Source organism: Pantherophis guttatus, chromosome 1 (assembly GCF_059756535.1).
Source record: "Pantherophis guttatus breed Tessera chromosome 1, ASM5975653v1, whole genome shotgun sequence".
NCBI classification, from domain to species: Eukaryota; Metazoa; Chordata; class Lepidosauria; order Squamata; family Colubridae; genus Pantherophis; species Pantherophis guttatus.
In genome coordinates this window covers 1,607,093-1,679,181 of record NC_142063.1, presented here as the reverse complement: position 1 = coordinate 1,679,181, position 72,089 = coordinate 1,607,093, and the positions used below count along the sequence as shown (strand labels likewise).

At 42.4% G+C, this 72,089-nt stretch overlaps 1 protein-coding gene across 1 annotated transcript; it reads right to left on the bottom strand.

Moving 5' to 3' along the window:
• Positions 1 to 21,421: 21,421 nt before the first annotated feature.
• LOC117656224 (vomeronasal type-2 receptor 26-like) lies at positions 21,422 to 38,009 on the bottom strand. Its single transcript, XM_087883525.1, has 4 exons — positions 37,670 to 38,009; positions 26,882 to 26,988; positions 24,796 to 24,952; positions 21,422 to 22,326 (listed from the first exon to the last, which is right to left on the bottom strand). The coding sequence occupies exons 1-4, from the start codon at positions 38,007 to 38,009 to the stop codon at positions 21,422 to 21,424; spliced, it is 1,509 nt and encodes a 502-aa protein (XP_087739651.1).
• Between the last annotated feature and the right edge of the window lie 34,080 nt (positions 38,010 to 72,089).

The following is a 72,089-nucleotide window of genomic DNA, read 5'->3' as shown; positions in this document are numbered from 1 at the left end:
CACCTTCCCTCCTACAACAGAAATCAAGGTTTGTGCAGAAGCCGAATTGCAGGGAGCTCTTGAAATCTCAGCAGGTTTACATAGTTGAGGCTGCCTCGCCATCTGGATGGCCTCAAGGCAAATTTATCTAAAGTCCTTTTGCATTAACCCATTTGTATTTTGTCCCTTTATTTCCTCCTATCTTTCTTATTCAGAAATTAGACTGTGTATTGTATTCTATTCCATTTTAATCATAAGGACGCAAGACTAATCCATCAATAAACTACTATCGTATCCATCATGCCTTCTCTTACCTGTGTCTGGGCTTTGACACAAAGGGCAGCAGAGTCTTACTGAACCCCAGAGTTAGCTCTTTGGAAGACCAGACAAGATTTTCTTCCACCACTGAAAGAACTCAGAGCATCTTTTTTAAAAAAAGCAGGTTTAGCTTGGAAGATTTTTGTGGGTTGAAATCCCCCGGAGATACATTAAGAATTACTGTTCTTTTGGTAATTGCAGGGAAAGGCAATTGATCTACCCACTTAGCCACAGATGTCGTTTGCACTCCAGTTAGGGAAAAAAAAAAACATCTTTGTGTCCCTTGTTGCTAATCCACAGAGCAGGTGGACTTGAGAGTCAAGGCGAAGTTGAGTTTTCGACCTACCTGAAAGTGAACACCTGCACACAAGATGGAGTTTGGCCTGTGCCATAGTAGGTTCAAGAAGAGATCGGACTGCCGTTTGTGAGAAATGGTGTAGGGTCTCCTGCTTGGACTAGATGACCTACAACAGGGGTCCCCAACCTTTCGGACCTCAGGGACCACTAAATTCATAATTTTAAATCCCAAGGACCACTAATATGATCTGCCTAATGACCGGCTGGGTGGGCGTGGCTAGGTGGTCATGTGACTGGTTGGGCGTGGCCAACTTGATGTCACTCACATCAAGGGGTGCCTCGCTGGCCTCTACTCGCCCCTCCCCTCCCAGCCACTCCTCGCCTGTCTGCCTGGGCTCTTTAGGGCCCCAAAAGGAAGCAGTTGTTGGAGCTAAGCAGCCACCACGAGAAAGAGTTGGCAAAACAGCCTGCTCAGTTCAAATAGGATCTGACCGAGAAGGAGGCTCAGCAGAAGCACCTCACTGAGGACTAGGAGCATAGGCTTTCCAAGCAGAGGGAAGACCTGTGGGAGTGCAAGGCCAGGTGCCAGCACCTGGAGGCTCAGCAGGCTGAGATGGCAGCCAGTTCCAGGCCATGATGCAGTCCCACTGGAACGAGGCCCTCCGGCTCTTTGCCACCAGCAATGCTTCCCTCCAGACTTCATCCAAAGCCCCACACCAGGAGGTTGAAATAGACCCCGAGTCAGAATTTCTGCCCCTCTCCGACCCTCACAAAAAAACCCCAAAGGGGGAAACTCTCTGCAGTAACACAAGCGTTCATTGCACATATTTTAAGGGGTTTTTAACTTATTTTGTTATTTTGTGATTTGTATTATTGATTGTTGTTGTAAGCCGCCCTGAGTCCTTTGGGAGAATGGTGGCATATAAATCGCAAAAATAAATAAATAAATAAATAAATAAATAAATAAATAAATAGATAGATAGATAGATAGATAGATAGATAGATAGATAGATAGATAAATAAATAAATAAAATATCTGTCCCAGGGGTGGTAGTTTGAGCACCCTGATTTAGTGCAATATAAAAAATGCAAATAATTTTTTTGCGGACCACCAAAATTTTCTCACGGACCACCAGTTGATGACCGCTGACCTACAAGGTCTCTTCCAACTCTGTTAATCTAATGTTCAGATAGAATGGGTGCTAATGTGGCATGGTGGCAGTTAGCTGTGCCCTAGTAACTGTGAGCAATCATACCACAGATGGAGTGACTGGTTTAGTTACTCACAAGACAGGGGATGGAATTGATCAATGATTGATTGATTAAATTTATATCGCCACCCATCTCATGCAAAGTCACTCTGTGCAACATTCAACAATCCATTGAAAACTGTAAATAAAGAAGATAATCATTGCTTAAAACTGTTATATAATAATTGTTAGGATATGGTTTGAGCCTAACAAGTTGTCCAGGCAATATATGTGTTCTGTGACTTTAATATGAATATGTATTGTATGACTTTAAAGTTTTACTGCTGATTCATTGTAATGCTGAGTCATGCTGTAATTAGTTGTGAATGTATTTAAGAAAGGTACTGTAACATATTCAGTTGATGATAAGCTACCATAGTGTGAGGAGTTGCTATCATTGTTGGATGGATCTGCTACCATCGTGGTTTGTGAACCAGAGTGAGTTCGTTATTCTAACCAACTACTGTTTGTGTGGTAAGAAGAGTTTTTGTATCACTGGACTGATTTAACTGGCAAAGACTTGGATTGATTTAAAGACTGAGATTGTTTTTTCACTATAAAGTAAACTTTTGATAAACCAGTTTGCACATCTCTTATTCATCGCTCTCAGCAACGATTCTCTGTGCTCTACACTCTGCTGGTTGGTAACACAACAACAATATCCTTAATAATAATTATTAAAAATTATTATTAAAGATTAAATTATTAAAAATTAAATTATTAGAAAGATAAAGGAGAACATTTGTAGCTCAGGGTTGTAGCTCTGCTCTTTGTATGCTTACTTGCTCGGCTGCCATGGAAACGGGGGAGGGGGAGTTAGGGGGATTCTTGGGTGGGGGGGAAGCGTGCTGGAGGAAAACGAAAGTGAATCTTTCCTGCAGTTCTTTCTTTGAAGTTGATATGTTTCAAGGTCAACGGTCATGGCATACCAGGAAGATGACACTGCCAGACGTGTGCTCTCACATGACCCCTGGAGGACCTGTGGATTGGATGATTAACGCTGGACAGTTGGGAGGGGATGCTTTCTATATGTGATTTTCGCCCCTATGCTTCAGATCTTGCTTTTCTATGGTTGCATTCAGTTCATACTCAGTAAAAGTACCTTTCTCAATGCAAATGGAGTTGGGGTTTTTCTTTCTTGAGTACTGAAAGGAGGCACGCCTGACATGAGGGGTCCTGGATGCTCCCTGAGCTTGCTTGTTTTCTTGCAAACATTTCATGACCCAACTAGGTAACATCATCAGTGAGAGTAAGGAATGGGGTTTGCTGTCAATTTATATTTTGATGGCTTGCTCTGTCTATGTGGGTGGGGGCAGTCTTAGAGATTCTTTGGTTGGGCTGTTTGCTGTTGGCTCTTTGGCAGTTCCTTGACTGGGGTATTGTTGACTTGATTGTTGGTCTGAAGTTAACCTTGGAGTTAATCTGATCTGATCTGAGTGCTGAGTACTGGTGGAGAGAAGCTGGAGTCTTTTTTGTTCTCTTTTGGGCTGATTTATTGTCTCAAGGGCACGAACACCAACTGGAAGTCAGAAGACGTGATGAAAATTCTTTAATTTCACAAACACATAAGACAGATTTAACCATATTTCAGTTGGGAAAATGTGACAATCCTAGACCAAGCCATGTCCAAAAATTTCAGGGAATATCTAGAAGCCTGTGCCACTCTGACGAATCAGCCATCAATTTATTTATTTATTTATTTTATTTTATTTATTATTTTATTTTATTGAATTTCTATACCACCCTTCTCCCAAAGGACTCAGGGCGGTGTACAGCCAAAAATAAAACCATGACAATATAAAAATTAAAAGGAATTTAAAACAATTAAATAAATTGGCCAAAAAACTCTACTAAAACAACCCATTAAAATAGTAAAATATTATTATTATTTAGGCCAGCCCTGCTTGTTGGAATAATAATAATAGACACATAGCCATTAACAACATCTATAGACTATGCAAAAGAGACACTCAACCAGCCCAAAAGAGAACAAAAAGACTCCAGCACTTCTCCACCAGACCAAGGCTCTCAGGTCCTTCTCAAGGATTAGGTAGATGGCCATGAAGGTCTTTGAAAGCTTCCCTTTGTTAAGCAGGAGGGGATTGAACTGTGGAGAGACTGAATGCCCATGAGAGCAACAGAGAAGACAGAGGCATGAATGGAAACAGGAAGTCTTTTATTGACCCAGCAATGGAACTTCATCCTTGAGACAGGAGGTTGTCAAAAAAGGGACAATGAAGGAAATGAAACAATATGAGAGACATGGGGGGGTGGGGGTGGGGAGAAATTACAGTGGAAAATAAACCACAAAGAAACGCTTGTTAAAAAGAGGATATATTTATATGTTGTATGTTATGTGTTCGTCATAATGTGCATTAATAAAACAATAAAACTTAAAAAAAGAGAGAGAGAGAGGAGATTGTATCCAATTTTAAACCATCCATTTCACTCACAGAGGGACACTGGGCAGTGTAACAAATAAAAATCAAATTAATAAATAATAATAAATAAATAATAAAACACGAAACACATAAAAGCACAAAAAGTCCAGTTGCCTGCTGAAAAAAAACACCTTTGGGACAACCGTGACCTGGATGACTGAGAATCTCTACAGACTTTTAGCTACACAATTTGGGAAAAAAACCCCTTGGAATGGGGTGGGAGTAGGAATGCAACTGCAGAGAAAAAACTGCAGACTACAGGAACCATTTGCACCACTCGGTGCAAGGGGACACAGAGAAACCTCCAAGTGGCCCCAATGACCCTCTAAAAGGAGGGTTGCAGCTATCTGCAAGGAATGTAAATCCTTCCATTCCCCCACTATCCTGTCATAGCCGAAGAAACTTCTTGGACGAGAAGCAAAATGTCTTGAAAGAAAAAAACACGAAAGTCCAGTTGCCTCCTGAAAAAAGCACCTTTGGGACTTTGGCTGCAAAATTAATAACATGAGTTCATGTTGGTGTTGGTTTGTTCTCTGAGCTGGTTCTTTAGTTTCCGAATGTTTTGTCACCAGGCTAGGAAACGTCATCATCAGAACTTCAGTTCAAGTGTTTCATTTCAGTTCTTTTCTGATTTTATAGGCCTTATGTGGTCAGTTGGTCATGTGACTGGCTGGTCATGCCGTGTGAGGGTCATCTGGTGGAGAGGTCACTCACATCACTTCCAGCCAGGGGGACCTCACCATTAGACTCACATGACATGACTAGCTGGTCACTTGACCAACTGACCCCATAAGACCTATGAAAGCAGAAGAGAACTGAAATGAAGACCCTTCAACTGATGAAGTTCCCTAGTCTGGTGACAAAACATTCAGAAATTAAGCAAGAAGCTCAGAGAACAAACCTCTACCAACATCTACCACCTGAGCTACAAATAGTTTCCACCATTTCTAATATGAGTTCATGTCATCTCCTGAACTATATTGGAATTTTCACAACAGAGAAGCAATCAAAGTCTCCACTCTGCAGATGGAACAAGTGAATTTAAGAACATTAACAGTGAAATCAAAGCCAACACATTTTAGAGACTCCTTTGAGTAAAAGAAAAAAAAATGTTGGAAACTCTGTTGCTGGAAACTAATACTCACATATAAACCTTAATTTCCAAGTTGGGCATTGGACCTCATTGTGGACAACTGACATTTATGAAGAATAAAAATGTGGGCGATTGCTGCTGATTAACAGGTATATTACAATCACATCACTTGTCATATTATTTAATAGAAATCAGATCAAGGACAAAAATACTCCAAAGTGAAAATAGAAGTTTTCAATCCCCCACATAAATCAGAGATTCTTATGCCTCATGATATTTTCTTTACAATTGAGGTGGGGTCTGAATAGGATGATGTAACATTTGGGGAAAAAGATACAAGCCAAGAGACCAGCCCCAGAGGCCAAGATGGAGAAGATCTCCACGGCCACCATGGACTTCCCTTTGGTGCTCAGGTAGGTGGGGAGGAATGAGATCCAAACACTGCAAAAGACCAGCATGCTGAAAGTAATGAATTTGGCTTCATTAAAACTATCAGGCAATTTCCTAGCCAGAAAGGCCACCGTGAAACTGACAAGGGCCAAAACACCCAGGTAGGCGAGGACAGCATAAAACATCAAAGTTGAGCCTTCATTACATTCCAAGATGGCCTCTCCTACCAAAGAGTGGAAGTCCAAGTTGGGAAATGGGGGAGAGGTTATCAGCCAGGTGGCACAAAGGACTGCTTGGATCAGGGGACAGGCTGAGACAATGGAGTTGGTCAGTGGTTTCCCTAAGAGTTTCCTTGATTTGTTCCCTGGCTTGGTGGCCATGAAGGCCAGAACCACCATGACAGTTTTTGCCAAGACAGAGGAAACCGCGAGGGAAAAGAAAAAGGCAAAGGCAGTTTGTCGTAGGAGACAGGTGAATTTTCCGGGTCGACCAATGAAGAGGAAGGAGCAGAGGAAGCAGAGCAAGAGGGAGACCAGGAGGATGTAGGTGAGATCTTGGTTGTTGGCCTTGACAATCGGTGTGTCACGATGTTTAAGGAAAATCACCAGGACAGCGGATGTGATCACAGAGAGAAAAAGAGTGAGGGAAACTAAAATATATCCCAGAGTCTCTTGATAGGAAAGGAAGTGGATCTTCTTGGCAATGCAGTGGTCCTTCTCCTTGCTAGGGAACTGGTCTTCTGGACACAGGTCACAACGAGCTGCATCTGAAATCAAGAGTCTTTGTCTAAGTATTTCAGCTGAACCTGCCATGAACAAGGTCTCTCTCCCACAAGGGACTCCCTACGCACGGTCACTCAAGCACTCATCACTTCCCGCCTGGACTACTGCAATGCTCTCTACATGGGGCTCCCCTTGGGGTGCACCCGGAGGCTGCAGTTGGTCCAGAACGCGGCCGCGTGGGGGATTATGGGAGCGATGGGGTGCTCACATATAACACCTCTCCTGCACGAGCTGCACTGGCTTCCTGTGGTCTTCCGGGTGCGCTTCAAGGTGTTGGTGACCCCCTTTAAAGCGCTCCATGGCTTAGGGCCAGGGTATTTGCGAGACCGCCTTCTGCCACCGATAGCCTCCCACCGACCGGTTCGCTCACACAGAGAGGGCCTCCTCAGGGTGCCATCGGCCAGGCAGTGCCGGCTGGCGACCCGCAGGGGGAAGGCCTTCTCTGTGGCAGCGCCTGCCCTCTGGAATGACCTGCCCCCTGAGATACGCACGATATCAGATCTCCGGACTTTTCGTCGGGCCCTGAAGACACACTTGTTCCATCTAGCTGGGCTGGCTTGATCCCATCCTCTCAGTTTTTTTAATCGAATTCGGTTTTAATTGGGTTGTTTTAAACTCGGGCCAAAATTATTTAATCGTTTTTTTTAAAAATGTTTTTAAATTTTATACGCTATGTTTTATCCTGGCTGTACACCGCCCTGAGTCCCGCAGGAGAAGGGCAGTATAGAAATATAATAAAATAAATAAATAAATAAATAAATAAATAAATAAATAAATAAATAAATAAATAAATAAATAAATAAGGGGTCTCAGGCATGACTCCTTTCTTCAGAAGCCCCCTCCAAACAAAATTGAGGTGAATTTTGAATTAAGTGAATGCAAATTAAGGGAACTACTTCCTTGACTTGGAAAAATATACAGTGGAAGGGAGCATCTGAAGATTGTTTGTGAAGCTGAGCTTCTGGTTTCCGGCACGCGCATGTTCACTGGCCAGCTGGTCTTTGTACGCGCATGCATGCCAGAAACCAGAAGACCAGGTGACTGGTGTGCATGCATGCGCTGAAGACCGGAAGCTCAGCTTCCCAGCATGTACATGCGGGCTGGGGAGCTGCTCTTCCAGTTTCTGGCAGTCCCCTGTGCGTGCATTTTGGCAACACTGCCCTACACCATTTCTGACAAATGGCAGTCTAATTTCTTTTGAAAGCCTCCAGTGATGAAGCTCCCACAACTTCTGAAGGGAACTTCTGTTCCATGGGTGGATTGTTCTCACGGTCACAAAATTTCTCTTTCTTTCTAGGTTGAATCTCTCCTTGATCAGTTTCCATCCATTATTCCTTACCTGGCCTTCAGGTGCTTTGGAAAACAGGCTGACCCCCTTCCTCCTCTCTGTGGCAGCCCCTCAAATATTGGAAGACTGCTATCCTGTCTCCTCTCCCCTTCTCTTCACTGGACTAGCCATGACCAGTTCCTGCAACCATTCATCGTATGTTTGAGCCTCCAGTCCCCTCATCATCCTGGTTGCTCTTCTCTGCACTCTTTCTAGAGTCTCAACCTCTTTTTTATAGTGTGGTCACCAAAACTGGATGCAGGGCTCTAGGTGTGGCCTTATTAAGATGTTAGCTGCACTAAGGGAACCATTGCAGATCCTCAGGAATGCCCAGGTGTGATTGTCATAGTTTCCTTCTCCAAGGAAGATCTATAATGGAAGAATGTTCCATATGTTTGCTCTACCTGTCTGATTAGAGATGGTTCCTTCTGGACAAGGGTCACATTGGTAGCAGCAAACCTGCTTCCCCTCTGGAACTCTTCTCCTCTCTCCTGCCTGGCACCTCTTCATGCCACACCTGGCAAAGGGCACATTCTGAAAGAGAAAAGAGAAATTTATTTTATTTATTTATTTTATTAAATTTCTATACCGCCCTTCTCCCAAAGGACTCAGGGCGGTGAACAGCCAGAAGATAAAACACAGAGATACAAAAATTTAAAATAGATTAAAAACGAATTAAATAATTTGGCTGAATTTAAAATACCCCATAATATAAACAGATTAAAATTTGTATTTAAAATTTATATTTAAAAGGGGAGAAGATTTAAGCCAGGCCAGCTTGAAATATATGAGAAGGCCTAAGCAATGAATATGCTTCCTTTATTCATGAACGCAACCACAAATATCAACTAGCAGTCAGAAGACATGACGAAAATTATTTAATTTCACAACATATAGACAGATTTAACCATAGTTTCAACTGGGAAAATGTGACCAGCCTAGACCAAGCCAAGTCCAAAAATGTCAGGGAATTTCTAGAAGCCTGGCACTCGGACAAATCAGTCATCGTTGGTGAGATGGACAAGATATCAATTTGATAAATTGACAACAACAACAAACAACAAATGAACCTACCACAAACAAGATCTCAAATGTGTTACATTTAAAGCAGGTTTTAATGAAATGTCTTCCATATTTTCTATTCCAGCAGACCTGTTTTTCTTTTTTCTTTTTTTTTATAAAAAGTTTTTATTTTTTTTTAAGACAAACAAACATATAATACATCAGTCCTTCCGTGTGTCATCTCAGTATTTCTTCAGTGACTTCTTCTTCTTTTTGTTACTCCTCCTCTTCATATTTCTTCCTTAGTAGATCCCATTTCTCTATTTCAATATTTCCCCCAAAGTACATATTTTTAATGTAAATTTCTCCTGATTGCTTATCAAATTCTTTATCTATATCTCTTTTCTATCCAATCATAAAATTTCCCCCATATCTTAAAATATTCCGTATCCTCTTTCTCCTTAATCATTAAAGTTAATCTGCTCATCTCTGCGCACTCCAAAATTTTTCTAATTACTTCCCCTTCTAAAGGGATTTTCTCTGCTTTCCATCTTTGTGCAAATACTATTCTTGTAGCAGCAGACCTGTTTTTCAACCAGAAGTTCTGCATCCCAAGGAGAGAATAAAACTTTCTCTGAAGTTACGTTTCCTTCCAGCTCACCTCTGTGGCCCAGATGATTCTGTTGGAGTTAATGGTGAAATCGTGGCCTGGGGGAGCCCCCGGATTTATCTGACCAACTTTCGTGGGGACAAAAGATTCATTGGGGAGGAAAACCCAGTTGAGAAGATCATAACGAGCAGATCCCAGTCCATTATCTGAGAAGGAGACTTCCTCTCCAGCACTGTTGTTGAATTGGACGTTCTTCAAATAGGGAAGAATCTGAAAGAAAAGAGGCCTTCAAAAATGGTCATAATTGGCTGAAAGCAGCGGTGGGATTCAGCCGGTCCGGTCCGGTCTGGGTGAACCAGTTGTTAAATTGCTAGCTGGCCCTTCCCCTCCCCTTCCAGGTGTCCCCATATGCCCCATTTTGGTTCCCAGGTAAGTGCAGGGAGGCCTACTAGGCCCAAAATGGGGCATGGAAGGTGCAGTGCGTCCCCCGTGGCCCGTTTTGGCTCCCAGGAGGTGCAGGGAGGCCTACTAGGCCCAAAACGGGGCACGCGGGAGGGGAAAATGTTTCCCCCCTGTGGCCCACTTTTGCTTCAAACGGGGTCCAGGAGGCTGAGTGCTGCCTGTCATGCCCCCTGGCCACCCCCACCATGGCCACCCCCAACCAGCTGGTCATTAGGGCAGAAATTGGTTGTTCAATTATTTGAATCCCACCAATGACTGAAAGCCATAAATGAGATATCATGCCTTCTATCATTCTGTGATGGCCATCATCTTAGGAGACACATGTATGTCTGGGAAGCTAGTGGAGAACCCTTGATGGAGAACTAAGTCGTTGGGAGGGACACTACATATTTGACTCCTTTCTCAACATGGTCAAAGGTTCTCTTTGTTATTGGGCCTTAGAATCATGCCCAATATTTCAATTCCACTGTCAACCCTGAAGATGGTCTGGCTGAAGCTATCTTGGAGCTTCAGAGTTGCCACACTGGAGCTGAGGGATAGGGAGAGGGAATCAGAGATAACTGGGGATGTGTAGTCAAAATAAAATACTTTCTCCTGGGAACCAAGGACATTCTCACACCTGGCTGAGGGGAGGAGGAGTGATGTCATCAGGCAACTGAACGGAGCCATGATTGGACCATGTGACTGATTCTTTGAGACTGGGGGAAAAGTTTTTACTTTTACTTAGGTGAAAACCTAATTAAATTAAGCGACGCTATAGAGCACTGCACACCAGAACAACTAGACACAAGGACAGTTTTTTCCCGAACGCCATCACTCTGCTGAACAAATAATTCCCTCAACACTGTCAAACTATTCACTAAGTCTGCACTACTATTAATCTTCTCATTGTTCCCACCACCCATCTCCTTCCACTTATGACTGTATGACTGTAACCTTGTTGCTGGTATCCTTAAGATTTATATTGACGGTTTCCCTATGAGTATCATTAAGTGTTGTACCTCATGATTCTTGACAAATGTATATTTTTTATGTACTCTGAGAGCGTACATAATTCCTTGTGTGTCCAATCACACTTGGCCAATAAAGAATTCTACTACTACTATTGTTCTACTACTAACTGAGGGGTCCTTCAGAGTTGGTTTTCACCAGATATGTGCCAATTTGATATTTCCAATAAAGCTATTTGAGGAATCCACCTGCCTCAGAGTTTTTGCTTCAATGGATCTATTACTTGGAACCCTGAGATTCAATTTTATCAGCATGTTGCCTACATTCAAAGATCTATGGAGATTCAAAGATCTATGGAGGCTGGACAACCATTTGTCTGAAATGGTGCAGGGTCTCTTGCTCAATCAGGGGGTTGGACTAGAAGACCTCCGAGGTCCCTTCCAACTCTATTATCCTATGTTCTACATTCTGCCTTTTTTTCAACAAAAAGTTATACTTCATTCATATTGTTTTTATAAATACTGTTTTAACATGGACTGATCTACATGGAGGGAACTATGCAGTGGGAGCTCCAAGGCTCTGTTTTAGGCCCAGTGCTCTTCAACATCTTCATCAATGACTTGACTCGGAGGAAATGGGGATTTTGCAGTAATCTTCCCCTGGAGTGGGGAGGGAATGGAGATTTTGCAGTATCCTTCCCCTTCCACCAAGCCACACGCACAGAACCGGTAGTAAAAAAATTTGAAACCCACCACTGAACTGGGTATGTCTAGTTTAATGAAAAGAAGGACTAGGGGAGATATGATAGCAGTCTTCCAATATCTCAGGGGCTGCCCCAAAGAAGAGGGAGTCAAGCTATTCTCCAAAGTACCCGTGGGCAGGACAAGAAGCAATGGGAGGAAACCAATCAAGGAGAGAAGCAACCTAAAACTAAGGAGAAATTTCCTGACAGTGAGAACAATGAATCAGTGGAACAATTTGCCACTAGAAGTTGTGAACTTCCAACACTGGAAGTTTTTAAGAAGATGTTGGACAGCCATTTGTCTGAAGTGGTGTAGGGTTTCCTGCCTAAGCAGGGGTTGGACTAGAAGACCTCCAAGGTCCCTTCCAACTCTGTTATTATATTATATGGTGGCATACAGATATTTAATCACTAATTGAAGAAATGCAATATGGGAATCTTCCTCTCTAGGCTGAGTCAAAAGTCACAGAGATTACCTGCCATGACTGGACATTTGAGATCCTTTTTCCGAGCCTCATTATGGTTGGTCGCGCACCTGATCCGTGCATTGCATGTAGTGTGTGTGCCACCGCATAAACAGCATTGTAGATCATGTAACTTTCACCTGTCATCCTTGTTTCAAACACGTAAGATGGCAGATCCTGTAAATTCTCTTTTCCTGTACATGGTTTTGCCCTCTTTGGAAGGGTCAATCCTGGTTGGTGGATTTTGCATTTAAAGAATTTTTCCCACCACAATGGGAGAAAATCATCTCCTTCTGGATTCAAAGGATCTAAAGAGAGAAGAAAACGGCTGAATTCTGGCACATCCCTGGTCTGGTCCTTAAAATGCAAAGCCCCGTGGAAGTACTTTCGAAATTGCAATACATCTTGAGATCCCACCACGCTAAGATCCCAGTGGGAAGGTACGATCCAAGCTCTCTGAAACGACATGGATCGTCCAAACCGAAGCAGAGTGAACACCACTAACGATATAGTACTGGAGTCTCCAAACAGAATAGTCACTTCCGCTTCCAGCAAAATCTTGAAAACAAGGTGCATTCCTGATGCGTCAATAGCCGGAATATCAGAATCGAATATTTCAGGGAAGGCCAGGCAGATCTCCTTCTCCTCCAGCGTCGGAATCAGGTATGAGACGAAATGTTCTCCACTGTCACCTTTAGAGGCCACAAGCCCAGCCCAGTTCCACTGGAAATGCAGGAACAGCTGGATTAAACCCACAAACTGGGGAAATTTCTTGGGATTAATCCAGAAGAAGGAAGGATAATCTGTTCCGTCTCCATGAAGAAACTCAGAGCCGACACTAAGCTGGAGAAAGTGAGATGTTTTTCTCAAATGCAAAGTAAAGTTGTATGGTGACTCTAGGCAGAGGTGGTATTCAGCCGGTTCGTACCAGTTCGGGTGAATCATTAGCATCGACTGCCCACCTGGATGTAATTCTGTCCTATTTAGCCAGTTTTTGAGGCTGGGCGAATGCGCTGGAGGCCGAGTGGTAAGAATATTGGAAACCCACTGTTGATTCTATGGATCCTAACCAGTAATTAACCAGTGGAACAGCTTGCCACCAGAAGCTGTGGGTGCTCCATCACTGGAGGTTTTTAAGAAGAGACTGGACGGTCACTTGTATGAAATGGTAGAGGGTTTCCTGCTTGGGCAGGGGATTGGACTAGAAGACCTCCAAGGTCCCTTCCAGCTCTATATTCTGATTGATTGATCATGAGTGGTCAAACTGGCTCACTTTGAATGACAAACCTTAGCTTTCCCCCTTCTTAGGAAGACCAACCAGTTACGATTTTTGCCTGGTTCTGGCAGGTCAACTTACAAGGGAAAGAACTATTATGGTGATAACATGGAATAAATTGCACTAAAGAGGCGGCTAAATAAGTCAGGAAGGAACTCCTCTTGCCAAGTGCAGCATTTCAGAATTTTCTCATATCTATCTCCTGGGGGTTATATAATAGCAATAGAACTTAGGCATATATACCGCTTCATAATGCTTTTACAGCCCTCTCTAAGCTGTTTACAGAGTCAGCCTCTGGCCCCCAACAATCTGGATCCTCATTTTACCCACCTCGGAAGGAAGGAAGGCTGAGTCAACCTTGAGTTGGTCAGGATTGAACTGCTGGCAGTGGAATGCAGAGTTAGCCTGCAATACTGCATCCTAACCACCACAGTCCTTACAAAAATGTATCTTGATAGATAAAATACAAGTTCAAACATAGCATGGATTCTCTAACTCATATATATCCTGATATGCTCACCTCCCAAACACTTTTGATTTCATCTTTTGGCTCCTTTTGTCTGTCTACCTCATATTGTCTCCAGGGAAGCCCCCTTACCTGCGGGACCTTGAAGATGCTGAAGATGGAGGCCATCTGCATTGAGGATTTTGGGTTGCCACTTCCGATGACAGAGAGCAGAGGGTTCTGCCCATTACATTTGTAGCCTGGAGCCATTTGGCCTGGTGTGGAGAGCAGGGAGAGGCTGATCAAAGAACTATTCTTTTCAGTCTGGTGATTGTCATAGATGTGGAAGCCCAGGGAGATGTTGGGAAGGAGAACCAGATCCTTGTTGACCTCTGTGACTGCAAACTTCAAGGTCAGGAACTGCTGGTAGTTCTTGGGGATGGGCCTACAGTGAGAAAATCATTGGGTCTCATTTCAGAAGAACTTCTACGTGCTTCCTTATTTGGCTGTTCTCCAGAATAGCAAGTCCCATATTTTATCGGGTTTCTGGATTTTTTTTAAAAGGGAAGACCTTGATTAAACTTGAATGGCTTCGCGAGAAAGGAGAAATATGTTCCTCTCCATATCACAATTGCTCCTTTAGCTTCCTAATCAATTGGGTTCTCTCTTTGAGGGTCAATGGAGCTTCTCAGTCCTCCAGGTCACAGTTGTCCCAAATGTGCTTTCTTCAAGAGGACTTTCTGGTTTTTCTCTGAAGACGTTTCGCTTCTCATCCAAGAAGCTTCTTCAGCTCTGAAGAACTGAAGAAGCTTCTTGGATGAGAAGCGAAACGTCAAAGAAAAACCAGAAAGTCTAGTTGCCTCTTGAAAAAGCACCTTTGGGTCTCTTTTCTAGCAGCTTTTTCAGGTCTTCTAACCATTACTGAGCACAAAACTCCAGTGGAGGCCACAGCAAATGTTTCCTGGAGGCCATTATTCCCGAGTACTGCTGATTCAAAAAATGAGTTTTATTTTTGCTTTTGTCGGAATCCCACAGTGAGCTTTTATTTGAATTTTCCAACATGACTTTCTGTACAAATTAATATTACAAGTCAACTTCTTCCCTAGGCCAGCACAGTTTCTGTTCTCCCTCTTCACTTTTTAGACTTACCATTTCCCTGATCCCGATGACTTCTGAAAAGATTGAGAACTGTAGCCTACTTTATTTTTTAAAAATTTATTGACTACTTTTACATGCTGTCCATGACGCTAACTTTGTGAAAAGATTTGAACTACACTAGGACATTGCAAAGATAACTAGAACAAATATTTCTATGTATTTCTATGAAGTAAGTGCATATAAAGAACTGTTGCAGGAATTAGGTGTGTCTAGTTTAATGAAAAGAAGGACGAGGAGTGATAGGATCGCAGTCTTCCAATATTTGAGGGGCTGCCCCGTAGAAGAGGGGGATCCACCTATTCTCCAAAGGACCTGAAGGCAGGACAAGAAGCAACGGATGGAAACTTATCAAGGAGAGAAGAAACCTGGAATTAAAAAGAGAAACTTCCTAACAGTGAGGACAAGTAACCAGTGGAACCTCTTGCCTCCAGAAGTTGTGGGAGATCCAACATTGGAGGTTTTTAAGAAGAGATTGTCTGAAATGGTGTACGGTTTCCTGCTAGAGCAGGGGGTGGACTAGAAGACCTCCAAGGTCCCTTCAAACTCTGTTATTCTGTTATACTAAAAGGAGTCCTTGAGTCTAATCCAAAGCAAGCCATCATCTACCTCTTTCTGCTCCAGGTAAAACTTACATGAGTCTTTGAGAAATCTTGGATGGGTCTATTTTAAAATCTGGGTAATCGGAGTAGTGAATGCTTGTCAGGAGCAAATTCCCACCAATAATGAGATCTCCAGGCTTGTAATACTCTTGCAGAATGTGGAAAGTGTTTGCCAGCACAGATACATTTGGCGTGCCCTTAGCAGCAGCTGGAGGCAGGAGCCAGAAGAGGAGGAGGAGGAGGAAGAGAGGCAGCCCAGTCATTCTTCTCACCTTCCCTCGGTCGGAATAATAATTTGGGATTCCAACTGGAGCCGGGGTTGTGCAAGAATAAATAAATAATGAAATCCAGACAGCTGTGCAGAAAAGGAGAAATATTTATTCCAGCTGCAGAGAAATGGGGTACAAGGAGATTAACAGATTAAAGAATTGGAAGGGACCTTGGAGGTCATCCAGCTCAACCTCACTCACCCAGCCCAAGCAGGAGACCCTACACCATTGCTGACAGGTGGCAGTCCAGTCTCTTCTTGAAAGCTTCCAGGGATGAAGCTCCCACAACTTCTGAAGGCAACTTCTGTTCCATGGGTTGATTGTTCTCCCTGTCAGAAAATTCCTCCTTATTTTCCAGGTTGAATCTCTCCTTCATCAGTTTCCATCCATTGTTCCTTGTCTGGCCTTCAGGTGCTTTAGAGAATAGCTTGGCCCCCTTTCTCCCTCTCTGGGGCAGCCCCTCAAATATTGGAAGACTGCTCTCCTGTCTCCCCTGGTCCTTCTCTTCACAAGACTAGCCATGCCCAGTTGCTGCAACTGTTCATCGTATGTTTTAGCCTCCAGTCCCCTCATCATCCTGGTTGCTCTTCTCTGCACTTTTTCTAGAGTCTCAACTTCTTTTTTATAGTGTGGTGACCAAAACTGGATGCAGGACTCTGGGTGTGGCCTTCCTAAGGCTTTATACTTATTAACTTAGTTTCAGCTTGACTGTCAATTATGAGCCACTAATTCTCAGACCATTGTGGATTCTGTTAATATTTTAAGGAAAGGTGAAGACAGTATATAGAATAAATGTATCTTTTGAGATAAAACTTCCCAACCTCCTAGATGAGAAATCAAGGCATGTGCAGAAGCTGAATAGCAGGCAACACTGCTAGTCTCACAAGAGCTTTAGCAGACTACAGACTGGCCGTACAAACTAGATGATCTTTGGGTACATTTCTATCAACCATGTTTCTTCTTACCTGGCCTTGTCCTGTCACCAAAGGGAAACTAAGGCCAGCTGAGCTACACCAAACCCAGGAGTCGGCTCTTTTCAAGACATGCTAAGGTCACCTGTCCAGCCCTCACCTGGAGAACTTATTGTTTAAAGTATGTTTTATCTTGGAAGATTTTTCTGGGTAGAAATCCACAGGGGATAAATTGAGAATTACTGTTCTTCTGATAATTGCAAGGAACAGCAATATCCTACCTACGTAATATTAGATTTTGTTTGTGCACCAGACGGGGAATAAAATATTTATGTCTCTTGTAATCCATGGAGTAGGTGGACTTGAGAGTCAAGGGGATGTGGGTTATTTGACCTATATGAAACTGAGTACCTGCAAACAAGATGAAGTTTGGCCTGAGCCAATGTTTGTGTTCTGTCCTCACTACACATTAGTCTGTGCACACCTCGACATGCAGCTAAACCCTCCTATCCTCCAATAAAGCAAACCACGTGCCTAGATCTGGAAGTTTTATTGAAAGAAAAGGATATGGTGAAACTGGGGAAAATAGGGATACATACAAGGAGAACCAAATACAAGATAGACAGTATTGAGTTACTGCTGAACGTAACAATTAATAAATACAAGCAATTGAAATCTCACCAGCGATGCTCTGTGTGTGGGATGTGGGCTTGTGCTTGGATGACCATGTGCCACAGATTAAGACGGATGTTTCCTTGTGCTTCTGCCTCCTCCAAATGCTAAAGGAAGTGGAGTCTGGCTTCCCAGCATGCACTTGTTTTGAGAGTGCGGGCTGATAGGTAAACGGTTGGGTCAGCTTCAAACAATATAATTGGCATTTGTCTCTCCGGCCACTAGATGGGGCTAGAGAGCAACATCAGCAGTGGTGGGTTTCTACTGGCTCGCCCCAGTTCGGGCGAATCGGTAGTGGCGGTGGTGAGAGGCTCCGTCCACCCACCCAGATGTTATCACGGATGCTCTGTGCATGTGAAGAAGTTTCTGCGTATGCGCAGAAGCAAGCACGCATGTGCGCAGAAGTGAGTGCACACGTGTGCATGCTCCCGGTTCCAAACCGGGAGCGAAGGTAAGTGGAACCCACTACTGAACAATAGTATATAAAGATTGTATGTTGGGACAGTTTGCTTGGATAGTATTGAGAGCTAATGAGGCCTGGTGGCACATGAAAATCAGTTGCAGCCTAGTAAGCGTGAGCAATTAAAGCAACGCTTGGATGGATTAACTGGTTTGATTATCAGCACAAGGCAGGAGATGAATCCAGAAACCAAGTTCTCCAACAGATCTTACAAATAGACAAGAGGGTCCCTGAAGATGTCGGGCACATTTAAACGCTAAGGGACTATTGTTTAACAACTAGTTGAAGCCTGAAAACTTGTGTTGTGTGTTGTGTGTTTTTCTTTCATTTATTTGTACCATCTTTTCCAAATATTATGGCCAAAAGAGAAGAGAGTAATAGTGCACAGGCCATGCCTTTCTGCTAACTTCACCCCAGAAATGGGATCTTCTCCCACGTCCCACAGGCTATTCAAACAGAATTATTTTGGAATGGATTTGGTGTCTGAAGTCTTGCTGTCAATTGTACTGGTTTTATAATTATTTATGTAGTTAACTGCAGTTAGTTAGTTAGTTAGTTTACTTTATTGTCATTGCACCTTGTACAACGAAATTAAACGCCATCTTCATGGCACTGTACATTATAACTATAAAAATAAAACACATGCACACATCCTTCGCATTCTGTACAATTGAATTGAAAACCCCTGATATTGCTTTAATATTGCACTATAAAGTAGAGTTCAAAATAGTTACTTCCTTGTATCCTGAAGCTATGTTTCAGCCTCTTTGTCCTTGTTTTTATTGTCCTGTACCGTCTGCCAGATGGTAATAGTTAAAAAAAAAAAGGCGCCCAGGATGAGATGGATCTTTAAGGATGTTTTGAACTTTCTTAAGGTAGCGGGAACTATAAAGCTCTTCCAAGGAGGGGAGAGGGCAACCCATGATCCTCTGGGCAATGGCGTTGACCCTCTGAAGTGCTGTCCTATCTGCCACACACTCCTTTTCATGAGGGAACATAGCCAAAATTAGTTTCCAAAAAAACTAGGGCTTCTTGTGATTTGTTCATTCCATTTCCTCATCAAATTTAACTATCTTTGTGTTTGATATCATATATAAAAATTCCATTCTCACTCCTCTGGATGGTCTGTATCTTCCTCAATCTCAGGCCTGAGGACCTTCTTAGCTCGTCCCAGCACTGCCTTCATCTGGACAGAGACAGTGGTGAAATCCAATTTTTTTTTACTACCGGTTCTGTGGGCGTGGCTTGGTGGGCGTAGCAGGGGAAGGATACTGCAAAATCTCCATTCCCATCCCAATCCAGGGAAAGGATACTGCAAAATCCCCATTCCCTCCCCACTCCCAGGGGAAGGATATTGCAAAATCTCCCACCCCACTCTGGGGCCAGCCAGAAGTGGTGTTTGCCACTCTCCGAACTGCTAAAAATTTCTGCTACCGGTTCTCCAGAACTTGTCAGAACCTGCTTGGATTTCACCCCTGGACAGAGAGTTCTGCTGTTGTTCTTGGGATCTGTTAGAGACACCTCCCAACGTAGTCATAGATCCAAATGTTTCTACCACAACTGAAACCACTTTGGCCTTGACTTTCCATATCTTCTCTAGTTCCTCCTTCAAGGCCTGGTCCTTCTCCAGCATCCCATTCTCCTTCTTCTTGATGTTGCTGTCTTTTGGCATGGCTACATCTATCACCACCCATGTCTTCTTCTCTATGACCTCTGTGTCTGGTTGATTGGCCAGGACCTGCCTGTCTGCTTGGATTTGCAAGTCCCAAAGGATCTCAGCCCTGTTATTCTTCAAAGCTTTGTGTGGAATTATCACATCTGGGTTTGAGAAGGTCTAGCCCATACACTCTGCATATGTTCCTGTACACCACAACAGTGTTTTGACCCAGCCATTGCAAATAATGGTCGCAAGTTCAAGGTTGACTCAGCCTTCCATCCTTCCGAGGTAGGTAAAATGAGGACCCGGATTGTAGGGGTAATAAGCTGACTTTGTATAAAAAAGAACACCGCTTAGGGGCCCCCGAAAGCCCTACTAAGCAGGTATATACAAAAGTATGAAGGCTATTGCTTAACGCATTGTAAGCCGCCCTGAGTCTCCGGAGAAGGGCGGCATATAACCAATAAATAAATAAATAATAAACAAACAAACAAACAAATAAATAAATAAATAAATACCATTTACTCGTGAGTAAAACACACCCCTTTTTATAACAGGGCAAAAACAGTCTTTTACTCACGTTGATAAACAAAAAATGAAACATAATTAGTCCCAACAAACCTGGTTCTGGCCAAGGAATCCGAATTGGTTGCTGTATCCTGGAAAATGAACGGTTGTCTGTGACAACTGGCCACTCCCAAACCATTACTATTTATTTCCCAGCCAGGGAAGGGCTGGCTAGTGTCTATGTCTTCTTTTCCTGGAGAGCCGGCTTATTGTTTTCCTTTGCTCTCCTCTCCTTTCCCCTCTGTGCATACGCACATCTGGGATGGGCCCCATCTGTTCTTCCCCCTCAGCTCAGGCCCTGCAGACAGCTGCCCCTCCACCTGGGGGAGGACCGAAGGCCCCAGCTCTGCCTCTGTCTTTGATGCTGTTTCCTTATCAGAGCCTTCTAAGGGCTCCAACGCTGGCCCAGCGTCCCTCCCTCCACCCCCCTCCTCATTGTCCCTCCCTGCATTTACACCCTGTCACTATCTGTTGGTCTGTCTCTGATGCTGGATGCAATATTCAGGTGTGGTCTAACCAATGTTGAGTATGTAGGAGCCATTTTATTTTTTATTTTTCTTTTTATTTATATGCCGCCTTTCTCTGGAGACTCAGGGCGGCTTACAATGCGTTAAGCAATAGCCTTCACACTTTTGCATATTTTATACAAAGTCAGCTTATTGCCCCCACAAACTGGGTCCTCATTTTACCTACCTTAGAAAGGATGGAAGGCTGAGTCAACCTTGAGCCTGGTGAGATTTGAACTCGCAGTAACTGCAGGCAGCTGGAAGCTAAATACTACCTTTTAACAGTAGCATTAGTCTGCTGTGCCACTGATTCTTATTGTTGTTGTCACTCTTTACAGCAAGGTGCATCAGCGTCATCAACAGACACAGAGCGTCAGCAACAAGATGCTCATCTCGTCTCATGTTCACCTTGTGATTCATGAAGACCTAGAGATCCTTTTCCCATGTGCTGCTGACCAGGATGCTCTCTTCAATCCTAAACACATGGCCTTGATTTTTCCTGCACAAAAGAAGGACTTTGATCTGCTAATGTTGAATTTATCTGACTGGGGTCTGATTATTAATCGAGCTTGTTGAGAGCTTGTTGAATCCTGATCCACTCCTTTAGGATGATGTTTCTCAACCATGGGAATTTTAAGATATGCGGAGAAATATTTTAATATACTTTAAGTTGTGTTGTACCAAATCTCAAAGGCAAATAGAAAGAATTTCAAACAGTACATCTTTGGATAGAGATGATTACATAATATTTATATGATTTCTAATCATTTACTGAACAAGCCCCTCTCTTCTTTCAGAGATTCTTGTGCCTCATTATATTTTCTCTCTGATTCAGATCCGGCCTGAATAGGATAATGAAGCATTTGGGGAAAAAGATACAAGCCAAGAGACCAGCCCCAGAGGCCAAGATGGAGAAGATCTCCACGGCCACCATGGACTTCCCTTTGGTGCTCAGGTAAGTGGGGAGGAAGCTGATCCACACACTGCAAAAGACCAGCATGCTAAAAGTAATGAATTTGGCTTCATTAAAGCTGTCAGGCAATTTCCTAGCCAAAAAGGCAGTGATAAAACTGACGAAGGCCAGGAAACTCAGGTAGGCGAGGACAGTATAAAACATCGAAGTTGAGCCTTCATTACATTCCAAGATGGCCTCTCCTACCAAGGAGTGGAAGTCCATGTTGAGAAATGGGGGAGAGGTTACCAGCCAAGTGGCACAAAGAACTGCTTGGACCAGGGGACAGATTGAGACAATGGAGTTGGTCAGAGATTTTCCTAAGAGTTTCCTTGACTTGTTTCCTGGTTTGGTGGCCATGAAGGCCAGAACCACCATGACAGTTTTTGCCAAGACAGAGGAAACCGCAAGAGAAAAGAGAATGGCAAAGGCAGATTGTTGGAAGAGACAGGTGAGCTTTCTGGGTCGACCAATGAAGAGGAAGGAGCAGAGGAAGCAGAGCAGGAGGGAGACCAGGAGGACGTAGGTGAGATCTCGGTTGTTGGCCTTAACAATTGGTGTGTCACGATGTTTAAGGAAGATTTCCAGAACTCCCAATGTGATGGTGGAGAGAGAAAGTGTGAGCAAAGCTAAAGCATATCCCAGAGGGTCTTCATAGGCAAGGAAGTGGATCTTCTTGGCAATGCAGTGGTCCTTCTCCTTGTTGGGATATTGGTCTTCTGAGCAGGGATCACAGTGAGGTGCATCTGAAATCAAGAGCCATTGTGCATTTCATGGTGTATCAAAAAGGGCAAATAATCTTTTAATACTGAAAACCCTGTGGATACATTAGCCAAAGGCAAGGATGATTTCAGCTCTTTGGCTCAACTTCTCTGCTTTGTATTTTACATCTATTAATTCAGACTTTCTTTTGAAGAAAAGGGCAGGCAGACATAGCTAGACCAATCTTCTCTTTCTCCAATGGATCTATCAATTTCCTGGGAGACTGAGAGGGCTGACAGAAGAACCACACCTGAAATAATGAACATTAAACCTTGAACCTCACACTCCTCTCCTTCCTGAAAAGATTGACAGCTGGATTTCCCAATGGGTTGTAAAAAGAAGGAGTAGAAAGTCTAGTAGGGAACCCATGAATTCTGCCCTGAAACTATCCTGCATTAAATTGCTGAGGAGCAGGAAAGGTGGGGCCGGGGTGGGTGGGTGGGGGAGGACAGTTTTGATCTATAAACTCAGAGTTTCTGCTGAAAAGTATGAATATGTTGAAAAATGTAATCTGCCAAAAAAGGCAGATAAGTCGATATTTATTTCTACTGAATGGCTTCCCTCATCCTGGAAGATCTACATTAGAAGTGGGCTCTACCTGTCTGATTAGAAATGGTCCCTTCTGGACAAGGGGCACATTGGTAGCAGCAAACCGGCTCTCCCTCTGGAACTCTTCTCCTATCTCCTGCCTGGCACCTCTTCATGCCACACCTGGCAAAGGGCACCTTCTGAAAGAGAAAAGAAAATTCGTTGATATGGTCTAAGCAATGAGTATGCTTCATTTGTGCGTTTCTGTTTCCAATATCAGAATGACTTCAAATGACATGGTTAACTAGACTACTAGAGTCTATCAGAATCCAGGAATAGTTAAGGCCAGTTCCACTTCAAACTACCAATGGATGCTGGAGATCGGAACTGGGACTTGGCATGCAAAAGCAGCACATGAATTTATTGGACCTTCCAGCTCACCTTTCTTGCCCAGACAATTGCATCAGAATTGAGGGTGAAATCCTGGCCTGGGGGAGCCCCAAGATCTATTTGTCCAACTTTCACAGGGTCAAAAGATAAATTGGGGAAGAGAACCCAGTTGAGAAGATTATAGCGACCAGATCCAAGTCCATTTTCTGAGAAGGAGATTTCATCTCCAGCACTGTTGTTGAACTGGACTTTCCCCAAATAGGGAAGAAGCTGAAAGAAAAGAGAGAAATTCAGAAATTGGAGTAATAGGTTGAAAGACTGAAATGAGACATCGTGCCTTCTATCCTTTTGTGATGGCCATCAGGGGATTTGTTTATATCTGGGAATCTTGAACAATTTCCTTGGTAGAGATCTGAACAATCAGAAGTATCACCCGATTTTTAAATATTTCCCCAAAACTTCAAATTATTCTCTTTCACTCTTTCAATTTTCTCTGTTTCTAATTTTTCGACCTGTCAGGAAATATTTCCTTAATTCTACGTTGGATCTCTCTTTGATAATCTTCCACCCGTTACTTCTTGTCCTGCCTTTGGGTGCTGTGCAGAGGGGTCACCAACCTTTTGGACCTCAGGGACCACTAAATTCATAATTTTAAATCCCGTGGACCACTAATATGATCTGCCTAATGACTGGCTGGGTGGGCGTGGCTAGGTGGTCATGTGACTGGGAGGGTGTGGCCAACTCCTTGCCGCCCCGTCCCGGCTCCTTAGGGCCCCAACAGGAAGCAGTTGTTGGAGCTAAGCAGCCACCGCGAGAAAGAATTGGCAAAAGAGCTCAGTTCAAATTGGATCTGACCGAGAAGGAGGGTCAGTAGAAGCACCTCACTGAGGACTAGGAGCATAGGCTTTCCAAGCAGAGGGAAGACCTGTGGGAGCGCAAGGCCAGGTACCGGCGCCTGGAGGCTCAGCGGGCTGAGATGGTCAGCCAGTTCCAGACCAGGATGCAGTCCCACTGGAACGAGGCCCTCCAGCTCTTTGCCACCAGTGGCACTTCCCTTCAACCTTCACCCAAAGCCCCCCACCAGGAGGCTGAAGCAGACCCCAAGTCAGAATTTCTGTCCCCCTCTGCCCCACACCAAAAGACCCTGAAGGGGGAGACTCTCTGCAGCAACACAAACATTAATTGCATGTATCCGTTCCAGGGGCCATAGTTTGAGGACCCCTGATTTAGTGCAATATTAAAAATGCAAATAATTTTTCTGTGGATCACCAAAATTTTCTCACGGACCACCGTTTGGTGACCACTGCTTTGGAGTATAGGTGGACCCCGTCTTCTCTGTGACATTACCTGCCACGACTGGACATTTGAGATCCTCTTTCCAAGTCTTAGCATGGCTGGTCGCCCTCTGGATCCATGCATGGCATGTAGTGCGTGTGCCACAGCATAAATGGCATTGTAGATATTGTAACTTTCTCCTGTCATGCTTGTTTCAAAAATGTAAGAAGGCAGATTCTGTAAATTCTCCTTTCCTGTACATGGTTTTTCCCCCTTTGGAGGGTTGTCGCCTGGTTTGTGGATCCTGCAGCGAAAGACCTTTTCCCACCATATTGGGAGGAAAACATCCCCTCGTGGGTTCAAAGGGTCTAAAGACATGAGGAAACGGCTGAATTCTGAGACATCCCCGGTGTGGTCCTTAAAGTGCAAAGCCCCATGGAAGGGCTTTATAACAAGCAATATGTATTCAGAGTTCATCACATTAAGTTTCCAACTGGATGTAAAGATCCAAACTTTCAGAAATGATGTATTTCTCCGTGCTTCATAAGCCAACACAACCACTTGTACATTTGCAAAAGTACTGGTGTCTCCAAACACAATAATCACTTCACCTTTAGACCAAATGTTGAAAATATGAAGCAATTTCTTCCCTGGCATAGCATAAAAATCAGATCTCATCATTTCAGTGAAGGCCAGGCAGATCTCCTTCTCCTTCAGCATTGGCATCAGAGATGAGATGAAACGTTCTCCATTGTCATCTTCAGAGGCCACCAGCCCAACCCAGTTCCACTGGAAATACAGGAGAAGCTGGACTAACCCCACATACTGGGTAAATTCCTTGGGATTAATTTGGAAGAAGGAAGGATAAACTCTTCTGTCTCCCTGAAGGAACTCAAAGCCAACACCAAGCTGGAGAAAGTGAGAATCTTCTTTCAAAGACAAACATTATATGGTGGATTGTCCTACCAGTCAGGCTGACTCAACTTGAGGGGCAAGCTTATATTTCACCCCTTCTTAGGAAGAGGCACCAGTTCCCTGATTTGCCTGGTTGTGATAGATCAGAGGCCAAAGGAACAAAACATCAACCTTGATACAGAAAATACCATATTTTTCGGAGTATAAGATACTCCAGACTGTAAGATGCACCTACCTTTTTTGGTGAGGAAAACAAGAAAAAGAAATCTGCCTCTGCCTCCCAGCAATTTTGCCTCATTGCAGCAAACAGCCTGCTTTACTTTCATTTTCGTTTTCAGCATAGCTTGATTAGCACAAGAAAGAAAAAATCTCCTCCCAGCAATTTACCTCCTTGCAGCAAGCAGCAGAGGCCCACGCAAAACAGCTGAGAGCAAAACAGCTGAGGGTCGGGAGGCCAATCCAACCAACAATCAACTTGTGCTAATTAGGTTGTACTGAAGCTGAAATGGGCTGTTTCTTCTTGCTGCTTGCTGCAAGGAGGTAAATTGCTGGGAGGCAGAGGCCAAAGGATGGGGGCCAGTGGGTGGGTGGGGCTACATTGGTGTATAAGACACACCCAAATTTTCACCCCCTTTTAGGGGGGAAAACTGCATCCTATATTCTGAAAAATACGGAAAACTGCACTTAAAGCTGCAGAAAGATGATAAACTTCTATGAAAGTCAGGAAGTAATTTCTGTCAAGGAATGGCAAAGCAGCTGTCCATATGAAATCAGAGACACTGACACAAACTTGTAGTCTTTTATATAAATATATCTAATGTTCAAATTTACAGCAGTCTTTGTCATCATCCAGAAAGAAAAAACACAAGATAGTCAGGAATACAGGAACATCATGAGGTAAATCAAACAGTATACAGAACACATAGAAGAAAAAAGCAGGAAAAAAAGGGAAACTCCCCCTTTACACCCACCGCAACAAATCACCGCATAGATTGCCTCAAGAATGAGCAGACAAGATAGCCAGAAACAGAGGAACATCATGAGGTAAATTAAACACTATACAGAATGCACAGAAGAAAAAGGCGGGAAAAAAGGAAATGCCCCCTTTATACTTACGGCAACCAATCATAGTGCAGATTGCCTCATGCATGAGTCAGCACTCTCTAACTAATCAACTACAACTGTGGTTTCCGGCCCATTGTACACTTTACTGTTTAAACTACTAAATTCAATATCCTAACAATTTCTCTTTGACAAGTATATCAATATCTCTTTCTGGCTATATAAAAATGTATCTTGATATGTAAACTATAAAAATAAATCCAACTATAGGAAGGATTATCAAAGTTATTTTGTCAGACCTTTCCTTTCATCCTTGGCTTCTGTGTCTCTTTCTGTTGTCTGACCTATTCCATATTGAATTCCCCTTACCTGGGGGACCTTCAAGATGCTGAAGATGGAGGCCATCAGCCTTGAGGATTTGGCATTGTCACCTCCAATGACAGAGAGCAGAAGGTCCTCCTGGTCACATTTATAACCTGGAACCATTTGACCTCGTGTGGAGAGCAAGAGGAGGCTGAATAAAGAACTATTCCTCTCTGTCTGGTGATTTTCATAGATGTGGAAGCCAAGGGTGATGTTGGGAAGAAGAACCAGATCCTTGTTGATTTGTTTAATGGCAAACATCAAGGCCAGGACCTGCTGGAAGTTCTTGGGTATGACTCTACAATGAGAAAAAAAACCTCACACCATTGGGGAACATTACAAGGAAGCTACAGCAACAGCAAGTCCCAAGTTTCATTGAGTCCTTGATTAAACTTCTATGGCTTAGTGAGGAAGGAGAAAGGCTCTTTCTCCATATCATGGACCATTTTATACGATTCCATCACCCTCCATTCTGAACTTCGCTTTTTGAGTGTAACTGAGTCATTCTTGGAGCAGTTTCTTCAGGTCAGGTAAACATTGCTGACCACAAGAGTCCAGTGGGTGGATCACAGCACAGATTTACTGAAGTCCATTATTCATGAGAGAAATGCTGATTCCTAAACTCAGGGATTTTGGCAGTAGCCACCACTGGAAAAGGACTGAGCTTTCAGGTTTCTTTGACCATGATTTTACGTCCAAATTATTATTATAAGTCAACTTCTTCACTAGGCCAGCAGAGCCTCTAAGGTGTTTTCCCTCCCCACTTTTATATGCATGATAATCATCCCGATGAAGACTTCTGCAAAGATGGGAATTCTTGAGTTGGGCTCCTTATTGAGAGAAGGACAAAGATCCAAACTACACAAGGACATTGCAAACATCCCCAGAACAATTATTTCTGAAAGAAAGAACCCTGAACCCAAAACAAAGAAAACAGTCATCTAAATATTTCCCCTCCAGGTGAAACTTACAAGAATTTATGACTAAGCAGGAACGGGTCATTTTGAAAATCTGGGGGAGCGAATAACATAGGAGCTGCCAGCGGTAAATTCCCCCCAATAATCAGGACACCAGGCCTGTAATATTCCCACTGATTCTGAAAGTTTAAACCCTTTTGGGACGCACACATGCTTTGAGTCTTCTTAGCAATAGTTGGAGGCAGGAGCCAGAAAAGCAACAGCAGAAGCAGGAGAGGCAACCCAGCCATTCTCCTTCTCACCTTCCCTGCTTCTGCAAAATCAAGGTTTGCAGAAGCTGAATTGCAGGGAGCTCTTGAAACCTCTGCAGATTTACATAGTTTAGGCTGCCTTGCCAGCTGGATGGCCTCAGGGCAATTTTATCTGAAGTCCTTTTGTATTAAGATATCTGTATCCCCCTATCTAGCCTATTCTGAAGTTAGACAGTTATATTTTAATTTATTTTAATGATAAAGTATCAAGACTAATCAATCAATAAAATACTATTAAATCAATCACACCTTCTCTTACCTGTGTTTTGGCCTTGACGGAAAGGTCAGCTGAGCCTCACCAAAGCTCAGAGTTAGCTCTTTGGAAGGCCAGGCAAGGTCCTCCACCACTGACAGAATTCAGGGCATATTTTTGAAAATAGGTTTTTCCTTGGAAGGTTTTTGTGGGTTGAAATCCACAGGGGACCCATTGTGAACTACTGTTCTTCTGATAATTGCAGGGAAAAGCAATTGTACTACCCACTCAGCAATAGATGTTTGCACATCAGGTGGGGAAAAACATGTTTCTGTCCCTTGTAGCTAATCCACAGAGCAAATGGTCTTGAGAATCAAGCTGAATTTGACTTTTTGACCTATCTGAAAGTGAACACCTGCACAGAAAATGGAGTTTGGCCTGTGTCCTAGTAGGTTCAGATAGGATGGGTGCTGATGGGGCATGGTGGCAATCAGGTGTCCTCTAGGAAGGGTGAGCAATCATGTCAATATTTAGATGGAATAACTGGTTTAGTCATATTCACAAGACAGGGGATGGAGTGGATTGATTGATAAAATTTATATGGCCACCCATCTCATGCAAAGTGGTTCTGAGCAGCATACAAGAGTCCAATGAAAACTGTAAAAAGCCCCATATAGAACTCATTGCAATAGTCCGACCAGGAGGTGACCAGAGCATCCTTCATCCAGGAACGGGTGCAACTGGCACGTAATCAAAGGTGTGAAAAGACCCTCCAAGCCACAACTGTCATCTAATCCTCAAGCAGGAGTTATGAACCCAAGAGGACCTCAAATTTCTCACAGGGTCTTTTTGGGGCAATGCAGCCTAACCCAGCACCATTGATTGTGTAGTCCTCAAACTAGAGGACTTCAAAACCGTAAGCCACTCAGCCTTGCTGGTGTTCAATTGAAGCCTGTTCTTCCCCAGGCAGATACTCAAAGCCTCCAGACAGCAGGACAGGACATGCACAGCGCTGCTTATTTTACCCGAAGCAAAGATGCGCAATTAGTATTGGATGTCATCAGCATATCTTGGATACATCACTACATGGAGATGGATGAGCTTACCCCACCATCTCATGCAGATGTGAAATAAGAGAGGGACAGCAATGACCTCTGTGGCACATTAAGAAGGTCCAGGCTGGAGTCTCTCCTTCCCGATCGCAATTGAGTCAAGTAAGACAAGGATGGACATAGTATCTTAGTTGTTCCTAGCACTTCACTCTTCTGGACCCAGAGCTCTCCTGTTGTTCCTGGAATCTGCTGGAGCCCCTCTAACAGTTTAGGAATCACAGCCCAAATTGACCTATCACTATAACCATTTTGGCCTTGACTTTCCACATCCTCTCCAGTTCCTCCTTTAGTCCCTGGAACTTCTCCAGCTTCCCATCCTGATGTTGCTGTCATTTGACGTGGCTACATCTATCACCACCCCTGTCTTCTTCTCTATGACCTCTTTGTCTGGTTGATTGGACCTACCAGCCTGCTTTGATCTGGAAGTCCCACAGGATCTTAGCCCTTGTTCTTCTCCACAACTTTGTGTGAAATATCACAACTGGGCTTTGGAAAGTTTAGCCCATACACTGTGCATATGTTCCTGTTCCAACTGCTTGATGGTGTCATTCAGTGCATGCTATCCCTGCCTGCATCTTACACCCTGCCATTGTGTGTTGGTCTGTCTCTGAGGCTGGATGCAATATTCAGGTGTGGTCAAACCAATGTAGAATATGTAGGAGCCATGATTCCTTTTGTTGTTGACACTCTATGTATGTTGCTACAGCAAGGACTAGTGGGATTGAGGTTCAGGTATATCAACCAATGCAGAGTGTCAGCTCATCTTCAGCTTGTGATTCATGAAGACCTAGAGATCCTTCTCACATGGGCTACTGCCCATGAAGCTCTTCTCAATCCTAAACATGTGCCTTTGATTTTCCCTCCACAAAAGAAGGACTTGGATATGTCCATGTTGAATTGATCTGTTTGGATTCTGATTATTAATCCAGCTTGTTGAGAACTTCTTGATTCCTGATTCAATCCTCTGTGACGATGTTTCTCAACCATGGGAATTTTAAGATATGTGGACTTTGACTCCCAGATTTTCCTAACCAGCAAGCTGGATGGAAAATTCTGGGAGTTGAAGTGCACAATTGTTAATGTTGCCAAAGTTGAGAAATATTACTCTAAGATATTATTTCCCTCCCATAATTTTTTGTTAACTGCCAATATAATAAACGTATGTTTTAATTTATCGTCTAAGTCGTTTTTAATATGTTGAAAAGCACAGGGCTTAGGAAGAAACCTTCAACGTTGAAGTCTCCCTCTAGCTTCAAGTATGCTATATTTCAGAACATTTATTCAACTAACTCATAGCCTCATCATTCAGCCCCCATTTTGCTCTCTTCTCTACTGGGATGAGATGGAAGATATTGCCCAATGCTTTGCTGGAGTCCAGGTACAAAATGGTCATTGTATTCCCATGGTCAAGTCACCTGATTATTTTATCCCCCAACCCCCCCCCCAAAAGTCCAAATTGTTTTGACATGACTTATTGAAAAACTCCTGCTGGCTCCTTTCAAACGTTGCAGGACCTTCTAAATTGCCGAGGCCCAGGAACAAAGACATGAAACAAATTGTGAGGAAGGATATGTTATAATATACTTTGTGTTGTATCAAATCTCAAATGCAAATAGAAGTAATTTCAAAGAGGAACAAAAAAAGGTACATCTTTGGAAAGAGATGCCAAAGGGTGTCCATGCTTCTTTGGAACAAATGGAGATGAGATTATTTTATATGTAATGGTAATTACCTAAGGAGAAATATTTTAATATACTTTAAATTGTATTGTACCAGATCTCAAATGTAAATAGAAGGAATTTCAAACAGGAATTAAAAATTCTACATCTTTGGACAGAGATGATTATATAATATTTATATGATTTCTAATGTTTTACTGAACAAGCCCCAGTCTTATTTCATTATTGTTAAGAAATCACATGAAATTAAAAAAAACCCCAAAGTCAAAATAAAAGTTACTACTTTTCACATAAATCAGAGATTCTTGTGCCTCATTATATTTTCTCTCTGATTCAGATCGGGCCTGAATAGAATAATATAACATTTGGGGAAAAAGATGCAAGCCAAGAGACCAGCCCCAGAGGCCAAGATGGAGAAGATCTCCACGGCCACCATGGATTTCCCTTTGGTGCTCAGGTAAGTGGGGAGGAAGCTGATCCAAACACTGCAAAAGACCAGCATGCTAAAAGTAATGAACTTGGCTTCGTTAAAGCTGTCAGGCAATTTCCTAGCCAGAAAGGCCACTGTGAAACTGACAAGGGCCAAAACACCCAGGTAGGCGAGGACAGCATAAAACATCAAAGCTGAGCCTTCATTACATTCCAAGATGGCCTCTTCTACCAAGGAGTGGAAGTCCAAGTTGGGAAAAGGAGGAGAGGTTACCAACCAGGTAGCACAAATAATTGCTTGTATCAGGGGACAGGCTGAGACAATGGAGTTGGTCAGAGGTTTTCCTAAGAGTTTCCTTGTCTTGTTCCCTGGCTTGGTGGCCATGAAGGCCAGAACCACCATGACAGTTTTTGCCAAGACAGAGGAAACCGCAAGGGAAAAGAGAATGGCAAAGGCAGTTTGTTGGAAGAGACAGGTGAGCTTCCCTGGTTGACCGATGAAGAGGAAGGAGCAGAGGAAGCAGAGCAGGAGGGAGACCAGGAGAATGTAGGTGAGATCTCGGTTGTTGGCCTTGACAATTGGTGTGTCACAATGTTTAAGGAATATTACCAGAACTGAAGATGTAATCACAGAGAGAAAAAGAGTGAGAGAAACCAAAATGGATCCCAGGGTCTCTTGATAGGAAAGGAAGTGGATCTTCTTGGCAATGCAGTGGTCCTTGTGCTTGTTGGGATATTGGTCTTCTGGGCAGGGGTCACAGTGAGCTGCATCTGAAATCAAGAAGCTTTGTGTAAGGCTTTCATTGCATGTGCTATGAGCATTATCCCTCCCTTAAAGGTAACATGACTGCTCCTTTCTGCTGTGGCCAACCCATAGTTAGTAACTGAATCACCCCATGTGCATTATACGGTGGGTCAAAAAGGCAAATCATCCTTCATGATAGGTTAGCCAGAGACAAGAATTTGTTCATCCCCAGCTGGCTTGATCAGTTTGCTCAAGTCAGTGGGCACTTCAATGCCTTCTACACATTTCAGAGTGAGAGATACTGTGAACTGTGTTCTTTTCCCAGTTTATACAGAAACCCACAGAATTCGCGTAGATCTGTTTGCCAGGAACCAAATTTTATATTTGCTGATGAAGAAATAAAGGGAGACTAATATAGATCTATTTCAAGCTATTTAGCTCTCATCAGCTAGCCATACCCTTACTCGGATTTGAACTTGGGCTGCCTGCATGTTAGGCAGTTGTATTAACCTCTGAGCCACCAGTTCCCCTCCCTTTATCAGCTTGAACCAGGGGAGAGACAATGATAGCATGAGCAAAAAACTTTGGTTATACGATAGAATTGGATAAATGGCAGAAATTGTGGGATAGGAACTACAAATTAATGATGTCAACCACATATAAAGAGAATTTGTATAAGATGTTTTACAGATGGCATTTACCACCAACGAGGTTGGCAAAGATGTTTAAAGATAAATCAGCTAAATGTTGGAAGTGTCACCAACTATCTGGATCTTACTATCATATGTGGTGGACATGTGAAGAAGCAAAGAAGTACTGGAAAAAAAATTAAGACATGGTTGGAAGAGATGATACAACAACGTATTGCGTTGAAATCAGGAATATTTCTGTTAGGACTTTAACCAGAAATCTATAATAAATCTACAATGGCAGCCGAAGCAAGCAAGCAATATAGAGGAGGAGGCTGACAAGAATATATATATAATTATTCATGTATTAACTGCAGCTAGAATTGTATTTGCACAACATTGGAAAAATGGAGAGATTCCTATTTGAGAGAAGAAAAGGTGATAAGGAAAATATTAGAATGTGCAGAAATGAATAGATTAATGTTAGCAATTAAAGAGAAAGAGCAAACGGAATATCATATAATATGGGACGTATTTTATCAACGTTGGGAGAATAAAAATGGAGTTTGGAAATAAAGGAGACCAAAAATAAGCAGTCCAATCTCTTCTTGAAAGCCTCCAGTGATGAAGCTCCCACAACTTCTGAAGGCAACTTTTGTTCCACTGGTTGATTGTTCTCACTGACAGAAAATTCCTCCTTATTTCCAGGTTGAATCTCTCCTTGATCAGTTTCCATCCATTATTCCTTTTCTGGCCTTCAGGTGCCTTGGAAAATAGCTTGACCCCCTTCCTCCTCTCTGGGGCAGCCCCTCAAATATTGGAAGACTGCTCTCCTGTCTCCCCTGGTCCTTCTCTTCACTAGACTAGCCAGGCCCAGTTCCTGCAACCGTTCTTTGTATGTTTTAGCCTCCAGTCCCCCAATCATCCTAGTTGCTCTTCTCTGCAACTTTTTCTAGAGTCTCAATCTTTTTTTTTTGAAACATTTTCCCCCAGGGAAAGGTTAGCGGAGATAGGTAGATGGAGCTCCTATTTTCCCAATAGGTCTCTCAATTTCCTAGGTCAGCAGCCCCCAACCTTTGGGGCACCAGGGACCAGTTCTGTGGAGAGGAGTTTTTCCATGGACCGGAGGGGGCATCTGTGGTTTCCAGGGCTGCCTGCATCCCATGGATGGGGCTTTGGTTGTTTGTATGGCCCGGTTTCTGGCATGCTGTGGACCGATGCTGCTCTGGGGACCAGGGGTTGGGGACCCCTGACCTAGGTGAGTGATAGTGCTGAAAGATATTGGACAATCCCTGGTCTGAAATGGTGTAGGGTCTCCAGCTTGAGCAGGAAGTTGGACTAGAAGACCTCCAGGGTCCCTTCCAAGTTGGTCATTCTGAAAGAAGCAGCACACCCTGAATAAAAAATAGGAAAGCTTGAACCTCCCACTCCCCTCCGTTATGAAAAGATTAGAATCTGATTGTCCCAATGAGATGCGAAAGTAGGGGAGGCAAGGCTAATAGGGAGTCCATGAATCATGCAGCACAACTACCGTGCGTTAAATTGGTGAGGCGCAGGAAAATTGGCCTGTGGGGGAAGAGGAGTTTGATTTATAAACTGAGACATTCTGCTGAGAATTATGAATCCTTTGAAGCATGTCATTCCTATAAAAAAAATAATATTAAAATGTATTCATACTAAGATCTACTGAATGTCTTCCTTGATCCTGGAGGACCTAAATTTGAAGTGTGACCTACCTGTCTGATCAGAAATGGTCCTTTCTGGACAAGGGTCACAGTGGTAGCAGCAAACCTCTTTGCCCTCTGGAACACTTTTTCTCTCTCCTGCCTGGCACCTCTTCATGCCACACCTGGCAAAGGGCACCTTCTGAAAGATGAAAGAGAGATGCCTGAGGTGGCCTGTGTAATGACCACATTTCATTTCTTTGTTTCCACATTCCTATTTTCACTCTCAGAATGTCTTCCAAAGACATGGTTCACCATGGTCTACAAGAAACCAGGAACATCTCCTGAGGGATTCAGGCCGGTAGCATTCCTAACCCTCCAATGGATGCTGGAGATTGGAACTGGAACCTCAGTCTTGAAAACAAAAAAAGACTTGTGGCATTCAGCTTTTCTGAAAGAAATGTTCATGGGGATCCTTTTGAACAGGAATGGTCCATGGACATTGTTGTCTGCTCCAGTTTCATCCTGGGTTTCAAGCAGAAGTCCTTTCCAATCCCAAACCTTTGTGCACCTCTCAATTCTGTTACAGGCAAAGCAGGTTTCTCACCAGAGGCTGCCTTATTTTCTGATTCAATAGATCTATTTTCCAGTTAGAAGATATTCTCCAGGAGAGAATAGATCTTTACCTGAATTTACAACCTTTCCTCCCTGCTCACCTTTGTGGCCCAGATGATTTCATCAGAGTTAACTATAAAATCCAGTCCTGGGGGAGTCCCAGATTTTATTTGCCCAACTTTCACGGGGACAAAAGATTGATTGGGGAAGAGAACCCAGTTGAGAAGGTCATAGCGAGCAGATCCCAGTCCATTTTCTGAGAACGAGACTTCATCTCCAGCATTGTTGTTGAAGCAGACGTTCCTCAAATAGGGAAGGATCTGAAAGAAATCAGAAACCGATTTCAGAAATCAGCTGAAAGCACAAATGAGACACCGTGACTTCCATCATCTGTGATGGTCACCATATTAAGCAATGAGTGTATGTCTGAAGAGCTAAATGTGTTCCCTTGGTGGAGATCTGAGCAATCAGGAGTGACATCAAATAATTGATTCCTTCCCCAGAAGTTCAAAAGTTTTTCTTTATGACTAAGCATTTATATCATGGCTTCTTCCATTCTGATTTTATCAGAATGATACCTTCATATAAAGATTTTAATTCTATATTCCAAATTTCCTTATATGGTATAGCTCCTGTCATACTTGGCTATATATATTTTGACATGTTTCAAAATATATATATAGGGGTTTTGTGAAGGATAAATGCATCTACATCACTGCACTATCTAGAGTGGTCCAACATTTTTTTAAAAAAATTTGATTTATATGCCGCCCTTCTCCAAAGACTCAGGGCGGCTTACAGTGCGTTAAGCAATAGCCTTCATACTTTTGTATATTTATACAAAGTCAGCTTATTGCCCCCACAATCTGGGTCCTCATTTCACCTACCTTTGAAAGGATGGAAGGCTGAGTCAACCTTGAGCTTGGCGAGATTCAATCTTACTTTAATTGCAGACAGCTGATGTTAAATTACAAAGCTCTGTCTGTTGAGCTATCCAGGCTCCATTTTGTCTTTGGTAGGGAAAGATCTGAGGAATTCCAGGCCAGAACCCATGAGAAGATCTTTGAAATCCTACTCTGTATGTTGAGGTTGCCAAAAATTGCTTTCACACCAGAAGATTAGCAGTAAAACAAATGTCAAACTGAACAAATGGGGTGGAGTCACAAAGGATTCTAAATCACACAAATGTAAATCAAGGTTAAAAAGAATTGAATTGAGGGTCTTTTCACAGGTTACATACTGAGAGAAACTGAGGTGGTTCTGCAAATACGTCCACTAGGATTTCAACTGACCTGTTGAAGCACCATTTCGAAACACATCCAGATTATCATCTTGCTCTGGACTGACATTTCCTCCCTGAAATGGTCACCTCTTGAAACTCAGGCAGCCATTGAGGTCCCTCCAGGATCTTCTATGGAGGAGGATTTTCCTCTATGGGTCTTACGGACAACTGGTTTGCTTTATTCCCTTCTCACCCCATTGCCCCATTTCAACCAAGTAATTATTTATTTATTTATTTATTTATTTATTTATTTATTTATTTATTTATTATTCGAATTTCTATACCGCCCTTCTCCTTTCGGACTCAGGGCGGTGAACAGCCAAAATAAAAACATTTATACATAAATACGATTAAAAATAGATTTAAAATAATTAAATTTGGCCCATAGTTTAAAATTTATCAATTTAAAATCCATATCAAAATTTAAAACCAACCATAAAATCATAAAATCAAGAGAGACCAGCTAACTGAAAGAGATGAGTTTTTAGGGCCCGACGAAAGGTCCGGAGGTCGGAGATCACTCGTATCTCTGGGGGTAGATTGTTCCAAAGGGTAGGTGCCACCACAGAGAAGGCTCTCCTCCTGGGGGTCGCCAGCCGGCATTGTCTAGCCGACGGCACCCTGAGGAGGCCCTCTCTGTGGGAGCGAACTGGCTGGTGGGAGGCAATTGGTGGCAGAAGGCGGTCCCGTAAGTACCCCAGCCCTATGCCATGGAGCGCTTTAAAGGTGGTCACCAACACCTTGAAGCGCACCCAGAAGTCCACCGGAAGCCAATGCAGCTCGCGCAGGAGAGGAGTCACATGGGAGCGCCCAGTCGCTCCCATAATCCCCCGCGCGGCCGCATTCTGCACCAGTTTCAGCCTCCGGGTGTACCCCAAGGGGAGCCCCATGTAGAGAGCGTTACAATAGTCCAGATGAGATTTATTTAATAAATTTAATTAATTCATAATAGTGGTTTTTTAAAACAATTCCTTCCTTTGCCTGTTCTGATATGATAGCATACAAATATTTAATTAATAACTCAAAAAATACATTCAGGAAACTTCCTTTCTAAAGGTCTGTGGACTGAATATAAAGTCAAATAGATCACCTTCCACGGCTGGACATTTGAGATCTTCTTTCCAAGCCTCATCATGGCTGGTTGGGCTCCTGATCCATGAATCACATGAAACGCATGTGCCACAGCATAAATGGCATTGTAGGTGTTGTAACTTTCACCTGTCATGCTCGTTTCAAACATGTGAGCTGGCACATTCTGCAAATTCTCCTTTCCTGTACATTGTTTTTTCTTCTTTCGAGAGATCTTTCCTGGTTTGTAGATCTTGCAATCAAAGATCTTTTCCCACCATTCTGGGAGAAAGACGTCCCCTTCTGGGTTCAAAGGGTCTAAAGACTTGAGAAAATGGCTGAATTCTGAGATATCCCCTGTATGGTCCCTTAACTGCAAAGCCCCATGGAAGGGCTTTATAACTGGCAATGCATCTTTAGCTGCCACCACATTGTGTTTCCATTGGGAAGTTAGGATCCAAACTTTCTGAGGCGATGACTTTGTGGACATTACGTGAAAATGCAGAGCTGACTGTACATGTGCATTAGTTTGAGAATCACTAAACAGAATAATCACTTCAGCTTTACAACAGCTTTTAAAAAAAAGAATGAATTCCTTCATTGTAGTATGAAAATGATCCGATTTCAATATTTCAGTGAAGGCCAGGCAGATCTCCTTCTCCTTCAGCATTGGCACCAGAGATGAGATGAGATGTTCTCCACGGTCATTTTCAGGGGCCACCAACCCAACCCAGTTCCAATGAAAATACAGGAGCAGCTGGACTAAACCCACATACTGGAGAAATGCCTTGGGATTAATCCGGAAGAAGGAAGGATAAACTCTTCTGTCTCCCTGAGTGGACTCAATGCCAACACCGAGCTGGAAAAATTGAAATTCTTCTTTCAAAGACAAAGTAAAAGTATTATGGTGACATTAGGGGCCACCATTGTATGGTTTCTTGCCCTACTAGTCAGTTGGAGTCACTATGAATGGCAAGGTTAAACTTCTTCCCCTCTTAGGAAGAGCCAGAAGTTAGATATTTTGCTTGGTTATAACATCTCAGAAGCCAAAGAAACAAATTATCCACCTGATACAGAGAATAAACTGCATTGAATGGATGACTACACTTATATGAAGTATTAATTAGTTAGTTAGTTAGGAAGGAAGGAATTCCTATATAAAGAATTCCTCTTGGCAAATGCAATATTGAGGAAATACATTTATCTCTTTCAAATTATATAAAAATGTATCCTGACACATAAAGAATTCAAGCATCATGTGAAGTCTCTAAGTCACATACTATTAATATGTCCCTCTAAGCACCTTTGGTTTCTGCGTGTGATTGTCTCATTCATGCTGTATCAAATGGAGCCCCCTTACCTGTGGGACCTTGAAAAGGCTGAAGATGGAGGCCATCTGCCTTGAGGATTTGGGGCTGAGACCTCCAGCGACAGAGAGCAGAGGGTCCCGCCTGTCACATTTGTAACCTGGAACCATTCGGCCTCGTGTGGAGAGCAGGGAGAGGCTGATTATGGAAATATGTCTCTCAGTCTGGTGGTTGTCACACATGTGGAAGCCGAGTGTGATGTTGGGGAGGAGAACCAGATCCTTGTTGACCTCTCTGACTGCAAATACCAAGGCCAGAAGCTGCTGGTAGCTCTTGGGTATGAGTCTATAGTGAGGAAAACATGGGGAAAATTTTCAGGAAAGGTCCTGCCGGTGGAGTTTGTGTTGCCTTTTTTGTGTGTTTTTGGGGCTGGAAGTCCCAAGTTTCATTGGTTTGGTTTTTTTTAAAGGATGTCTCTTGATGAAACTTGGATGACTTTGCGAGAAAGGAGAAAAGTGTCTCTTTTCATATCGCAGACAATTTTGTACCCTTTAAGGTCCTTCCCTTCTTCACTTTGCTCCATGGTTATAATCCTTCCCCATTTCTCCACTAGGTTCTCTTGGAGCAGCTTCTTCAGGGAAGGTAACACCATGTACTGATTAAAGACCATTATATATACGCACTGCTGATTCCAAAACTGAGCGGGGGTTACACTATTCCTGGATACTAGAAAAGGATTGAGCTTCTCTTTGAGCTTCCTATCACAACCTTCTCTCCAAATTAATATTATAACTCAACTTCTTCATTAGGCAAGCACAATTTCTAAGGTGTTCTACTTCTTCACTTTTGTTGTTATCAACTGTCAGGGCATTTATTAATCCCATGTTTGGCTCTGGGACTAATTACCCTGGTTTAGAGGAGATGTATCGTGGCTTATTCCAAGTTGCAATATTCTGAAAAGAAACGCGAGAAAGGTTTCTAATAAAACTCATTTATTTGTTATAAAGAAAATAAAACACCTCACTAACTAAGAAAAGTTAATTGCTACATTTTTGAAAAATAATTCTTGCCGGCTATATCAGCCGGACCTTGCTGGAAAGAGAACAAAGGAAAGAGTGTGAAGAAGCAAGTGAAGGAATGTGGGTGGATACGGAAACACGTAGCTTACTGATAAGAAGTTGGCAAGCTACGGAGAGTCTGACAGTCCAGAAATAATTGGCTCAGCTGGTAAATAAAATAACGCAGTGACATCAACTTTCTGATGAAAACTGTTGGAAAGATGGAGAATTCTATCCTATTTTAAGAGCTGGGCACTTTACTGAGAAAAGCCCAAAGATTTGAACTACACCACAAACATACTAGAACAAGTATTCTAGTATTCAAATCCCTGAATTGAAAACAAAGCAAACAATTATCTACAGTACATCTTTTCCATTCAGGTGTGACTTACAAACTTGGCATAGGAAGCAAGAATGGGTCTTTTTGAAAATCTGGGATATTGGAAAGAACAGTGGTTCCCAGCTGCAAATTCCCACCAATAATGAGATCACCGGGCCTATAGTAGCTTCCCTGTGACTGGAAATAATTCCGCAATACACAAACACTTTGTGTCTTCTTAGCAGCAGTTGGAGGCAGGAGCCAGAAGAGCAGCAGCAGGAAGAGGAGAGGCAGCCCAGTCATTCTTGTCACCTCCCCTCCTAGATCAGAAATCAAGGTGTGTGCAGAAGCTGAATTGAAGGGATAAGAGGGAGTCAAGCTCTTCTCCAAAGCACCTGAGGGCAGGACAAGAAGCAATGGGTGGAAACTGATCAAGGAGAGAAGCAACTTAGAACTAAGGAGAAATTTCCTGATAATTAGAACAATTAATCAATTTGCCTCCAGAAGTTGTAAATGCTCCAACACTGGAAGTTTTTAAGAAGATGTTGGATAACCATTTGTCTGAAGTGGTGTAGGGTTTCCTGCCTAAGCAGAGGGTTGGACTAGAAGACCTCCAAGGTCCCTTCCAATTCTGTTATTCTATTCTATATACACTTGCAAATCTCACTAAAGCTTTAGTACAATAGACACCACCTGTGCTATCAGGATGGCCCCCAGGGCAAATTTATATTAATGCTTCCTCTTACCTGTATTTGGATTGTGACAAAAGGCAAAACAAAGTGTGAGTCTTTTCAAACCAACCTTTGCAAGAGAAGGTATGTTGACATGTCCTGCCTCTCCTTCAAGCGTATTTTTTAAAAACAGGTTTTATTTTGGAAGATTTTTGTGGGTAGGAATCCAGAGGGCATACATTTTAAAAAATTACTCTTCTTCTGATAATTATAAGGAAAGGCAATTGTCATACCCACTTAGCAGTATCTTTGTACAATAGAAAGGGAAAAACAGAACAACAAAGTTGGAAGGGACCTTGGAGGTCTTCTAGTCCAGCCCTCTGCTCAAGCAGGAATCCCTACAATATTTCAGACAAAATGTTCATGTGTTCTTTGACAAAGTGATTAACGGATCAGTGAAATTATGCTGACATAGTGCACTCAGGCATCAGTAAGGCATTTGACAAAGTAGATCACAACTTACTTCTTGGTAAGAAATGAAAATATAGGATAGACAGCATAAGCAGTAGATGGATTTATAACTGGCTGACTATCCACATTCAACATGTGGTCCACAATGGAAGTACAACTACATGAAGAGACATATGCAGTGGGGCACCCCATGTTTCTGTCTTAGGTCCAGAACTCAACATTTTCATAAATTGTTTAGATGAGGGAATAGAAGGGCCCTATCCAACAAGAACCTTGATAGTACAGTGGTTTAATGCACCCTGTTATTAACACAGCTGCCTGCAATTTCTGCTGGTTCGAATCTCTCCAAGGCTCAAGGTTGACTCAGCCTTCCATCCTTTCTAAGGTAGGTGAAATGAGGACCCAGTTTGTGGGGGCAATAAGCTGACTTTGTATAAAATATACAAAAGAATGAAGGCTATTGCTTAACGCATTGTAAGCCGCCCTGAGTCTCCGGAGAAGGGCGGCATATAAATCAAATTAAAAAAAAAATGCAATCCAATAGAGAGAAAAGTAGGGTGTTACACTTAGGCAAGAAAAACCAAATGCACAAATCTATAATAGATGATACCTGGCTCAACAGCAGTAACTGTGAGAGGGATCTAGGGGGTCTTAGTGGACAATCCCTTAAAAATGAGCCAGCAATGTTCTGCAGCTTCAAAAAGGGTCACTAAACTGCATTAGGGGATTAGGAGAGTGGAAGCTGAATTGTACAATGAATGGTTGTGGGAACTGGGAATGCCCAATCTAATGAAGAGAAGGACTAGAGGTGACAGCAGTCTTCCAATGTTTGAGGGCTATGATAGAGAGGAGGGGGTCAACTATTCTCCAAAGCACCTGAGGGCAAGACAAGAAGTAACAGATGGAAGTTTAACAAAGAGAGGATCCAACCACAAACTAAAGAGAAATTTCCTGACAGTGAGAACAATTAACCAGTGGAACAACCTGCCTCCAGAAGTTGTGGGTGCTCCTTCACTGGAGGTTTTTAAGAAGAGTTTGGACAGCCATTTGTCCAGAATGGCATAGGGTCTCCTGCTTGAGCAGGGGGTTGGACTAGAAGACCCCCCCCCAGGTCTTTTCCAACTCTGTTATTCTGTATTCTCCTGTTAACTCTCAGAGTATGTTTACCAGCTGCCTTATAATGCATTAATCCCAGTTTCTCCACCAGATGTTACTTGATTGCAGTCCATCAGCAGGAACAGCTAGTAGGAGTAGCATGTGCCTGCATCAAAGCCTTGATGTTCCTAACTCAGATGCACCACTGATTCCACAGTTCCTCATCCATTAACTTTTGTATTTGCTGAGGATTTCCCCCCCCCCCTTCAACAGTCTTTTGAAATAGGTTGAAGTCCAAGGATGAGGACCTGAACTTGGCTTTCTCAATCCAGCAACTTCACAGCCAGGTCCCCAAGCAGACCTTTTTAGCTGAATAGGATGAGCTGGAGGATCTCCACCTTATTTCTATCAGCCGTCCCTCAATGCTGGCTGATGAAAATAAGGTGGAGATCCTCAGTTTAATCCTGCATGTTATTATTCATAATAAATTTTTTCTTTGGTTTTGTGGTGGAAAACCCTGAAGCTGCATCTGGAAAAGGAGCAAGAAATGTAGGATCTCTCTGTTGGGTCATGTAATTGATTGATTCTGTGCTATCACATTCTTGATAGCACAGAATCAATCAAAATATAGCCCATTGATAGACCCAGGAAACTACAAACTATTCATTGCATTCCCATGGTCAAGTCAACTGATCATTTTATCTCCCGCCAAAAAAAAAAGGAGTTCAAATTGGTTTTGTGTAACTTGTTCAAAAACGCCTGCTGGCTCCTGTCAAATGTATCATTGCTTGCTAAAGTGTTGGTCAGGGGAACGACTTGCCTTCAGAAGTTGTGGGTGCTTCATCCCTGGAGGTTTTTAAGAAGAATATGGACAACCATTTCTCTGGAATGGGATAGGGTCAACTGCCTGAGCAGGTGGTTGGACGAAGTTCAGTGAAGTTCTGGAAAGCTGAGTGATTAAATTGGTTTAAGTCAGGAAGCTAACCCTGGTTGAAAATGCGGCAGTGTGAGCAGTAACAGGTGCATCTCACTGTGTCCATGTGTCCCTGAGAGCTGCATTGGCTACTAGCTGCCTTCCAGGTTCAATTCAAGGTGCTGGTTGTCACCTACACAGCCCTTCATAGGACCTGATGGTTATTTGAGGGATGGCCTGTCTCCAGATGTTTCTGCCCATCTGGTGCATTTGGGCAGAGTGGAATGAGTGATCCCTTTAATAAAATGCTGCCTGTGTGTGTGTAGGACAAGTGTCATCCCTAAAGGTAGACCAGGCTAGGAACCCAAAGCCACCTAAGTCTAGGTCTACTTTGAATAGAGCGTTTTGCAAGGCTGAATGGGGTTCCCTCTTTCCTCAGTTTACCTTTCTGGGAATTAGGAAGGAGCCAGTTTGAAGCTTTTTCTCAGGTTAGCTTCTTGGAATGAACTATAAATATCAAATCAATAGAACATTTATTGCAAACCATTTGAGATCATAGACAACATATTGCCATCTGTATATAAAAGTATACAGAAATTTGCCTTCCCAAATAACCAGTTTTTAAGCATTTCCTGGTACTTTCCTCTGTAACATCATAAAACAAGGAAGAGAATATCATGCAATCTTGTCTGCCTCCTTACTCAACAATGAGCAAGTCATGAGCATGATCAATAATGAATGAGTCATGATCAGTCATTAATTCTCACCCATCCTTCATTCCTTTCTTCCATCCATCTTTCTTCATCATTGAAAAGGGATAATAAAGTAAGAAACACAGAAAGGATAAGAAACTCACAATAATATCTATATGATCTTGTTTATTAATAAAGCATCTTTCACAATTAATAGAGAGTAAATTAATGTACCACATGTAAATTCTAGATTTTTTTAATGAAAAAAAATCTAATACTTCACTGAATGTAAAATTTAGTAGGAACGCAACAAAATCTCAGAGATCTACAGAAATGAGCATGCTTAAAAACACTGGCAGTGAACCTAACCCAAAATATATTTAAATATTTTTTTGATGAAAATAAAGTGGGAAACTGTTGTGGTGGAAACGAATATCCACATCCTTAAAATATCTGTTTATTTCCAAGTTGATCTCTGGGGCCTCAGAGGGGATAAATGGAACTAATGAAAAATAAAAATTGGTTGCTGGGTGATGGTTGCTGATTAAGAGATATCTTGAGATTAGTTACTTCATTTGATTTCTGACTATTTAATGGACAAGACCCTCTCTCATTTTATCACTTTTTAGAAATCAGATCAAATACAAAAAATAAAAATAAAAATCCCAAAATCAAAACAAAAGTTCCCAATTTCCATATAAATCAGAGATTCGTCTGCCTCATTAAGTTCTTTCTACAATTCAGATCAGGCCTCAATATGATAATATAACATTTGGGGAGAAAGATGCAAGCCAAGAGACCAGCCCCAGAGGCCAAGATGGAGAAGATCTCCACGGCCACCATGGACTTCCCTTTGGTGCTCAGGTAGGTGGGAAGGAAGGAGATCCAAACACTGCAAAAGACCAACATGCTAAAAGTAATGAATTTGGCTTCATTAAAACTATCAGGCAATTTTCTAGCCAGAAAGGCTACCGTGAAACTGATGAGGGCCAGGAAACCCAGGTAGGTGAGGACGGCATAAAACATCAAAGCTGAGCCTTCATTACATTCCAAGATGGCCTCTCCTACCAAGGAATGGAAGTCCATATTAGGAAATGGGGGAGAGGTTGCCAGCCAGGTGGCACAAAGAACTGCTTGGATCAGGGGACAGGCTAAGACAATGGAGTTGGTCAGAGGTTTTCCTAAGAGTTTCCTTGCATTGTTCCCTGGCTTGGTGGCCATGAAGGCCAGAACCACCATGACAGTTTTTGCCAAGACAGAGGAAACTGCAAGGGAAAAGAGAATGGCAAAGGCAGATTGTCGGAAGAGACAGGTGAACTTTCCTGGTCGACCAATGAAGAGGAAGGAGCAGAGGAAGCAGAGCAGGAGGGAGACCAGGAGGATGTAGGTGAGATCTCGGTTGTTGGCCTTGACAATCGGTGTGTTGTGATGTTTACGGAAAATAATCAGAACTGAAGATGTGATCAGAGAAAGGAAAAGTGCTAGAGAAGCTAAAATGTATCCAAGGGTCTCTTGATAGCTGAGGAAGTGGATCTTCTTGGCAATGCAGTGCTCCTTGTCCTTGTTCGGATACTGGTTTTCTTGACAGGGGTCACAGTGGGCTGCATCTGAAATCAAGAGCCTTTGTCAAAAGATTTCTGGGGCATCTGCCATGAATATTATCATTTCTACATGTTAACACAATTTTTCCTTTTCTGTCACAGATAACGCACAAAGCTCCTGATGGAATGACTCACTGTGCACTTTATGATGCACCAAAAAGGGGAAGTCACTTAAAAATTTAAAATTAATTATGGCATCCTCTTATAAAGAGAATATTTATAAGATGGTTTATCGATGGCACCTACCTCCAGCAAGATTAGCTAAAATGTTCCCCGGGACATCTTCACAGTGCTGGAAATGTGGGCATAGCAATGGAACTTACTTCCACCAATGGTGGACATGCCCGCTGGCAGCTAAATATTGGATGAAAATACAACGATGGTTGTTTGAAATTACACACTGTAGAGTGGAACTGAAACCAGAAACTTTTTTGTTGGGGGTTAGACCTGCAAATATTGGATTGACTAAATGGTATTTGATGCTGCACATAATTACTGCAGGGAGACTGGCATTCGCACAAGAATGGAAGAATGAGGACATACCAACAGACGTAAAAATAATTTATAAAATCATGGAATGTGCAGAGTCTGACAGACTTACAAAACTGATCAAGGGTAAAAGAGACTCAGACTTTTATGGTCTGAGTCTCTTTGGAATATGTGGTATGATTGCACCCAGAAACGATGGGAGAGAGACAAAGGATAATGTTGGATTATAAATATAGATGATTGTATTGTATATTTATGGTAATCAAATAACTTTCAATCAATTGGAAAGGTAAATTTGTATACAAGAATCTGTAAATATTTTCTATTTTTACTCTCTGATTACTAGTGTATATATATATGGATATTTTGGCGATGTTACACCATGATAGAAAAATTATTATACATTTGTTTTTGATTTTTCTTTTTGATGCTCTAGTAAAATTTATTAAAAAAAAAAGGGGGGGGGGGAGTCATTCTTCATGACTCTGGGGATAGCTTACCTAGAGATCAAGAATATCAAGATTTGAATAATGTTCTACCTATCTGATTAGAAATGGTCCCTTCTGGACAAGGGTCACATTTGTAGCAGCAGACCTCTTCACCCTCTGGAACTCTTCTCCTCTCTCCTGCCTGGCACCTCTTCATGCCACACCTGGCAAAGGGCACCTTCTGAAAGAGAAAAAGGAAATGCTTGAGGTAGATGGAGTCCATCATACTACGTAACAGTAACAGAGTTGGAAGGGACCTTGGAGACCTGCTCACACAGGAGACCTGTACTAGAGATTCGAACTACTGAACTGCCAACCTTTCTGATCAACAAGCTCAGTGTCTTACTCACTGAGCCACCAGCAATGAACATGCTTCATGTATCCATTTCCACAATCCTATTTTCGTATTCAGAATGTCTTCATAAGAAATGGTTCACTTGGGTCCAAGAGAAACCAGGAAAAGCTCCTGGGGGTACTCAGACCTCTGGCACTCCTGACCCATCGATGGAGGCTGAATGCAAATCTTGAAGCTCAGCATGCAAAGAAAGACCTGTGACGTTGAGCTACAGCTTTTCTAAACCAAAGAATGATGACGATTCAGTTGAATACAAATGGTCCATGGGAATCTCTGCCTGATTTAACTGCATCCTGGGTTTCATGCAGAAGTATTTCTCATTCCCACCCATTGTTGACCTGTGAGCTCTGGTGATACAGTGGTTAGAATGCAGTATTGCAGGCTTATTCTGCCAACTGCCAATAGTTTGATCCTGATCCTGAGTCAAGGTTGATTCTGGCTTCCATCCCTCCGAGGTTGATAAAATGAGGATCCAGATTCTTGGGGGCAAGAGACTGACTCTGTAAACTGCTTAGGGTGGGCCGTAAAGCACTGTGAAACTGTATATAAGTGCTATTGCTATTGCAATTGTTGGACCTTTCACAAAGAAGATCTGTTAACATCAAAAGCAGGTTTTTTAAAATCAAAATTTGAAAATATTTTCTCATTCTATAGGCCTGTTTTCAGCTAAGAAGGATATTCAGCATCATCAGGAGAGACTGATTCTTTCCCCAAATTTACAACACTTCCTTCCAACTTACCTCTCTGACCCAGACGATGGCATTGGAGTTAATGGTGAAATCCTGGCCTGGGGGAGCCCTGGGATCTATTTGTCCAACTTCCACTGAGACAAAAGATTGATTGGGGAAGAGAACCCAGTTGAGAAGATCGTAACGAGGAGATCCCAGTCCATTCTCTGAGAAGGAGATTTCCTCTCCAGCACTGTTGTTGAATTGGATGCTCCTCAAATAGGGAAGAATCTGAAAGAAGAGAGACCTTCATAAATTGGATTAATCGGCTGAAAGGCAGAAACAGACATTATGGCTTCTATCATTCCGTGATGCCCACCATCTTGTATGTCTGAGAAGCAAGAGACGTTCTTTGGTTGAGATATGAGCAATCAGCAGTCACACCAAGGATTGGACCCATTTCCCAAGAGTACAAAGGATTCTCTGGGCATTTTTATTTAGGCTTCTTCAACTCCATTTTTAACCAAAAGTCAGAATTACCTACATATAAAGATTTTAAAAACACACCTCAAATTTTATTCCATAGTTTTGCTCCTGTGATACTTCGCTAAATATATATTTTTAAATGGTTATTTTGGCCCAATGTCTGTTACATGAAAAATATATTTTTTGAATGATTAAATCATTTATATCAGTATAATATATAGATCTGCTGAATTCTTTTTATCTCTTTTATTCATTAAACCTGAAACTCAGTCAACTGTGCATTTAAACAGTTTGAATGCATTCAAAAATGCATCACAAATACCATTGACTGGTGCTAATGGTTGATTACGGGTTGCTGCGAGCGTCCTAGGTATCAACCAAGTATCTTCTTAAAATATATGATGTTCTGAGTAACACAGTTTTTTGCAGTTCCGCTGGTGTTATTGCAGGAAGCTGCAATTTCTTGATGTGTTTTGTAAAATTCTTGGACATGGTACCAAGCGCCCCAATGACAATGGGTATCACTGTTACATGTTTCATCCATAGTCGTGTAGTTTCGATGGACAGGTCATGATATTTCGTGATTTTTTTCCAGTTCTTTTTCTTCAACTCTGGCATTTCGTGGTACAGCGACATCAATAAACTGTACGCTTTGGCCCTCAACAACCATGATATCTGTCGTCTTCTTCTTCTTCTTCTTCTTCTTCTTCTTCTTCTTCTTCTTCTTCTTCTTCTTCTTCTTCTTCTTCTTCTTCTTCTTCTTCTTCTTCTTCTTCTTCTTCTTCTCCTCCTCCTCCTCCTCCTCCTCCTCCTCCTCCTCCTCCTCCTCCTCCTTCTAGTTTTTTATTAATTTATAATATGGCATAGAAAGAGAATACAAAAGTAAATATTAGGGAAATTCGGAAAAGGAAAAGGGTAGTGGGTAGTGGACGAAAGCAAAGGAAATAGAAAAAAAAAGGCATTGACTTCCGACTCCTTTGGTGCAGTAAAATAAGGCATTAACATCTATCCTCAACTTTTTACTTTTTCATAGTAATGGAAACTAGCCACTTCTATAACAACAAATCTATCTAAATGGTAAAACCCAAAATCAAAGTTTCATTTTTTTCCACCTCAAGCACAAAGTCCGGAAGTGGTTTTCAAGTAGAAATAAAAGTATTCGTATTTTTTTCCTTGATCAAAACAGTCAATTTAGCCATCTCTGCTAACTCCACTAGTTTTTGCAGCCATTTATCCATTGTGGGAGCGAGGTAATGTTCCATTCCTGTGCGTAGAGTAGTCAACATATATAATATCAGGGTTCTGAATTTTGTTTCCAAGTCTTCTTCTATTAAACCCAAAAGAAAAGTCTCTGGTTTTCTTTCTATATTCACTTTAAGAATTTTCTGTATTAAGATATGAATCCTACTCCAATATTTCTTTGCTTTATCACACATCCACCATAGGCAATAAAAAGTTCCTTCTTTCCATTTACATTTCCAACATTCATTTGAAGTACCTTTATACATTCTTGACAATGTATCTGGAGTTAAACACCAATGATGCATCATCTTATAGAAGTGTTATTCTGGGCCCATAACCAATGTTAAGGATATTGTTGTGTTAACAACCAGCAGAGCGTAGAGCACATGGAAACGGTTCTGAGAGCAATAATGAATAAAATACATACAAACTGGTTTATCAAAGTTTTTACTTTGTAGTGAAAAACAATCTCATAGTCTTTAATCAATCCAAGTCTTTGCCAGTCAAATCAGTCCAGTGATACAAAAGTCTTCTTACCATACAAAACAGCAGTAGATAATAAATAGCAGTACATTCATGCTGGTAACAGGTCACGATGGTAGCATATCCACCCACGATGATAGCATATCCACACACGATGGTAGCATATCCACACACGATGATAGCATATCATCAATGACTACATTTCAGCTCCCTTCTTAAATACAGTTACAACAGAGCTTATCCAATCAGGAGACAATGATTCAGCATTACAATGACTCAGCATTACAATGACTCAGCAGTACTTCTTAAAGTCATACAATACATATTCATGTTAAAGTCATAGAACACATATATTGTCCATATATTGCCTGTACAACCTGTTAGGCTTACACCATATCCTAACATATTCTATTCTATTCTATTCTATTCTATTCTATTCTATTCTATTCTATTCTATTCTATTCTATTCTATTCTATTCTATTCTATTCTATTCTAATTTCACCTTTTTCTCAGCCCTAAAATCAGACTTTCAATCAATGTATCCCCATCTTGTGTGGCCATATTCTTAATCAGCATTGATGTTTTTCTGCTTATTTATTTTGAAACCTGCTAAAGATCCAAACTCCTTTAATTTCCTCTTCAAATATTTTATGTTTTTTGGGGGGGTCTTACAGAAATATCACCAAGTCATCAGCAAAAGCCCTCAGCTTATAAACTTAATACTTATACCTCTTATTTTCTCATCTTGCCTGATATCTCTATTCAAGACTTCCAACACCAGGATAAGCAGTAAAGGAGACTAAGGACATCCTTGTCTTGTACCCTTTCAGATTTCGCATGTGTTAGTTAAGTCTCCATTAATAACAATTTTTTCTTGCTGTGATGTATAAACAGCTTTGACCCCTTGGATAAGATTCCCACCAAAGTCCATTTCTTCTAGGACTTTAAACATTTTAAAACATTTTAAATATTTCTTTCAGGACTTTAAACATAAAGGCCCAATTTAAGTTGTCAAAGGCCTTCTCTGCATCTAAGAATATTAAAGCTGCCTGTTCTTCATTATGATTCTGTAAGTATTCTGTAATATTCTAGACAGTTCTCACATTATTCCTTAGCTGTCTTTTTGGCAGAAATCCAGATTGATCATCATGAATATATACCTGTAAATCGTTTTTTAAATCTTTCTGCCAAAACTGCAGCAAATAATTTATAAACCTTATTTAATAGTGAAATTGGTCTATAATTCTTTATCATCGTGACATTTATTTATTTATTTATTTATTTATTTATTTATTTATTTATTTATTTATTTATTTATTTTATTCAATTTGTATCTCGCTCTTCTCCTAGTGGACTCAGGGCGGTGCACAGCCAGAACTAAAACATCCTGACCCTCCTTACAATATTAGCTTCTTTCCAAGTTGTGGGAATCCTTCCCCCCTGTAAAATATCATTCATTATATCCTTTAATGGCTGAAGAAATTTGTCTTCAAAACATTTATAATATTTACTTGTAAGCCCACCTGGGCCAGGAACTTTACCTGTTTTCATTTTTCTTATAGCTTCTAATATTCCAAAGGTAGCTATTGGTTTTCTCTGAGTTTGTTCATAAGTTGTCTCTGAGTTTGTGAAAGTTTCAGCAAGTGTTGTCTTAGCAAATACTCATCTATTTTTTACTTATCTGACTCCTGCATTTTATACAAGTTAGAGTAAAAGTTATGAAACAATTTTTTAATTTGCTCATTATCAGTTATTACATTATTGCCTTCATGAATTTTTTCAATCATTCTCTTTTCCCTTTCCTTTCTTAGTCTACATGCCAACCATCTTCCTGCTTTTATTTCCAAACTCAAATGTCTTTGCTTCACATCATTCAATTTCTTAAACTGTTAGCATAGACAGTTGTTGGTGTAACAAATTAATTATTAGCACTAAATTATCTATCTTCTCAAAAAAATGAGGGTTTGATCCCCTTAGTAGATGTTTTATCCCAAAGTGGCAAAGTCATTCCAATCCCCCAACATAAACCAATTTTCATATGAAAAAGGCAGAAGTTGGTCCATAAGATACTCAAAAAGACCAATTACTATTGATTTTATTCCATGACATTCAGTTTCCACTATTACAAATCTGCCATAGTCATCTAATAAAAGTAACTTAGGTTTAAATTGGGGTTTTATATATAAAACTACTCCAAACTTCGCTCATGATATATAAGTATCACTGATTTCTTAGCTGATTCTCAAGGAGACAAATAATGCAGGAACCAGGTCTGGCCAGGCGGATGGAAGTGCCTGGCTTGAGTTCCCTCTTCACTGTCCAGACAGGTCCAATGTGGAGGCTTCAAGGCAGGAAGTTTGAGGAGTTTCAGGCCAGGAACCCTTGAGGACCACTTTGGTCCCTGCTCTGTCAGCTGAAGTCATCCCCAAGAAGATGAACAGTAGAAGAAAGAAAGAGCAAAGTAAAGAAATGGGGTGAGGTCACACAGGATGCCAACTCACAGAAACATCAACCAGGGTTGAAATGAACCGTGCTGAGTGTTTTTGTATCACTTTGATTCAGGCTACACACTGAAGGAAAATGAGGAGGTTCTCAAAAAATGCTTACCAGGACTTCAGCTGACTTGTTGAAGCACCCTGCATAAAAGGCACCCAGATTATCATCCTGCTCAGAGCTGACTCCTCTACCCTGAAACTTGGGGAATTGTTGAAAACCTATCAGGACTGTATATGAAGATCTTTCCTCCAAGGAAATTGAGCCTTGGTGGCACAGCAGACTAAAGTGCTGTTAAGTAGCACCAGCTGCCTGCAATTACTGCAAGTTCAAATCTCACCAGGCTCAAGGTGGACTCAGCCTTCCATCCTTCCGAGGTAGGTAAAAGGAAGACCCGGATTGTGGGGGCAATAAGCTGACTTTGTATAAAAAAGAACACCGCTTAGGAGGGGCCAAAAAAGCCCTACTAAGCAGGTATATACAAAAGTATGAAGGCTATTGCTTAACACATTGTAAGCCGCCCTGAGTCTCCAGAGAAGGGCGGCATATAAATCGAACCAATAAATAAATAAATAAATAAATAAATAAATAAATAAATAAATAAATAAATAAATAAATAAATAATCAACAACTGATTTAGGTTACTTCTCTTTTGCCCTCTCTATCCATTTTCAACAAAACATTCATATTATTATTTATATCACATCATATTATAAATTCATATTATTCGTATTAATTTAATTCATATTATTTTTAACAAGTGCTGTTTTAATCTGTTCCGAGATGCAGTGATATGGTAGTATCAGTAATTGAAAAAAAAAATATATGGAATCATCCTCTCTAAGGATCTGCAGACTAGATAAAATGTCCCAGAGATTACCTGCCATGATTGGACATCTGAGATTCTCCTTCCAAGCCTCATCATGGCTGGTCGAGGTCCTGATCCAAATGTTGCATGCAGTGCATGAGCCACAGCATAAATGGCATTGTAGATGTTGTAAGTTTCACCTGTCATGCTCATTTCAAAAACTAAAGCTGGCACATTCTGTACTTTTTCCTTTCCTGTACATGGTTCGAACAATTTTGAAGGGGGCATGCCTGGTTCTAGGGTAATGCAGCCAAAGATCCGATACCAAAATTCCCGGAAAAAGACATCCCCTCGGTGGTTCAAGGGGTCTAAAGACTGGAGGAAATGGGTAAATTCTGAGACATCACCAGTGTGGTCCTTAAACTGCAAAGCTCCATGCAAGGTCTTTACACCTGTAAGTAGGTTTCCAGTCGTAGTAAATTTCCAATGAGAAGTCAGGATCCAAACATTCTGACATAACATCTCTTCATACCTTTTCATATAATAGAGAGCTGTAATTAAATTTGTCATGGTAGAGGACTCTCCAAATAGAATCCAAACTTCAGCTTTAACACAAATTTTGAAAAATACTGTCATCATCATCACCTCATAATTCTCCTCTTCCAACCTTTCAGTGAAGGCCAGGCAGATCTCCTTCTCCTCCAGCATTGGCATCAGAGATGAGATGAAACGTTCTCCAGTGTCATCTTCGGAGGTCACCAGCCCAACCCAGTTCCACTGGAAATGCAGGAGCAGCTGGACTAACCCCACACACTCAGGGAATTCACTGGGATTAATCCGGAAGAAGGAAGGGTAAACTCGTCTGTCTTCCTGAGAGAACTCAAAGCCAACCCCAAGCTGCAGAAAGGGAGATTCCTCTTTCAAAGACAAAGTAAAGTTTGATGGTGACTTCAAGGGGGGTCACCATTGTCACCAATAAATCATTGTCTGGTTTATTGCCCCACCAGCCATAAAATCTAGGATCTTCCATTCCTAGGAAGAACCACAAGTTACATGTTTTTCCTGGTTGTGACATGTTGGACACTAAAGAAGAAATCATCAGTCTGATGCAGGGAATAATTGCACTGAAATGATGACTATACTTTTATGAAAGTCAGGAATTTATTCTTCTTGGAGAGTATAGACGTTCAGCATTCTCTCACGTATCTCTTTGGCATTATATAAAAATGTATCATGAAACATAAAATATAAAAATGAGTTCAACTATACTCCTGATGTTTCCCCCAAAGCACTTTTGGCTTCTGGGTGTGCTTCAGTTGTTTTTGTACTTTATACTGAGTCCAGAGAAGCCCCCTTACCTGTGGGACCTTGAAGGTGCTGAAGATGGTGGCCATCTGCTTTGAGAATCTGGGGTTGTCACCTCCAATGACAGAGAGCAGAGTGTCCTGCCTGTCACATTTATAACCTGGAACCATTCGGTCACGAGTGGAGAGGAGGGAGAGGCAGATTATGGAATTCTCCCTCTCAATATGACGATTGTCATAGATCTGGAAGCCCAAGGTGATGTTGGGCAGGAGATCCGGATCCTTGTTGATCTCTCTGACTGCAAACGCCAAGACCAGGAACTGCTGGTAATTCTTGGGTATGGGCCTGTAGTGAGAAAAGCATTGGAGACCCTTATGGGGAAGTTCATATGTTCTGGTGGAACTTATTTTTGTGTGTGTGTTCTGTGGAAGTTCCTAGATTAGACTTTTTTTATTTTTATTTTTTTATTTTTTTATTTATTTTTATTTGATTTATATGCCGCCCTTCTCCGGAGACTCAGGGCGGCTTACAATGCGCTAAGCAATAGCCTTCATACTTTTGTATATTTTATATGAAGTCAGCTTATTGCCCCCACAAACTGGGTCCTCAATTTACCTACCTTAGAAAGGATGGAAGGCTGAGTCAACCTTGAGCCTGGCGAGATTCGAATTTACTTTAATTGCAGACAGCTGGTGTTAAATTACAATGCCTTGTCTGCAGAGCTATCCAGGCTCTGGATTTAAAGTCATTCAGACTTGAATGACTTTGTGGGAAAGGAAAAAATCCTTCTACATATCACAAACTATTTTTATCCCTGTAACATCCCTCCCTTCTTCACTTCACTTCACTTCCAATTTCTACTCTAGCATCAATTTGTTTCTCTCTCGGAGCAGCTTCTTCTGATCTGGGAATCATTGCTGAGCACAATACTCCAGTGGGGGTCACAGCACAGATTTACTGAAGGCCATTAGAAATAAACAGAATTCAGCCTTGTTTTTACCTTGTAAAAGTTGGTGTCCCATTCTGGAAAAGGACGGAGCTTTTATTTGAGTTTTTCCCCATGGCCTTCTGACTGGATTAATATTACAAGTCAGCTTCTTTCTTAGAGCAGCACAATTTCTAAAGTGTTGCCCCTCCTTACGTTTTATATTACCTCCTTCCTGATGAAGAGTTTTGGAAAGAATCCTAGTCTATTTTACGAGTTTAGAGTTTAGATCTTTATTAAGAAAAGCACAAAAATATGAGAACACTGCAAACTTCACTACAACAAATATTTTTAAAAGGAGTTCCTGAATCCAGAAACAAAGCAAACAATTATTTAAACCTTTTCCCACCAGGCGAAACATACATAGCTTTAAATGGAAGGCTGGCTGGGTGTTCTTTAAAATCTGGGAATTTGAGCCTAAGAATGGGTATCAGGGGCAAGTTCCCACCAATAACCAGATCACCAGGCCCGAAAGATCTGTCCAGACTCCAGAAATGGTTTTCCAACAGACATTGGATTGGAATTTTCCTAGCAGAAGTTGGAGTCAGGAGCCAGATAAGTAGCAGCAGCAGTAGATGAGGCAGCCCAGCCATTCGGGTCACCTTCTCTGCTAGGTGAGAAATCAAGGTTTGCACAGAAGCTGAACTGCAGGTGGCACTTGGAATCTCAGCAGAGCCTTAGCACAATGGAGACAGTCCATGCCACCTGGATGACCTCGGGGCAAATTTATATCCTCCATGCTTTCTTTGGGCTGTGACCAAAGAGAAAACGAAGACCAGCTGAACCTCACCAAACCCAGGAGTTGCTCTTTGCAAGATAAGACAAGGTGGCATGTCCTGCCTCCACTGGGAGAACTAAGAGCATATTTTTTTTATCTTGTGAAGGTAGACATCTCCAGGGGATGCATTAAGAATTATTGTTCTGCTGGCAATTGCAAAGAAAAGAAATTGTCCTAACCCTAGATTATTTCTTTGCATCAGAAGAGGGAAAACGTGTTTATTTGTCTCTTGTTTCTAATCCACAGAGCAAATGGACTTGAGAGTGAAGGTGAAGTTGGGTATTTGAAGGTCATGAAACTGAGCACCTGTGGCATAGTTTGTTCAGGTAGAGAGTGTGCTAATGGGGCATGGTGGCACCTGACAAATAGCTGTATCTTAGTAAGTGTGAGCAATCATACAAATGTTATTTATTTATTTATTTATTTATTTATTTATTTATTATTACATTTCTATACCACCCTTCTCCCGAAGGACTCAGGGCGGTGTACAGTCATGATAAAATAATACCAACACAAAAATTAAAAAACAATTTAAAATAATTTAAAGCATTGGCCGTATTTAAAACCCCTAACTAAACCTCTTTAAAACCATTAAAACCCACTTAAATTAATTCATTTGGTCAGTCCGGCTTGCTAAAACAATAGAGTCTTCAGCGCATGACAGAAGATGCGGAGGTTGGGGATCCTCCTTATGTCTGGGGGCAGCTCATTCCATAGGGCAGGAGCCCCCACAGAGAAGGCTCTCCCCCTGGGGGTCGCAGCTGACATTGTTTGGCCGACGGCACCCTGAGGAGGCCCTCTCTGTGGGAGTGTATCGGGCGGTGGGAGGCATGTGGTGTCAGAAGGTGGTCCTGTAAGTATCCCAGTCCTAAGCCATGGAGCCCTTTGAAGATGGTGACTAGCACCTTGAAACGCACCCGGAAGACCACTGGGAGCCAGTGCAGCTCACGCAAGAGAGGTGTTACATGGGAGCGACAAGTCGCCCCCATTATTACTCGCGTGGCTACATTCTGGACCAGTTGGAGCCTCCAGGTGCTCCTCAAGGGGAGCCCCATGTAGAGAGTGTTACAGTAGTCCAGACAGGAAGTGACAAGGGCGTGAGTGACTGTGCGTAAGGCATCCTGATCCAGAAAGGGACACAACTGGTGGATCAGGCAAACCTGATAAAAAGCCCCCCTGGCCACGGCCGTCATATCATTGTCTAAAGAGAGCCGTGTATCCAGGAGGACACCCAAGTTGAGAACCCTCTCTGAGGGGGGTAAGATCTCATCCCCAATAGCCAGCGATGATACCAGCTGGCTATATCGGGGCGCCAGAAACCACAGCCACTCAATCTTGGAGGGGTTGAGTCTGAGCCTATTCCTCCCCATCCAGATCCGCAGGGCCTCCAGGCATAGGGACATCACGTCAAGGGCATCATTGGGGTGGTCCGGGGTAGAAATGTACAACTGCATATTGTTGGCATACAGTTGACATTTCACCCCAAAACCACAGATGATCTCACCCAGTGGCTTCACATAAATGTTGAACAGGAGGGGCGAGAGGACTGACCCTTGCAGCACCCCACAAGTAAGGTGCCTCGAGGTCGACCTCTGCCCTCCCCATCAACACAGACTGCGTACGGTCGGAGAGAAAGGAGGAGAACCACCGCAACACTGTGCCTCCCACTCCCAATCCCCCCAACCGACGCAACATGATACCATGATCGATGGTATCAAAAGCCACTGAGAGATCTAGGAGGACCAGGACTGAGGAGCATCCCCTGTCCCGAGCCCTCCAGAGATCATCAACCAATGCGATCAATGCCGTTTTCATGCTGTAACCCGTCCTGAAGCCCGACTGGCACGGATCTAGATAGACAGCTTCATCCAGGTATTGAGAAAGGTGTCGCGCCACCATACTCTCAACAACCTTCGCCGCGAAGCGGAGGTTGGAGACCGGATGGTAATTAGCTAATATAGCCGAGTCCAGGGAGGGCTTCTTGAAGAGAGGCCTCACTACCGCTTCTTTCAAAGCGGCTGGGAAGACACCCTCACTCAAAGAAGCATTAATAATCCCCTGAAACCAGCCTCGTGTAACCTCCCGGGAGGCCAGCACCAACCAGGAGGGACATGGGTCCAATAAACATGTGGTAGCATTGAGTCTCCCCAAAATCCTGTCCATGTCCTCAGGAGCCACAGGGTCAAATCCTCCCAGATAACATTCTCAAGATCCACCCCTATCATCCCATCCGAGGCTACCCAATCGGAGTCCAGGCCGGCCCGAATCTGAGCGATTTTATCATGCAGATATTGCACAAAATCCTCAGCTCTACCCTGCAAGGGATCATCCCGCGCTCCCATCTGAAGTAGGGAGCGGGTCACCCTAAACAGGGCGGCTGGGCGGTTCTCTGCAGATGCAACAAGAGCAGAAAAATAATTAGATTTCGCCACTCTTATTGCCACTAGGTAGGTCTTGATATAAGACCTCACCAGTGTCCAGTTGGATTCGGTGCGGCTGGCCCTCCAATCACTCTCTAGGCATCTTTTCTGGCGCTTCATCTCTCTCAGCTCCTCGGAGAACCGAGTCTTCCCATCTTCCCTGAAAGAGGCAGTGGTGAGGCCCCTCCTCAAGAAGCCTTCCCTGGACCCGGCTGTATTAACTAACTATTGTCCTGTCTCCAACCTCTGCTTTGCGGTGAAGGTTGTTGAGAGTGTGGTGGCTTGACAACTTCCTCGATTCCTGGATGAACCTGTCTATCTAGTTCCGTGCCAGTCGGGCTTCAGGGTGGGTTACAGCACGGAAACAGCATTGATCGCATTGGTTGATGATCTCTGGAGGGCCCGGGACAGGGGCTGCTCCTCTGTCCTGGTCCTCCTAGATCTCTCAGCAGCTTTTGATACCGTCGACCATGGTATCATGCTGCGTTGGCTAGAGGGGGTGGGAGTGGGGGGCACCATGCTACGGTGGTTCTCCTCCTTCCTCTCTGACTGTACGCAGTTTGTGTTGACGGGGGGGGGGCAGAGGTCGACCTCGAGGTTCCTCACTTGTGGGGTGCCACAAGGGTCAGTCCTCTCGCCTCTTCTGTTTAACATTGATGTGAAGCTGCTGGGCGAGATCATCCGTGGCTTTGGGTGAAGTGTCAACTGTATGCCGATGACACACAGTTGTATATTTCTACCCAGGCCACCCCAATGATGCCCTTGACATGATGTCCCTATGCCTGGAGGCCGTGCGGATCTGGATGGGGAGGAACAGGCTCAGACTCAACCCCTCCAAGACTGAGTGGCTGTGGCTCCCGACAGCCCAATATAGCCAGCTGACACCATCATTGGCTATTGGGGATGAGATCTTACCCCCCTCAGAGAGGGCTCGCAACTTGGGCATCCTCCTGGACTCACGGCTGTCCTTGGAGGATCATATGATGGCTGTGGCCAGGGGGGGCTTTTATCAGGTTCGCCTGATACGCCAGTTGCGCCCCTTTCTGGATCGGGACTCCTTATTCACGGTCACTCATGCCCTCATTACTTCCCGCCTGGACTATTGTAATGCTCTCTACATGGGGTTCCCCTTGAGGAGCACCCGGAGGCTCCAGCTGGTCCAGAATTCAGCCACGCGAGTAATAATGGGGGCGACTCATCGCTCCCATGTAACACCCATCTTGCGCGAGCTGTACTGGCTCCCAGTGGTCTTCCGGGTGCGCTTCAAGGTGTTGGTTACCACCTTTAAAGCACTCCATGTCTTAGGACCTGGTTATCTACAGGACCGCATTCTGCCACCGATTGCCTCCCACCGACCAATACGCTCCCACAGAGAGGGCCTCCTCAGGGTGCCGTCAGCCAAACAGTGTAGGCTGGCGACCCCCAGGGCGAGAGTATTCTCTGTGGGGGCCCTATGGAATGAACTGCCCCTGGACATACAAAGGATCCCTGACCTCCGTGCCTTCCGTCGCGCTCTGAAGACCCTATTATTCCAGCAAGCTGGATTGACAGGATAAAGGTTTTTAAATTGGGTTTTGATAGGGGTTTTAAAATGATCTTAGTTGGATGTTTTAAATTTGGCTGAATGATTGAATTATATTTTTTTAAAAAAAAATTATTGAAAATTATTAAAAATTACAGAAAAAATATATAGCAATATGGATAGAATCTCCTCCATACCTCCTTCTATTATTTGGTTGGCGAAAACAGCCAAATAATAGAAGGAGGTATGGAGGAGATTATGCTGGTAATCAGCCTAAATAAAGCATGTTTTTGTGATAAATCTGTGTTACATGAAATGTGTAAAAAATGATAAGCGGGATAAAATTAAAGATAAATTGATACAGCTCAAGATATCAAGATTTGATGAAAAGGGTCAAGAGACTAAGAAATATAGATAGAATCTTGTCTTATAAATTGTAAGAAAAATTGAGTTGTATTGATTTTGAAATTAAGATCTGAGGTGATAAAATTGTAAGGTAAATAATTAGAATAAGAGATTAGAATATTGTTAAAAATTATTTTGACATTGATGGTAAAAGATATAATAAAAGCAATGTGGAGAAGAACCAGATATAATCAGAACTGATATATAGATATAAAGATGAGCTAAATTTAATTTGAAATTAAAATTCTATTGATTTAATAGATTTACTTAGATGACGATGCTAGAATTTATGTTAAAATTTGTTCTTTTTATGTTTTGAATCTTTACCTTTAAAAGATGTAATGGGAAATTGTGAATGGAGCTTGTTAAAGGAATGTAAGCGTGGTAACCATCTATGACTGGATCGAGACTTTGCTCTTGAAAGTTATATTTTATGTTTATGTTTGAAAAAAAAATATTTACAAAAAAAAAAAAAGCGCTGAGTGGGTGATTCCATCAACATATTTGTGGACTGGCCACAAGTGAATGTGGACAGTCACGTCACCCCTGAGGGAATCAGGGTGTATCTGATAAAGTTTTGGTTCTGGGAGTACAAAGTTCCTAAGTGTGCTTACTTTTGTTGAGTTTCTAGTCGGACTGTTGACATATAGTTCAAGTTATTTCAGATTTTAAAGTTTCTCCACTCCACTTCTTTACTTCAAGTTATTTTAGATTTAGATCAGGCACCCACAACTTCTGAAGGGAAGTCATTCCACTAGTTAATTGTTTTTGCTGTTAGGAAATTCCTCCTTAGTTCCAGGTTGCTCCTTTCCTTGGTTAGTTTCCATCCATTGCTTCTTGTCCTGACTTTAGGTGCTTTGGAGAATAGCTTGACTCCCTCTCCTTGGGGGCAGCCCTTCAAATATTGGAAGACTCCTCTCATGTCACTCCTAGTCCTTCCCTTCTCTAGATATACCCAGTGGATAACCATTGGTCTGAAATGGTATAGACTCTCTTACTTGAGCAGGGAGTTGGAGTACTAGAAGATCAAGAAGGTCCCTTCCTGCTCTGTTATTCTGTTATTTGCACCACCTGAATAAACTGTGGCACAGGCCAAATGCCATCTGTCTGCTTCATTGGCTCCCATGCCCAACTCCACCCTGATTCTCAAGTCCATTTGCTCTGTGGATGAACAGAAAGAGACAGAAACCTGTTTTTCCCTTTCTGACATATGAAGAAAAGCCACTGTTCAGTAGATAAGGGAATGGCTTTTTCTTTCAATGATCAGGAGAACAGTAATTCTTGGTGTATCCCCTGTGGATTTCCTCCTCCTCCTCCTCCTCCTCCTCCTCCTCCTCCTCCTCCTCCTCCTCCTCCTCCTCCTCCTCCTCCTCCTCCTCCTCTTCCTGGTGTTTTCCTCACATGTGCAGAGCCAGCTATTCCAAGATAAAACCTGCTATAAAAATAGGCTCTTAATTCTCCCAGTGGGGGCAGGACATGTCACCTTCTCTTGTTTTGCAAAGAGCAAACTCCTGGCTTTGGGGAGGCTCATCTGGTCTTCGATTTCTCAAAGACTTTCGAGATTTCTTATTTCTTATTTGTGGTTGGTCACAGCCCAACCACCAATAAGAGCAAGCACAGTTGATTCATCTATGGGACCTTCCAGGTAGCACAGCCTATTTCTATTGTGCTAAAGCTGTGGTGAGATTTCAAGGGCTCCCTGCCATTCACCTTCTGCACAAGCCTTGATTTCTGATCTAGGAGGGAAGGTGAGAAGAAGAATGACTGGGCTGCCTCTCCTTCTGCTGCTGCTGCTCTTCTGGCTCCTGCCTCCAACTTCTGCTAAGAGGAAGCAAAGTGTATGTGTGTTGACAAACCCTTTCCAGACTCCGGAACAATGGGACTATTACAGGTCTGGTGACTTCATCATTGGTGGGAATTTGAACCTGCAGACCTTTGATCCCTTCAGTTTTCAAGACTATGAAAACACCTTATTCTCACGTCTTTTTGGAAAGGAGTAAGTTTCACCTGGAAAGAAGTAGATCGTTATTTGCTTTGTTTGGGGCTCAGGGACCCCTCTAGGAAGCCCTTCCTCTAGAGAGGTTTGCAATGTCCCAGTGTAGTTGAGATCTTTCTACTTTTCTCAGTAAAAAGCCAAATTCATAAAATAGGCTAGAATTCCCAACCTTATTTTTTATTTTTTTATTTTTTATTTTAATTTGATTTATATGCCGCCCTTCTCCGGAGACTCAGGGGGGCTTACAATGCGTTAAGCAATAGCCTTCATACTTTTGTATATTTTTACAAAGTCAGCTTATCACCCCCCACAACTGGGTCCTCAATTTACCTACCTTAGAAAGGATGGAAGGCTGAGTCAACCTTGAGCCTGGTAAGATTCGAACCTGCAGAAATTGCAGGCAGCTGTGTTAATAACAGGGTGCATTAAACCACTGTACCAAGGCTCCTTTCCAGAACTCTTCACAAGGAAGAGGAGAACATAAGATATAAAGGAGGACAACGCCTGAGATCTTGTGTTGGTCTAATTCAGTAGTTTGTTTATTTGTTTATTTATTTATTTGTTTATTTATTTATTTATTTATTTGTTTGTTTATTTATTTATTTATTTAGAATTTATATACCGCACCTTCTCCTGAGGGACTCAGGGCAGTGTACAGCCAGATAAAAAACATACAATACAAACATTAAAAACAATTAAAAAGACATATATTAATTTGGATAATTATAATATTAACCTGGATTCATGCTGGAAGGCTCAAGGAGAAACTCAAAGCTTTTCCAGGGTGGGGTATTGTAAAAATGATAAAACTCAGTGTTGGAATCAGCAGAGCTGATGAAAAATGCCTTTCAGGAAGTCTGTGCAGCCTTGTGCTCAGCAATGGTTGGCAGACCTGAAGACGCTGCTCCAAGAGAGGCTCAGATTGAGTAGGGTGGAAAAGGAGCAACTGGGAAGGATGAGAGCCACCGGAGCAGAGTGAAGAAGGGAGGGAGGACAGAAGGGCATAACATGGTCCCGGATTTGGATGGAGAGACGTTTCTGCTTTCTTATAAATCATTTTTTTTTAAATCAAGAAAAATCCTTAATAAACAAACCTTATGAAACCTGGGACTTGCTGCTCCACAGAACACACACACACACACACACGACAAGACAAACCCCACCAACACACACAAGCTGTCCTGTAATGTTCCCCAATGTTTATGTATTCTGTTGTTTAGAAATCTATCCCATTCCGTTCCATAAGACAAGTTTTTTTCTCACAATAGCATCATCAGCAAGAACTACCAGCAGTTCCTGGCTTTGATGTTTGCAGTCAGAGAGGTCAACAAGGATCTGGTTCTCCTGCCCAACATCACCCTTGGCTTCCACATCTACGACAATCACAAGTTGGAGAGGAGGATTGTCTTATTCAGCCTCTCCCTGCTCTCCACACGAGGACAAATGGTTCCAGGTTACAAATGTGACAGGAAGAAGACTTTGCTCTCTGTCATTGGAGGTGTCAACTCCAGATCCTCAAGGCTGATGGCCTCCATCTTCAGCATCTTCAAGGTCTCACAGGTAAGGGGGCTCCATTGGAGGCAGTATGGGGTAGACAAACAACAGAAGCACATGGTGTCCATGGAGAGTCTCAATGCAGGTCATGGTTGTCCCAAAGGTGCTTTTCAAAAAGTAACTAGAATTTCTTGGTTTTTTCCTTGAATATGTTTGACTTCTCATCTAAGAAGCCACAAGTTCTGAGGGCTTCCTTGATGAGCTTTAGGAATCACGGAAGCCCACAGAGCTTGTGGCTATCCCAACTGGGCCTTCTTGAAACCCATAAAAAGAACCAGTAGGAGCTTCTCCATAACAGACAAATATGAGAACAACCAACAGATACCATGTTGTCATCCCATACAAGAATATCTGAAAAACTCAGGAGAATTTTCAACCAACACAAGATACATGCAGGCCTTAAGCCCAATAACACATTAAGGCAGAAACATATCCACCTCAAGGATAAAACAAGACACAAATTGAGCAAATTGGTATATGCAGTAGAGACATGTGCATATCTGTACATTGGAGAAACAAAACAACCACATCACAAACACATGGTACATCAAACCCATCAGGACAAGATTCAGCAATCCATCTGCATTTGAAAGACAAAGGTCACTCTTTTGAAGACAGCAAAGTCCACATTCTGGACAGAGAGGACCATTCGTTTGAAAGAGGGGTCCAAGAGGCAATCCATGACTCCCAGAAAAATTGCTAATGACCAGATGACTGCAAGGAATATAAGCTCTTCTATTTTCCACCATACAGTCAGAACTGAAGAAGCTTCTTGGACGACAAGTGAAGCATTTTCATTCAAGGAAAAAAAAACCAAGGAAGTCCAGTTGCCTTTTGGAAAAAGCATCTTTGGCACAACAGAAGCCAATTTTGGGGCACATCAGGATTATATGACTTAGAGAAGCCATCATTTAGTTGAATTGATTTTTATATTTTGTGTATGAAGATACATTTTAATCTAACCTGAAGAGATAGATAATGAAATAATTCTGAATGCTATACTTTCCAAGAGGAGTGCCACCCTAAACTATTCTTCATAAAAGTGTAGCTATCTGTTTTTGCACAATTTCTTCTTTTTATCAGGTGGATGGTTTGTTCTCTTATCTTCTGACTTGTCACAGGCAGGCAAAATATGTTAACTGGTGGCTCTTCCTAAGAATAATAATAATAACTTTATTGTCATTGTACTTATATACACAGTATACCCATACAACGAAATTCACTTAACACCCAAAGACCAGGTTCAACACACATAACAATCCCCAAACACACTCCCACCCACCACAAATTCCCCACCCCTAAACCACCCAAACATCCACACAACAGACCAAGTAATGCTGTCCAACAGCTCATTGATGGTGGCCCTTTAGTTCATTGTTGAGTGCAATTATAGCTCTGGGATAAAAACTATTCAGAAACTGTGTGGTCCAAGTTTTAATTGTTCTGTATCTTCTGCCAGAAGGCAACAGTCCAAAAAGATTGTAAGCAGGATGGGAAGAGTCACTCAGAATGTTCTGAGATGGGAAGAAGCTTAAGGTTGCTACTCAAAGGGAGTCAGGTTGATTGGTGGGACAAGAAACCAAGAAAGCAAAGACTAGTGACCCCTAAAATCACCATAAATTCTTACGTTGATAGAAGAATCTCATTTTCTCCAGCTCGGTGTTGGCTTTGAGGTCTCTCAGGGAGACAGAAGAGTTTATCCTTCCTTCTTCCGGATTAATCCCAAGGAATTTCCCCAGTATGAGGGTTTGATCCAGCTGCTCCTGTATTTCCAGTGGAACTGGGTTGGGCTGGTGGCCCCTGAAGATGATGATGCAGAGCATTTCGTCTCATCTCTGGTGCCAATGCTGAAGGAGAAGGAGATCTGCCTGGCCTTCAGCAATCTGTTCATTTCTGATAATATTGCAAAGTTGGATTTAAACTCCCTTCTCAAAACTTTATTTAAAGCTGAAGTAGTTATTCTCTTTGGAGGGTTCAGTAATGTTTCAAAATTCTTGCTCTATTTGTATGATGATTTACTCTCTAGAATGTCACCATTTTGGAAAGTTTGGATAATAACTTCCCATTGGACATTTGGTGCGATAGGATATCCATACAGTTTGAGAACTTTAAAGCTCTTGCATGGAGCTTTGCATTTTAGGGACCACGCCGGGAATGTCCCCGAATTCAGCCGTTTCCTCCTGTCTTTAGACCCTTTGAAGCCCCAAGGGGACGTCTTTCTCCCACTATGGTGGCAAAGGGTCTTTAACTGCAGGTTCCATAAACCAACTAGGTCCTACAAACAATGCACAGGAAAGGAGAATTTACAGAATCTGCCGTCTTACGTGTTTGAAACAAGCATGATGGGTGAAAGTTACAACATCTACAATGCTGTTTATGCTGTGGCACACGCGTTACATGCAATGCATGGATCAGGAACGCGACCAGCCATGATGAGGCTTGGAAAGAGGATCTCCAATGTCCAGTCATGGAAGGTAATCTCTGGCACTTTTAATTGAATCCACCTAATCTGCCCTTGGAGTGTTTTTTAAAAATTAATTTTCTATTGTTTACATTGTATTAGTGCTTAATAAACATCGTGTTGTCTGGGTTAATTTATTTGCTTAGCAGTACAGATTGGGTTCTTAATCTGCACCCCTCTTCTCCCACCACTGGTAGAATAAGTTCCATGTTTGATAATGTTCTGTATCTTCTTTCTGTTTAATCTTCAGTGTAATCTTCTGTCCATTTCTGAGCAATCCAGTATCTTCCTAATTATCTCTTTGTCTTGTGATATTTCTTCATTTTTCCAATATTGTGCAAATATAATCCTCACTGCAGTTAATACATGCAATATTAAATATAGGTATATATTTTATTTATCATTTTTTTCCGGTGCTCTACCTAATAGAAAAAATTCAGGTTTAAAATCTACATGTTTTCCTATCATCTTTTCTAACCACTTATGTATTTTTGCCCAAAATCTTTTTGCTTTAACGCAGGTCCACCACATATGGTAATATGTGCCCATTTTTTGATTACATTTCCAACATTTGCTAGACATATTAAACATTTTGAGTGTTTTGTTTTTGTTTTCTTTTTAAGTTACTTTTTAATTTATTTTTATCAGCTTATTTTTTTAAAATTTTGTTAGATGATTGGCATGTGTTTATTCCAACCATGCTTAAACTCAGTTAATGATGAGACTAATGATAAATGGTTTCCTGGTCTGAAATTTATTTATTTGTTTGTTCGGTTATTTGTATTCCTCCTTTATTATTTCCACAAATAATCCAAAATGGCAAACATATCCCATATACTTTCCTCCTCCTATTTTCCCCACAATAACAACCCTGTGAGTTGGGCCAAGAGAGATGGACTGGCCCAAGATCACCCAGCAGCTTTCATGGCTAAAGTGGGACTTGAACCCACAGTCTCTTGCTTTCTAGCCTGGTGTGAAACTGGTTCTCATTATACTTTCCTGCCTCATTGAGTGACAAACCAGGGCAGGAACTCACTTCTGCACGGCTTCATTTGCTCAGACTCGGTACCTGTTTTCTCCATTCTTTGAATGTAGTTAGAGAGAACCAGTAGAATTGTACCCTGTTGTGGTACAAATGGTTTAATCATTCCTAAAAGGAAGCTATTCTCGATTCCCAGATATATTATGCATCCCTTTAGGATGAAGGCCATCCCAGAATGATAGAAGCCATCATGTCTCATTTGTGGCTTTCAGCCAATTACTTCCATTTCTGAATGTTACTTTTTCCCCCAGATTCTTCCCTATCTGAGGAAGGTCCAGTTCAACAACAGTGCTGGAGAGGAAATTTCCTTCTCAGAAAATGGACTGGGATCTGCTCGTTATGATCTTATCAACTGGGTTCTCTGCCCCAATCGATCTTTTGTGCCTGTGAAGGTTGGGGAAATAGATCCTGGGTCTCCCTCAAGAAAGGATTTCACCATTGCCTCCAATGCAATCACCTGGGCCTCAAAGGTGAGCTGGAAGGAAACGGTGTAACTTCAGGGAAAGGCTCATTCTCTCCTGAGGATACAGAATTCCCTTCTAACTCAAAACAGGACGACTGAAATAGAAAATGTGGCATCCGTTGGTGGAAAACCTGCCTTGCATGTAACTCAGTTGGCGATCGAAGAGAAGGGATGGGATTGGGAAAACCATTTGATTGAAACCCAGATGCAATTGGAACAGGCAACAGTGATCTCCATGGACCATTCAGTTGGATCTTCATGATACCAAATTTGCGGATGATACTAAACTGGCAGGAATAGCCAACACTCTAGAAATTAGGCTCAAGATCCAAATGGATCTTGACAGACTTGAACATTGGGCCCTATCTAACAAAATGAAATTCAATGTAGAGAAAAATAAAGTCTTACACTTAGGCAAGAAAAACCAGAACTATAAATATAGACTCGGTGAAACCAGACTTAATAGCAGCAACTGTGAGAGGGATCTTGGAGTCTTAGTGGACAACCAATTAAATATGAACCAACAGTGTGCAGTGGTAGCCAAAAAAGCCAATGCAATCCTAATGCAATTGCATTAACAGAGGGATAAGCTCAAGTGAGGTACTATTACCATTCTATAAAGCCTTAGGAAGACCCCACCTAGAGTATTGCATCTAGTTTTGGTCACCACACTATAGAAAAGATGTTGAGACTCTAGAAAAAGTGCAGAGGAGAGCAACCAGGATGATTAGGGGAGGCTAAAACATGCGATGAACGGTTACAGGAACTGGGCATGGCTAGTCTAGTGAAGAGAAGGACCAGGGGAGACATGAGAGAAGTCTTCCAATATTTGAGGGGCTGCCCCAGAGAGGAAGGGGTCAAGCTATTTTCCAAAGCACCTGAAGGCCAGGCAAGGAATAATGGATGGAAACTGAATAAGGAGAGATTCAACCTGGAAATAAGGATGAATTTTCTGATAGTGAGAACCATCAAGCCATGGAACAGAAGTTGCCTTCAGAAGTTGTGGGAGCTTCATCACTGGAGGTTTTCAAGAAGAGACTGGACTGCCATCTGTCAGAAATGGAGTAGGGTCTCTTGCTTGGGAGAGGGGGTTGGACTAGATGACCTACAAGGTCCATTTCAACTCTGTTAATCTGTTAAACTGTTTTAGAAAATACGTAGCTCAATGTTAGAAGACAATGAAGTATCATTTCTAACCTCCAATACACATTGTGGGTGAAGAGTGGCTTGGCCTGAACCTCCCAGAAATTTCCCCCAATTTTTCTGGTAGACAATGGTGAATCATTCCTTTGGAAGAAATTCTGGAAAGGGAAACAGGACAATGGAAACAAATAAATGAAGCAAGTTCATTGCTTAGACGATCACAAATATTTCTCTTTCAGAAGGTGCCCTTTGCCAGATGTGGCACGAAGAGGTGTCAGGCAGGAGAGAGGAGAAGAGTTCCAGAGGCTGAGCAAGTTTGCTGCTACCAATGTGACCTTTGTCCAGAAGGGACCATTTCTAACCAGACAGGTAGGTCACACTTCAAATGCAGATCTTTGAGGATCATGTAAACCATTCAGTACATCAAAATATTGATTTTTAAAATCAGCTTTGGTATGATTGACATGTCTCAAAGGATTCATAGTTTTTCAGCAGAACCTCTCAGTTTATGTATTTAAATTGTCCTGTCCCCACAAGCCACCTTTCCCACTCATGAGCAATGAGCAGGCCATCTTGATAAAGTAGGGAAAAAGTTGGCAATCTCTCTGGCAATGAAAGCCACAGTAGGCATGGAAGTGCCTGGTGATTGGAGAGGACTTCATTTTTTTTTCAGAAGCAAACCGATACTTGTTTCTGACTGACTTATGCTCAGGGTCATCCTAAATGAAAGTTGATTTGCTCTTTTTGATGCACCTTAAAGTGCTGAGTGGCTCACTCCATCAACACATTTATGGATTGGCCACAAGAGACAGTCATGTCACCCCTGAGGGAAGGGCAGGGGTGAAATCCAGCAGGTTCTGACAGGTTCTGGAGAACCGGTAGCGGAAATTTTGAGCAGTTTGAAGAACCGGCAAATACCACTTCTGGCTGGCCCCAGAGCAGGGTGGGAATGGAGATTTTGCAATATCCTTCCCCTGCCATGCCCACCACGCCACACCCACCAAGCCACACCATGCCCACAGAATCGGTAGTAAAAAAATTTGGATTTCACCACTGGGGAAAGGTAATATTCATGAGAAATCCCTCTGAAATCCTTAGACAAAGACTTTCATCTTATCGTTTTATCTTGATTTCAGATGCAACTCTCTGTGACCCCTGTCCAGAAGACCAATATCCCAACAAGGACAAGGACCACTGCATTGTGAAGAAGATCCACTTTCTTGCCTATCAAGAGACCCTCGGATACACTTTAGTTTCTCTCACTCTTTCTCTCTCTGTGATCACATCTGCAGTCCTGGTGATATTCCATAAACATCGTGACACACCAATTGTCAAGGCCAACAACCGAGATCTCACCTACATCCTCCTGGTCTCCCTCCTGCTCTGCTTCCTCTGCTCCTTCCTCTTCATTGGTCGACCCAGGAAGTTCACCTGTCTCTTCCGACAAACTGCCTTTGCCATTCTCTTTTCCCTCGCAGTTTCTTCTGTCTTGGCAAAAACTGTCACGGTGGTTCTGGCCTTCATGGCCACCAAACCAGGGAACAGGGCAAGGAAATTCTTAGGAAAATCACTGACTAACTCCATTATTGCAACCTGTCCCCTGGTCCAAGCCGTTCTTTGTGCCACCTGGCTGATAACCTCTCCCCCATTTCCCAACATGGACTTCCACTCCTTGGTAGGAGAGGCCATTTTGGAATGTCAGGAAGGCTCAGCTTTGATGTTTTATGCTGTCCTTGGTTATCTGGGTTTCCTGGCCCTCGTGAGTTTCACTGTGGCCTTTTTGGCTAGGAATTTGCCTGACAGTTTTAACGAAGCCAAGTTCATTACTTTTAGCATGCTGGTCTTTTGCAGTGTTTGGATCTCCTTCCTCCCCACCTACCTGAGCACCAAAGGGAAGTCCATGGTGGCTGTGGAGATCTTCTCCATTTTGGCCTCTGGGGCTGGTCTCTTGGCTTGCATCTTTTTCCCCAAATGCTTCATTATCCTATTCAGGCCAGATCTTAATTGTAAAGAAAATATGAGAAGAAACAAGAATCTCTAGCTATAATCTCTAACTTTCTGCTTTTCCTGCTCTTTTTGTCTCTGGGAGGGCATCTGCAGTCCTGGTGCTTTTCCTTAAAAATCATGTCATATCTATTGTTGAGGCTCAGTCTCTACCCTCCAACCAACACCGACTAGGATCAGCTTCAAAGAACCACCCAGAACCACGTACCTTTCCCTATTAGTCCAGATGGTCCCAAGGTTTACTACGGCCGATGGTATCCTATGCACACCAGCTGATAATTGTGAAGATACACTTCACAAAACAAACACAGCAGACAAACTTTTCTGGCTCCAACTAGTTGTTAGGCAACACTCCTGTAGAGCTTAGCTTAGCCTAACATCTTGAGAGATCCTTCATCTTATTTTTAAGATTTATGGAGAACTTAGTTTCTAATTTCATCCCCTGCCATGGGGGTTTAAATAAAGCAGTCATTCCATCCAACAGTCGTTGGTACGATTGTTCACACTTATTTGGGTACAACTGATTGTCATGTGTCACCGTGCCTCATTAACATCCACAAACAATGCAAATGAACTTTGGGTCAGGCCGGACTCCATCTTGGGTGCAGGTGCTCAGTTTCAGGGAGGCCGAAGGCCACCTGCTTCCTGATTCTTGAGTCTTGTTGTTGCTCCTTGGAACAACAACAAGAGACACAAACAGGGTTTCTTTTTCCTGGTGTATGAAGACAAGCTACACCTATGGAGGTTCTCAGTCCTCCAGGTCATGGTTGTCCCAAAGGTGCTTTTTCAAGAGGCAACTGGACTTTCTGGTTTTTCTTTGAAGACGTTTCTCTTCTTGGATGAGAAGCAAAA

Bases quoted from the DNA above. Each gene is read 5' to 3' on its own strand.
- LOC117656224 (XM_087883525.1), bottom strand. From the start codon at position 38,009: ATGTCCACAAAGTCATCGCCTCAGAAAGTTTGGATCCTAACTTCCCAA. The intron at 24,953-26,881 runs GTAAGGGGAATT...TTGCACTTTAAG, and splicing joins GCATCTTGAAGGTCCCCCAG to GACCACACCGGGGATGTCTC. The intron at 22,327-24,795 runs GTACAGGAAAGG...TCTTGATTTCAG, and splicing joins TCCAAAGGGGGAAAAACCAT to ATGCACCTCACTGTGATCCC.